The 68,895-nt window shown below is 50.1% G+C and overlaps 4 protein-coding genes across 7 annotated transcripts in view; 1 reads left to right on the plus strand and 3 right to left on the minus strand.

Annotated features, from left to right (window-relative positions):
* Positions 1-14,489: 14,489 nt before the first annotated feature.
* On the plus strand, positions 14,490-33,157 carry Hnf1a (HNF1 homeobox A). Its single transcript, XM_075982518.1, has 10 exons — positions 14,490-15,293; positions 22,250-22,449; positions 24,828-25,014; positions 25,419-25,660; positions 26,862-27,013; positions 27,114-27,315; positions 27,850-28,041; positions 30,323-30,441; positions 30,523-30,667; positions 32,129-33,157. Exons 1-10 carry the CDS (start codon positions 14,965-14,967, stop codon positions 32,254-32,256), a joined length of 1,896 nt encoding a protein of 631 aa, XP_075838633.1. The 5' UTR covers positions 14,490-14,964; the 3' UTR covers positions 32,257-33,157.
* A 104-nt stretch (positions 33,158-33,261) lies between these two features.
* C1H12orf43 (chromosome 1 C12orf43 homolog) lies at positions 33,262-39,255 on the minus strand. Of its 2 annotated transcripts, none has more exons than XM_075982530.1 (6): positions 39,090-39,255; positions 36,314-36,356; positions 36,068-36,166; positions 35,810-35,883; positions 35,093-35,183; positions 33,262-34,699 (listed from the first exon to the last, which is right to left on the minus strand). In XM_075982530.1, exons 1-6 carry the CDS (start codon positions 39,235-39,237, stop codon positions 34,372-34,374), a joined length of 783 nt encoding a protein of 260 aa, XP_075838645.1. In that variant the 5' UTR covers positions 39,238-39,255; the 3' UTR covers positions 33,262-34,371. The 2 variants fall into 2 exon arrangements, with proteins under 2 accessions (XP_075838645.1, XP_075838655.1); XM_075982540.1 differs by having other exon boundaries at positions 33,262-34,696; positions 39,090-39,248.
* A 4,472-nt stretch (positions 39,256-43,727) lies between these two features.
* On the minus strand, positions 43,728-57,394 carry Oasl (2'-5'-oligoadenylate synthetase like). 3 transcript variants are annotated; one of them, XM_075982552.1, is made up of 6 exons: positions 57,158-57,394; positions 52,814-53,096; positions 50,641-50,816; positions 47,588-47,829; positions 46,554-46,701; positions 43,728-44,657 (listed from the first exon to the last, which is right to left on the minus strand). In XM_075982552.1, exons 1-6 carry the CDS (start codon positions 57,353-57,355, stop codon positions 44,157-44,159), a joined length of 1,548 nt encoding a protein of 515 aa, XP_075838667.1. In that variant the 5' UTR covers positions 57,356-57,394; the 3' UTR covers positions 43,728-44,156. The 3 variants fall into 3 exon arrangements, with proteins under 3 accessions (XP_075838667.1, XP_075838677.1, XP_075838687.1); XM_075982562.1 differs by lacking the exon at positions 52,814-53,096 and having other exon boundaries at positions 44,018-44,657; XM_075982572.1 differs by lacking the exons at positions 43,728-44,657; positions 47,588-47,829 and having other exon boundaries at positions 46,557-46,701.
* Positions 57,395-68,338: 10,944 nt separating this feature from the next.
* LOC142855928 (2'-5'-oligoadenylate synthase-like protein 2) overlaps positions 68,339-68,895 on the minus strand; it is a 14,493-nt gene continuing 13,936 nt past the window's right edge. Inside the window, exon 6 of the mRNA XM_075982586.1 lies at positions 68,339-68,895. This exon is cut by the window's right edge and continues 697 nt beyond it. The gene's annotated coding sequence lies outside the window, so the exon portion shown is untranslated.

Consider the following 68,895-nt stretch of genomic DNA (forward strand, 5'->3'; position numbering starts at 1 on the left):
CACGCTAGGCAAGCACTGTACCACTGAGGTACACCGCCAGCTTAACACAATCCAACCAACCTTTGCTTGTTGTTATGGGGGCTCACTATGTTGTTCAAGCTGGCTTTGAACCCACTCTACAGCCTAGGCAGCCCTGTCCTCTTCCAGCTGGTCGTCCCTCTTGCCTCAGCTCTCCAAGGAGCTGGCATTACAGATGCCATCAGGCCGGCTCCCTGCACACTTCCAGTCAGCAAACATACAGTCTAAGCAGTTCTTCTGCCATATTGCTTACAGTACAATGACAGGAGAATTCTGCACATAATACACATGCTATATTTAAAACAGTAATTCTCAACCTATGATTGGTAGAATTCACAGACACAGGACCACAGATTCAGGGGTGGGAAATAGCAACGTTAAGTTAACTATCAGTTAAAGAGAAATCTACAGTTTAAATACAGGCATCTCTACATGGGGACCTGACTCCTACACTGTGCCCAGCAATTTTGTGATATTACAAACCTGCCTTGGACAATTGTTCATAATTGAGTCCCCCGGTGCAGAGGCACAGCCCGAGAGGGGATTCCTTCTACCAACTTCAACGCAGACTAAATGGCAAACCAGAATGGGATGATCAAAAAGGACTGGGTTGAGGGGCTAGAGGGATGGCTCAGCAATGAAGGGGGCTTGCTGGTGTTCAGTTCCCAGTTACCTGGTGCCCAAACTACCTCTGAGTCCAGTTTCAGGCGATGTGATACCCTTTTTGACATCCTTAGGCACCCGCACACTTGCACACACGGAAACACACAGGCACATGTGACTGGATAAGACAAATGTTTCTCAACAGGGAGCTAATCTTAGCCAGGAGTGGAGCTTTTCTTGCCCTCAAGAGCTCGAAGAAGAATTGTCCTGAGTTTGAGGCCAATTTGAGCAATGTTGGGGATTGTGAGATCCTATCTCAGAGACGGGACTGTAGCTCAGTAGGTGTTTACCCAGCATGCGCAGGTTGCTTGGGTTCAATGCCACGCACCCAGTAGAACGGGATACAGTGGCAGATGCCTGTGGTACTAACACATAGGCAAGTTGCCTAGGTCAGACATTCAAGGTCATCTTCAGCCACAGGAGATCCTGTCTCAAGAAAAAAAATAAAAATAAAAACAAAGAGAGCTGCAGAGGCTCAGTGCTTACAAACACAGGCTGCTCTTCCAGACGACCCAAGTTCAATCCCCACCACCCATAACTGTTAGTAACATCAGTTCCAGGGGATCCAGTGTCCTCTTCTGGCCATGGCGGGTACTGCAAGCATATAGTGCCCTGACATACATGTAGGCAGACCACTGATACATATAAAATAAAATAAAAATTGTTTTTTAAAAAAAATTTTAGGGGCTGGAGAGATGGCTCAGTGGTTAAGAGCACTGATTGTTCTTCCAGAGGACCTGAGTTCAATTCCCAGCAACCACATGGTGGCTCATAACCATCTATAATGAGATCTGGTGCCCTCTTCTGGAATGTAGGCATACACACAGGCAGAATATTGTATAAGAAAGAAAGAAAGAAAGAAATCTTTAAAAAAAAATTTTTAAAGTTGTATAGTGAGCTTGAGGCCTTCCTGGTCTAGAGAGTGAGTTCCAGGACAGCCAGGGTCGCACAGAGAAACCCTGTTTCAAAAAGCAAAAACAAAATAAAATAACAATGAAAACCCCAAATCAAAACAACCAACCAAACAACCAAACAAAAAACTTAGCATCAGTGTTTGCTGTCCCAATCAGCAGTTCTGTGGCATGACAATAATAAATACAAAATCACTTTTTACTTGTTTTCTTTTAAAAGTTACTTTTTTACCTTTATTTAGTGTGTGTGTGGGGGAGCTCATGCATACACAAATGTTTCTCCTTCCACCACGTGGGTCCTAGGGATCAAATCTAGGTCACTAGGCTTGGTAGCAAGCACCTTTATCCTCTGAGCCATCTTGCTGGCCTAATTTTTAGTTGCTTTTACGTTTTCTTGAGGAAATAACTCCCATTGCAGCCATGTTCCAGCTAGCACACCATTGGTAGGTCACATGTCTGGTGACATGAGAATGCAAGCCAGCCCTGCCTGCATACCCAGGCAGTAATGACTCCTCTGCCTACATACCCAGGCAGCCGTGGCTTCTCTGCCTATATACCCAGGCAGCCGTGGCTTCTCTGCCTGCATACCCAGGCAGCCGTGGCTTCTCTGCCTGCATACCCAGGCAGCCGTGGCTTCTCTGCCTGCATAGCCAGGCAGCCGTGGCTTCTCTGCCTGCATACCCAGGCAGTAATGACTTCTCTGCCTGCATAGCCAGGCAGTTGTGGCTTCTCTGCCTGCATACCCAGGCAGCCATGGCTTCTCTGCCTGCATACCCAGGCAGCCGTGGCTTCTCTGCCTATATACCCAGGCAGTTGTGGCTTCTCTGCCTGCATAGCCAGGCAGCCGTGGCTTCTCTGCCTGCATAGCCAGGCAGCCGTGGCTTCTCTGCCTGCATAGCCAGGCAGCCGTGGCTTCTCTGCCTGCATACCCAGGCAGTAATGACTTCTCTGCCTGCATAGCCAGGCAGTTGTGGCTTCTCTGCCTGCATACCCAGGCAGCCATGGCTTCTCTGCCTGCATACCCAGGCAGCCGTGGCTTCTCTGCCTATATACCCAGGCAGTTGTGGCTTCTCTGCCTGCATAGCCAGGCAGCCGTGGCTTCTCTGCCTGCATACCCAGGCAGCCGTGGCTTCTCTGCCTGCATACCCAGGCAGCCGTGGCTTCTCTGCCTGCATAGCCAGGCAGCCGTGGCTTCTCTGAACCCATTTCCTTAGTACCCAAATGGAGTCTAATGACACCAGCCAACAGTAAGATGAAACATCATCACCTGGTATAGTAGCACAAACCTGTCGTTCCAACACTTAGGAGTTAGACATAGGGGCTATCACAAGTTGCTTGGATAGCCTGGGCTGCATACTGAGACTTTGCCTCAAGCAAAACAAAACACAAAGACAAACAAGCAAGACAAAACAAGGGCTGGAGAGACCGCTCAGGGGATAAAGGTGCTTACTGTCAAGCAAGAGGACGTGAGTTCGATCCCCAGGACCCTCATGGTGGACCGTGAGAACCTGTTCTCACAAGCTGGTCTTTGACTTCTACATGCAAACCTACCCCAACCAGTACCCTCAGTAAATTATTAAAAAATAAAAAAACAAAAAGCAAAGCAAGGAGGCAATAGGCCTTTGAAAGCTTGGGGGACCACACCTTTAGAATTCTGCTGGGCCCCCTCCTGGGTGGCTTAAATTGAGGCTGCAGGATCTGTGTGTTTAACAAGCTCCAGGACCAGGCGGTGGTGGCGCACGCCTTTAATCCCAGCACTCGGGAGGCAGAGGCAGGCGGATCTCTGTGAGTTCGAGGCCAGCCTGGTCTACGAGAGCTAGTTCCAGGACAGGAACCAAAAGCTACGGAGAAACGCTGTCTCGAAAATTAAAAAAAGCCGGGCGATGGTGGCGCACACCTTTAATCCCAGCACTCGGGAGGCAGAGGCAGGCGGATCTCTGTGAGTTCGAGACCAGCCTGGTCTACAGAGCGAGTTCCAGGACAGGCTCCAAAGCCACAGAGAAAACCTGTCTCAAAAAACCAAAAAAAAAAAAAAAAAAAAAAACAAGCTCCAGGAGGTGGGGCTGATGTAACCTGTGAGAACAGGAACCTGTCACCCATCATCCTGCCAGTGGCTGGCTCAGAGTCAGGCCTCTAGACCAATGAGAGGCAGCAAGTCTTGCTCTTTGGAGGTGGCCTCGGTGTGTGTGGTGCAGCCTCTTTGTGACCATGAGAGAAACTGACTCTCTGTGAAGCTGACTTGATGCTCTGCTTTGGAAGAGATGGCCCCATAAGACTGGGGGCTTTTGAATATATGATCCCCAGTTGGTGGCTATGTGGGGAGGAAGTGTGGCACTGGGGGCAGACTTTGAGGTTTCCAAAGACCATTCCCAGTTAGAGCTCTCTGCCTCCTGTCTTGGGTTCAAGATGTGTGCTCTTGTTGCTGCTTGCACTGCAAGCTGCCCGCTACCTGCCCTCTCCCACCATCGACTCTGGAAACTCAAGCCCCAATTCAGCCATTTCTTTTGTATGCCCTTGATCCTTACTGTAGTGACAGAAGGGGGGATGCGCCTCATGCTGGGGATGTTTTCTGTTTATGATTCCGAGGAAACTCTTGTTGAATTCAAGACCAACTGACTATGGAATGTGAGAGAGTGCAGGTTTAGGTCAAAACCTTAGGGAAGCTGAGGCAGGAGGATTGCTAGGGCCACAGAGCAAGGCCTTGCCTCACAAAAAAGAAAGAAAGAAAAGAAGGAAGGAAGGAAGGAAGGAAGGAAGGAAGGAAGGAAGGAAGAAAGAAAGAAAGAAAGAAAGAAAGAAAGAAAGAAAGAAAGAAAAGGCCAATAATTTTACTCCTAAGCACGTAACCAGCTGACTGTCCTCAGAGGGAGAGCATTGAGAAGTCTTTTGGTTTTAGAAACAGGGTCTTATGGATCCCAGTCCCAGAGGTGACCCTCAGTAAATGGTGATCCTCCTGCCTCCACGGCCTGAGTGCTGGGTTTACTTGCATGCATACAATGCCCAGTTTGTAATCTTCTGGGCTCTGTGCATCCCAGGCAGGCTTTCTACCAACTGAGCTACACTCAGCCCAAAGACTGAGAATTCTGATTCAGACTAAAATCCTCCCACTCCTCACAACAAGAACTTCTTTTCAGTTGCTACGCCCTCCCCCTCTATCTTGCGCCCCTACTTTTTGAGACAAAGTCTCTCTCTTTTTTTTCTTTTTTTTATTTATTTATTAAGGATTTCTGCCTCCTCTCCGCAACCGCCTCCCATTTCCCTCCCCCTCCCCCGACAAGTCACCCTCCCTCATCTGCTTGAAGAGCAATCAGGGTTCCCTGACCTGTGGGAAGCCCAAGGACCGCCCACCTCTATCCAGGTCTAGTAAGGTGAGCATCCAAACTGCCTAGGCTCCCACAAAGCTAGTAAGTGCAGTAGGATCAAAAACCCACTGCGATTGTTCTTGAGTTCTCAGTATTCCTCATTGTCCGACAAAGTCTCTCTTACACAGCCCCAGGCTGCCTTGGAAATTGCTCCAACTTTTGCCTCCAACTTTCAATCCCCCTGCCTTAGTCTCCTGAGTAGCTGGGATTATAGAAACTTATCTATCTGTCTGTCCGTCTGTCCATCCATATATCTATATCTATCTATACGTCTGTCTGTCTATCTATCACTGCACCTGACTTACTATATATATTAAGCAGAATGGAAGAATATGCAAATGAGTGAACTCAGACCTTTGGCTGGTGGCAGCCCCACAGGTCTCATGGGATCTCGAGCCTGGTCACCCCTTAAAGATAGAAAGGAACTAGCCTGTATTCGGAATATGACTTTGCGTTTTCTGCGATACAGCTAGACGGGACACCTGATGACACTAAATTTATTGTCACTTTCTGAGTTAACTTGGACTGGAGCTGGAGTGGTGTCCATGAAATCACTGGTCCTCTAATGGATGAGCCCTCTTTCCAGTCTGGACGGCGCCTTCTTCGCAGGTCAGGAGGAGCAAACAAGCTTCCTTGGGCTTCTTTTTTTTTTTTTAATTTTGGTAAGGCTACTAAATCTCCCTCTAGCCCCCCCCACTTACATCACTGCATTGGTAATTAGGTTCCAACACCTGAATGTGGAGGGGAGGGCATGAGCATGCTGCCTGTAGTGGAGGGAAGGATGGGATGGGGCACTTGGAGGGTGGCTCATGTAGACGGAGCTGGATGGGTCAAGGCCTTCAGGCATGGAGAAGTTTCACACATGGCAGGAGTGGGGGAGACTGATACACTAGTTCCTGTGTCCCAGCTTCTGTAGGCATTGGATGGTGGCAGGTTTTTTTATACAGTGGGCAATCCTGATGCCAGGCTCTCAGGTCAGCATGGAAGTTTCTGTCTTCTGCTACAGACAAGCAAACTGAGGCTCAGAGTGGCCTCGGGATCTGCAGGACCTGCAGCTGTCTGCCTGGTCGGGAGTGCTTTTCCTGAACCTAGGTCGTGTGTGTGTGTGTGTGTGTGTGTGCATGTGCACATGTGTGTGTCCATGTATAGTCCAGGCGCATGAAGAGGCCAGAGTTGGTGGCTATCTTCTTCTGTCACGCTCTTCACTATATTTTGAGGCAGGGTCTCTCACCGAACTTTCCTGCTAAACAGACCAGTGAGCGCTGGGATCCTTCTCTGTCTCCCAGCTCTGTGGTTACACATATGCAAAGCCACACCCAGGTGTTTTTCTGCATGCTGGGGATCCTAACTCAGGCCCCCGATGCTTGCATAGCAAACACTTTACCCAGAGAGCCATCTCCTCAGCTCGCGTTGCAAGCGCGCGTTTCACTTTTTTGCTCACTTTGGCATCTTGTATAGATGTCCCTGGGCTTTTGCTTGCGGGAACCGGATTGTCTACTAAAAGCACCTGGAGAGCGGGAAAACAGGTAAGATGCTGGCAAGGCTGCTCGAAGAGCTTGCTCAGACAAGAGCTTCTCTGCCATTTGGACAGAATCAGGGGTGGAGGGCTGGGGGCGGGGGTTTCTAATCCAGGAAGAAAGTGGGTGGATCAGACTGGGAATTCTTAGGCTAAGGAATGGCAGGAAGCTTTGGAGCATGGAGTTCGAGCGCTCTCTGCTGCTGAAGAAGGGTATTGCATCAATGCAGCAGGACACAGTCTCGCTCCCCCACCTTCTGTTTTTCTAAGTTTGTCTGTGTCCAGGTCTGAGCTGGATAAGGGGAGTGAAGGAAAGCCTAGTTGTACGGTTCTCCCAGTTTACATCTAATTGGATTGAAAATGTACCTTCAGGAGACCCGGGAAAGAACAAAGTTGCCCTTTGACCTCCACACGCTTACCCCACAACACGCAATAATAAAAAATGTTTTTCAAGGACCAAACACACCACAGCTCTCTTTCTTAAAGGAGGTGTTCACCTCCGTCTCTGCATCTGGCAGACAAGAGCCACACTGTGGACGCCCTCAGAACTTAGGGGCTGGACTCTGCTGGGAAGTCTTGTGTCAGCTTCGAGGGTGGCAGGGAACAGGCGACCTTTGTTCTCTGCACTCACAGCCAGGTGCAGATCCAAAGGAGGGTGAGTTAAAGCCACAACAGCCCTGAGATTGACTCTTGCTGGGCCAAGGGGACGCTTTCTTGGTGTTTGAACCTAGTGTGTTCACGGGTGGTTATTTATTTATTTCAGTTTTTCGAGATAGTGTTTCTCTGTAGCTTTGGAGCCTGTCCTGGAACTAGCTCTTGTAGACCAGGCTGGCCTCAAACTCACAGAGATCTGCCTGCCTCTGCCTCCTGAGTTCTAGGATTAAAGGCGTGCGCCACCACTACCCAGCTCACATGTTTTTTTTTGAACACTTACTATGTCCACGAGGCTCTCATGATCTAAAGTTATAAAATCATGCACCCTGGGACACAAGAGAATGATTTTAGAGAGATCTAGAAGGTAACACAGACACCTGTTGCATCCTAACAAACCACCAACTCTGGCGCCTTCAGTCTACTCCAGGAAGCAACTCCCATTCCTTTCCACGATATCACTTCTTCCTGCGACCAGCTTTATGGTCCTTTTGATAAAGAGAGACCAGAGTGTAAAACTGGTCATGGAGCCAGAAATGAAGGCGGTAGATTCTAATCTAATGCCAAGGTTTGAGCAGTCCTGTTGAGTCAACAGGCACACACAGTGTTAAAACATTTCGCCAGTATCAAAAAGAAACAGCACTCGGGAGGGAGGGACAGGCGGTTCTCTGTCAGGCAGCTAGCTCCCAGTTGCCTGTAACTCCAGCTTCAGGGAAATCCAAATCCCCTGGTCCCCACAGACGACTGTACTCATGTGCACGTACCCCTCCTTGTGTGTGTGTGCGCGCACACACACACATACAAACATACACACACACAAACATACACACACATACACGTAATTAGAAATAAAAAAGAAATCCTCAAAAAGTAAATACATTTATTTATCTATTTGATATGTACAGGTATCTTACTTGCATGTATGTCAGTGTACCATGCATGTTCCTTGTGCCTCAAGGGTCACTGGATTCCCCTGGGACTGGAACCACAGACAGTAGGGAGCTGCCGTGCCGGTGCTGGGAACTGAATCTGGCCCTCTGCAAGGGAAACCAGTGCTTTTAGCCTTCCAGGCCCCACAAAAGAAAGCTTTTGTTGCTGTTGTGTTTCTTTGTTTCCTAGGCAGGGTTCCTCTTTGTAGTCCTGGCTGTCCTGGAACTCCCTCTGTAGATCAGGGTGGCCTCAAACTCACAGAACTCCACCTGCTTCTGCCCCATGAGTGCTGGGGCTAAAGGCGCGTGTACCACCACTTCCCAGCAAGAAATCTTTAAAAACTTAAGCCAAGTGTAGTGGTACATGCCTGTAAGCCCACCACTCAAGAAGACTGAGAGAGTTCACAGCCATTCCTGAGAATGTTTTATTTTATTCTTATTTTCAGAGACAGTGTCTCAGTGTGTAGCCTGGCTGTCCTGAAACTCCCTCTGTAGACCAGATAGACTTTGAACTCGCAGAGATCCTCCAGTCCCTGCCTCTGGCGGGCTTAAAGAGCACCACCACACCCTGAGTACCTGAGAAATTTGGTGAGGTGTGTCTGAAGGCAGGATTTGGTAGTTCAGGAAGGTTATCCTAGCCTGAGGCAGGAGCCTTCTACCTTCCAAGGCCAACCAGGGCTTTCTGGAGTTCCAGACGTGAGTGGTGGTTTGACTGAGAATGAGAAAAGTCCCTTTTAGGCTTTGGAACACTTGGTCCCGGCTGACGAAGTAATTTGGGGAAGTTTAGGTGGCTTGGGCTTGCTGGAGGAAATGCGTCACTGGAGCCCAGGCTTTGAGGCTAAAAAGCCTTCGCTGCTTCAGGCTCGAGGACATTGCCTCCCAGGTTCCTGCTCCAGCCACCAAGCAGGCATCTGTCAACTATAAAAGCATGAAGCCATGAAGGAACTCTGTGCTGTCCTGGTCATTAGCATGGACACAGGTTTTCTGCCTGACCCTGGAGGAAGGGGCCCCATCCTCCCAAAGGCAGTTGCGGCCCGTTGCAGCTCAGAGGAACGCCAAACCACACTGTGCCTCTTTCCTCCTCTGCAGAACAGAACTAAAACAGAATCCAGAGTCGTTCTGGGACCCGGTACTAGACTGAAGTGCAGGGCGGAGCCAAGCCAAGCTCACGCCTTCGTCTGTATCCACGGCTCCAATCACAGATGGGATGGGAGCGGGGGGAATTGACAAGAACCAGAAAGCAGCTACGACTATGATTCTCGAGCAGCGTTCTCAAGTTCCTAGCGCAGCGACCCTTCAGCACAGCTCCTCGTGCTGTGGTGACCCGAATCATACAATTATTCTATTGCTGCTTTATGAACTGTAGCGGTGCAATTGTTATGAATTGTAAATATCTGATCTATGACCCCCTAAAGGGGTCACGGCCCACAGGTTGAGAACTGGTGGAGGGAGGAGACAGCATCTACTCAAGAAGGCTTCTTACTAACCACCAACACATTCCGTCTGGACAACTAACCCACCCTTAAAATAAGGATGAGATGTTCTTGATGCTGCACTGGGGATAGTTTCCAAAGACTCCAACCATGGAATATTGGATTTGACCTACACACACACACACACCACAAACCCATAAAGCGTGGTTGGTTGTGATGAGGTTTATTTAACAAGCATTCATTGCGTGTCTGCTAGTGTCTGCTGTTGGCTGTCCTATGCTATGTGCCCAGGCACTCTGTCTGCTAGGCTCTGGGAGTCTCCGAGCAAAGCGGAGAAGAGCCCTCAGGGGCTCACGTTCTAGAAAATTAACAGTGACAGCCAGCACAGCCACGCCAGTTACCTTTCCTCTGCCCTGAGTGGTGATGCCTGGGAAAGACAGGGCCGACGAGGGGAGGGTCTATTTTGGCTCATAGTTGGGGCCTTGTTACCCGTCACAATGAAGGAGGCACGATGGCAGGAGTGTGAGGTCACGTGGCACCCACAGTGAGGAGGCAGAGACACCAATGCTGGTGCTCAGCTCACCTTTTCCTTTGCCATCCCCAGAGGATGGGATGGGGCCACTCCCATTTAGGAGGGGTCTTCCCACCTCAGCCCTGTCTAGGTAATCCCTCTTGGTACATCAGAGGTCGTGGTTCCTGTCACGTTGGCAAAATCACCCAGCACAATAGGAGTGCAGGGTAGCAATGGAGACACTGTGAGCCACATGCGGGGCCTGAGCTCTGCCCTAGACCTGAGGACAGAACTGTTAAGACCTCAGTAGCAGCAATAAAAAGCCGGGAACTGGCTGGGCAGTGGTGGCGCACGCCTTTAATTCTAGCACTCGGGAGGCAAAGGCAGGCGGATCTCTGTAAGTTTGAGGTCAGCCTGGTCTAAGAGGGAATTCTAGGACAGGCTCCAAAGCTACACAGAGAAACCCTGTCTCAAAAAACAAACAAACAAACAAGGCAGGAACTGGGTGTGACGTAGTCTGTACCTGTAATCCTAGTCTTTGGGCTCCATAGATGGCTAAGCAATGAGAAAACCAAAAATAAACAGATAAACAGAGAGAAAAGAGATGAGGGACATCTGTTATTTTCATTTATTTATTTGTGTTTCTTTTCTTTTTTCCTCTCTCTCTCTCTCTCTCTCTCTCTCTCTCTCTCTCTCTCTCTCTCTGGTATAGTCTCACTATGTAGTAGCCCCATCTGTCCTGAAACCCTCTCTGTAGGCCAGGCTGGCCTTGAACTCACAGAGATCACCTGCCTCTACCTCCCAAGTGCTGGGGTTACAGGAGCACACCTAGCTTTTTTTTTTTTTTTGAGACAAGATCTCCCCTAGCCCAGCCTAGCCTCGAGTTCACTATGTGGCCAAAATTAACCCTAAACTCATGATCCCCCTGTTTCTGTCCACCATCTCATTACAACGTTTTTAAATGAAAAATTATTTGTCAGACATGATGGCACAGGCCTATAATCTTATCACCTGCAAGTCTGAGGCAGAAGGTTTATGAGTTTGAGACCAACCTCAGCTACTTAGTAAAACCTTGTCTTAAAAAAAAAAAAAGCTGGCCGGGCGGTGGTGGCGCACGCCTTTAATCCCAGCACTCGGGAGGCAGAGGCAGGCGGATCTCTGTGAGTTCGAGACCAGCCTGGTCTACAGAGCTAGTTCCAGGACAGGCTCCAAAACCACAGAGAAACCCTGTCTCGAAAAACCAAAAAAAAAAAAAAAAAACAAAAAAACAAAAACAAAAAAAAGCTGGGCGGTGGTGGCGCACGCCTTTAATCCCAGCACTCGGGAGGCAGAGGCAGGCGGATCTCTGTGAGTTCAAGACCAGCCTGGTCTACAAGAGCTAGTTCCAGGACAGGCTCCAAAACCACAGAGAAACCCTGTCTCGAAAAACAAACAAACAAAAAAACCCTGGCTATATAGAGACCTTGTCTCAAAATAACAACAACAACAACAACAATAATAAACTATCAATACCCAAAGTACTGGGCATGATGATTCATATCTTTAATCCCAGCACTCCAGAGGCAGAAGCAGGCAGATCTCAGTGAGTTTAGGGCCAGCCTGATCTACATAGCAAGTTCCAGGATAGCCAGGGTTCACAGTGAGACCCTGCCTCAAAGCCAACCCAAACCAAAATAGAGCCAGCTAGGCGGCTCAGTGGTGAAGGTGCTCACCACTGAATGTGCGAGCCTGACAACCTCAGTTCAACCCCTGGAACCCGAGTTTGGTCCCCAGAAGGCGAGAATGGAGCTGCAAATTGTCCTCTGATCCCAAATGTGGCACGGAAAACACCATCTACCCGTACTTAAAAACAAAACAGAAGGTAAGTAAGTGTTGTCCTGGCTAAGGTTTCGATTGCTGTGATAAACACCATGACCAAAAGCACCCTGGGCAGGAGAGAGGTTATTTCCGCTTACAACTGCCAGATCACGCCACACCACTGAGCCAAGTCGGCAGGAACCTGGAGGCAGCAGCTGATACAGAGCCATGGAGGGTGCTGCTTACTGGCCTGCTCCTCCTGGCTTGCTCAGCCTGCTTTCTTACACCATCTGAGACTATCTGCTCATGGGTACTCCACCCCTAGTGAACCGCACCCTCTCACATCAATCATCAATCACGAAAATTCATGGCAGGCTTGCCCACAGGCCAACCTAGTGGGGACATTTTTCTCAATTGGGTTCCCTTCACTTAAACGACTCTAACTTGGGTTAAGCTGACATAAAAGTAGCCAGCACAATAAGTAAATGATAAAATAATTTAAAATTAATTGTAACTATATGCAATATAGTATGATAATAATGAATTTCACTTCAATGAAACACAATTTAAATTACTTTAAATGTTAACTTAATTATTTTTTAAATGTGTGTGTGGGGGATGGAACTCAGGGGCCCATGCATGCAGGGACAAGCTTTACCATGGCTTCTCCAGCCCTTTCAACATTTCACAGATCGCAGCCACCATTCAAGTTCTTGGTAGCCATGTGTGGCTGGTGCCACGCGTGACTGGCGCCACGCATGAATGGTGGCATGATTGTTGAGGATGACTCTTGTGGGCAGCACCAGACATGGGCAGGGCCTTGTGAGAAGGGGCCGTGGTTGACTGGCAAGGGTGCTGGGCTGCTGCTGGCCTGGAGGCTTTCTGGCTATGGACTCCTCCCCTTCCTCCTCCTCCTCCTTCTCCTCATTCTCCTCTTCCTTCTCCTCCTCCATTGCAAAACTTGATCCTGCCTCCAAAGAACCTTGGAGGTTTCTGGAAACAGCCCAGTTTGGGGGTAGCGCTCTTCACCAGCAAAGGGATGTATGGGAACATGGGGGTCAAGCTCCCTCATGGGAGGAAGATGGGGCCTGGCCAGGATGAAGTGAGGGAAGGATGAAAGCTTGGTATTTTATTCACAGATTTTTTTTTTTTTGGTTTTTCGAGACAGGGTTTCTCTGTATCTTTGGTGCCCGTCCCGGAACTAGCTCTTGTAGACCAGGCTGGCCTCGAACTCCCAGAGACCTGCCTGCCTCTGCCTCCCGAGTGCTGGGATTAAGGGTGTGCGCCACCACTGCCCGGCTCACAGATGTTTTTGAATTACTTTATAGTATGTAGCCCTGGCTGGTCCAGAACTCTTTGTCCATGTGATACAGTTTTTACATTAATGAAAAACCCCAAAGGATGGAAAACACACATTCACATAAAAGCTTGAATGTGGTTGCTGTGAGCAACAGCATTGCTCATCATAACCACAAGGTAGAGGACCATAATTAGCCACTCACGGACGCGTGGGGAAGCCACGTCTCCTCCCAGTAACAGCCCTTTATTCACCAGAGAAGGAAGAAATGGGGATGAACCCATGCTCTGGAGGAGTGAGCTTTGCAAAAAGAATGCTAAAGTTAGGCAGGCCAGGGAGGGGGTGGGGGTGGGCTGGAGACCTGCACAGGGAGTGGCTGCACAGTAGATGTGGTTTCTCTTAGGATGACGAGAATGCTCGAAGTTGATTGGATAGTGTGACGCAGTGCTGGGGTGCACTAACAACAGCTCAAGAGGCAACAGGATGGCTCAGCAGGTAAATGTGCTTGTGGCCAAGTCTGACCACCCGGGGTTCCCACACGGAGGAAGAAGGGAACTGACTCCTGCTGCTGTCCTCTGGCCTCGGCACCCGGAGCTGTCAAACACACACACACTCACCCACACTCACACTCACCCCCCCACTCACACACACATTCACCCCACACACGCACACACTCACCCCCCACTCACACACACATTCACCCCACACACGCACACACTCACCCCCCACTCACACATCACACACACTTACATACCCACACACTCACCCCCCACTCACACACACACTCACCCCCACTCACCCCCTACACACCACACACACACTTACACACCCACACACTCTCACCCCCCACAACACTCACACACACACACACACACGTTCAAAAAGATAAAAATATTGAGTGCTTTCATTAAGTAGTGATGAAGAAAATCATACTTGAGAAAAATTAAAAGATGCATTTTGGGGCTAGGGGTGTGGCTCCATTGATAGAGTCCTTGCCCAGCATACATAAGACCTTGGGTTTGATCCCCGGCATTTCTTAAAATTGGCTGTGGTAGAGGCAGGAAATTAGAAGTTCAAGGTCAACCTATACTACACAGTAAGATTGTCTCAAAAAGTAACACACACACACACACACACACACACACACACACACTACCCTCCTGGTGGGAATCATAATGATGGGAATGCCCAGACATCAACACAGAAGTGTGAAGTGTTAAGACACAAGTCTTAAGTCTTTCCTACTGCGAGTCTGGTGTTGGGTGGTACAGTGACCCCACTCACGGGTATGTGACCTAACTCTGCCCTTGAGAACTGGTCCAGGGGCCCAGAGCGTCTTGGTGCTTCAGCGGCCAAAGAAACCTGCTTTTAAAGTTCTCCTGCCCCAGGGCTGAAAACAACCGAAACCTTGGCAGTGGGACCCAGCGCTGCTCTCAGAGGCCTCCTGGTTGCTGATACTTCTATCCCAGGGCCCCTGGCCCCCGCTCCACCTCCCCCATCCGCCCTTCTGCTCACTCCCAGTTGCAGGCTATGGCTGCTGGTCCCGTCGCTCTCACTGCCATGAGGCCTGCACTTTGCAAGGCTGAAGTCCAAAGTTCAGTCCCTTCGCTAAGCACACGGATAAATATGAACCTTGGAGAATTTCCCCAGCTCCAATGTAAACAGAGCAGGCAGGGGCCCTGATTCACTGGCCGCTGGGGCCAGGGTTGGGGGTTGGGGGTGCCCACGGGGCTTGACTAGTGGGATTTGGGGGGGCAGTGGGTATAGCAAGCCTGGTTTGTGACTGCCAGCCTGCCGGCAAGTAGACACCGGCTGCGGGTGGGGGAGGCGGCTAGCTCAGTGGCCTTGGGCCGCGTGGCCTGGTGGCAGCGGAGCCATGGTTTCTAAGCTCAGCCAGCTGCAGACGGAGCTCCTGGCTGCCCTGCTGGAGTCCGGCCTGAGCAAGGAGGCTCTGATTCAAGCCTTGGGGGAGCAGCCAGGGCCCTACCTGATGGTTGGAGATGGTCCCCTGGACAAGGGGGAGTCCTGCGGTGGGAGTCGAGGGGACATGGCCGAGCTGCCCAATGGCCTGGGGGAGACGCGTGGCTCGGAGGATGACACGGATGACGACGGGGAAGACTTCGCGCCACCCATTCTGAAAGAGTTGGAGAACCTCAGCCCGGAGGAGGCAGCCCACCAGAAAGCCGTGGTGGAGACACTTCTGCAGTAAGACCCCACCCTGTCCCCAGCACCCAGAAAGGAGTCCATAGCGGCCCACTTCCCGGCTAGAGTCCTCGGGAGCTGTGGCCATCAGGCTGGTGGTCTCAGGGGAGAGAGCTCAAGGGGTTCTTGCTGGACCTGCTCCTCTGCTTGGTCCCATATACCCCATATCTTTGAGCGACCGTCTGCAGCCCGGTCCTCAGAAAGGAGTCACAGGCCCGAGGTCACTTTGAAACAGAGGACAAAGGAACCAGAATGGTAGAATTCTTTAGCCGCTGCGGTCATTTGCGCTCCTACAAATTCTACCTTCTTTGCTAGGTGGTCATACCCCAGGTTTAGCAAAAAGCCTCTGAGGTCAGGAATTTCAGGGGATTTCCTGACGCACCAGGGCCTTAAACATCTGACAGGGTGAGCTGGGGGTTTTCTTACCTGAGGCAGATGGTGCCTAGGAACGGCCACTTCCCTGCATAGCCACGCGCCCCCACCCACCAGGCTAGATAGCAGGTTTGGAGGCCTCCCTAAACCATACCCCCTCATCTGCTGTCTGGCTCCCCATCTCCTGGAGTGCGGGGTGGGTCCCAGTCTTGATGCCTCCCCTCTCCTCAGCAAAGCAGACCTGGTTACTAATTACCCATACACCTTTATTATTTCTTTTGTTTTATAAATTTATAAATAGCGAAAGGCTCTGATAAGGCCTGTGATCATTAACTTGTCGGGATGGTGGCTGGGAGATGCCCAGTAGGGGGAGGGGGGAGGGTGACCTAGGGGCTGTGGGGAACAACACCCCCCCATTCCCAAAGCCTCCACATTCATGTGAATATCTCCCCGCTTGCTACTTTCTGTTGGGGTTTCATGGTGCCTGAATTCTCGTAATATGGACATGAGCCCCGAGAAGGAAGCTGTTACTAAAGCTTCACAGATAGTGAAACTGAGGCTCAGACTTGGACTGGGGCAGGAACTATGAAGGAAAGGGCCTACGGGCTAGCTGATGAGTTTGTGGCCAATCTCTGGAGAATATTCAAGAAGCAGCCTCTTTTCTGTCCAAGGTCCTGATCCTGACTTGGGGTGGGGGAGGGCTGGTGGAGCCCAGCATTTCTGGAAGTGTTGGGGAACCTCCCTGGGCCTTAGGCAAGGGGCAGGGGAGCAGTCAGGCCCCCTGGCTTGGCAGGAAGAAGAGGGCAAAGGGCTGCCTCTCTGCAGGGGAAGGGCAAAGAGCCAAGTATTGCCAGACCCAGGGCACAAGGAACCTGGATAGGGTGGGGCTGGGCCTGACCTGTTCAGGGGCCCCAGGTGGGACTAGGGGCTCAGGTGTGAGGCTCAGGGAATAGGGGTGCCAAGGGTCTTCTTACCTGGGTAGGTGGGACCCCTCGATCAGCAGCCCCCATGGTGGGGGAAGTAGAGGCTGGAGCGGGGCTTGGTCCAAAGTTGCTGAGCAGAGGTCAAAGTGCTCCCTGGGGGCCAGCAGAGTCCTGGAAGCAGACAGGGAGAGGGACAGCAGGGAGGATGAGGAGGGAGAGGGCTGGAGGAGCTGGGAGAGCAGAGGAGCCAGGAAGGGAGAGGGTCTCAGAGCAGCTGGGAGAAGGGGCAGGGGACAGAGGCTGAGCTGGGAGGAGGCTGGAGTTCCTCTCCCAGGTTGGTTTTCTTTAATGCTAACAGCGTGCTATTTGCTTTCCATTTAAATTCGAGATGTTGCTATAAATTATCAACCAGCTCCTTGTTCCTGCGGAGTTTATAACTAACTACCTGGGTTACTTATTGTTCAGGTAACAAAGGGGACCTGAAAATGTCCCAGGGACAAAAGTGGGACCTCTAGTTTCAGGACAGGGGAGTGGGAACTCTGGGGAAAGGGCTGGATGACCCCTGCCTGATAAAGGCCAGGGTAGTGAGGAGGTTGAGGCTGGAAGAGGGGGTGGTGAGAACCAGCTCCCTATGGGAGCCGTTGGTTCAAAGACCTACATTTGAAAGAGGACGAGTGGGTCTGGGGTCTGACCCCCATAAGCTTATGCATGAGGCCACTGCAGACACCCCAATTCTCCTCTCAGGTTTCTGCCTTCAGATCTCTACTGTGTGGCCTTGGGCAAGTCCCTTTCCTTCCCCTGCCTCGGTGCCACCAGGTAGACAGGGAATAAAGGCAAATTCTCTGCCTTGGTTCTAGTTCTTCTCCTCCCCCTCCTAGCCTCCCTCCCCTCCCATTAGCTTCCCTCCCCTCTTTCCCCCTTCTTTGGTGCCTGTGATGCTGACTTTGGCCCTGGATGCACAAGCTGATTTCTACCTCATGACCTTGGCCTGTCCTGGTCTTCCTGTTCAGGACCACCCCCTCCTGCCCGCTTCTTCTTTGGCTCTTAGCTCCTATCTGCATGTGGGCTGTACCCCACTTTCTCTCTCCTTCACAGTGTCCACTACTTTCTCCAGTTAACCATTTAGTTATTTCATTTGTCTCTCTGTCCATTTCTTGTCTCCAGGGAAAAGCTTGCAAGGTCATCATTCACCCGGGTCCCCCCATCCAGCCCTGACACTCCAGGCATGAGGGAGCAAGAGATTAGCCTTCTCTGAGGACACCTCCTAGTCCTCCTAGAGGAGCAATTGGGATCCAGAGTTTTAGCCGGGCTGTTTCCTGACCCTCCCTCCCTGTCAAACAGCAGCAGGTTCTTCCATCTGGGAGCACAGCAGTGGGGCAGCATGCAGGAGGCTCCATTGGAAGCAAACCCTGCCTTGCTTCCCATCCCAGCTCTGTCCCTTTCCAGCCAGCATGGTGGGTTCTGTTCCCCAAGTCCCAGTTTCTTCTGAAGAATGGTAAGGACAACACTCAGTCACCGGGTCAATAGCATGACACACAGCTAAGCAGTATGGAACCGTAACAGTAGTCCCATTTCATAGATGAGCAAAGGAAGGCTCAATGAGGCAAAATGACTTACTCAAGTAGTAAGACCAGACTTGGGCCTGAGATGGCTTAGCCCATGTCTGCACAGCACTCTTAAGTCCCAAGTCTGTCTTTGCATGCTTACCCACGCCCCCAGCCTGTCTCTGCATGTTCATTCCCCCCCAGCCTGTCTCTGCATGTTCATCCCCCCAGCCTGTCTCTGCATGTTCATCCCCCCAGCCTGTCTCTGCATGTTCATCCCCTCAGCCTGTCTCTGCATGTTCATTCCCCCCCAGCCTGTCTCTGCATGTTCATTCCCTCCCAGCCTGTCTCTGCATGTTCATCCCCTCAGCCTGTCTCTGCATGTTCATTCCCCCCCAGCCTGTCTCTGCATGTTCATTCCCCCCCAGCCTGTCTCTGCATGTTCATCCCCTCAGCCTGTCTCTGCATGTTCATCCCCTCAGCCTGTCTCTGCATGTTCACCCCACCCCACAATCATTCCTGCTGTTCAGCTTGACCAGAAATCCATTCCCATTCAGGACTTTAAAACTTCCAAGAAGATGCCGGGTGATGGCGGCAGCATTGCATGCCTTCAATCTAGCAGTCAAGAGGCACAGGCAGGTGGATCTCTGAGTTCGAGGCCAGCCTGGTGTACAGAGTGAGTTCCAGGATAGCCAGGGATACACAGAGAAACCCTGCCTCAAAACAACAACAACAAAAACCAAAACCCTCACAAAAGGTTTAAAGATGTATTAAACTCGGGTTTCCCTCTGGACAATTTCTAAAACACTCTCACACAAGCACTTGATACGGGGTCTCAAGTGCCAGATTTGCCTCAAACTTGATATATCGAGGGTGATCTTGAACTCCTGCTCCTCCTGCCTCTACCTCCCAAGTGCTGAGATTATAGGCATGTGCCACTATGCCTGCTTTGTTTCGTGATTGTTATTATTAGTATTATTTTATGCAGGGCTTCTTTGTGTAGTTGGGCTGTTCTAGAATTCACTTTGTAGATCAGGCTGGCTTCAAACTCAGAGAGCCTGCCTTTTCCTTCACCTCCAGACACTAATTAAAGGTGTGTGCCCCTACAACCTGCACTCAGCTTTTCGTGATGCTCCGACTGAGTCTGGGGCTTCGTGCTTACCAACTGAGCTATATCCCTGGCCTGAGAAACAGGAAATATCTTTAGTTCTACTTTTTTTTTTTTTGGTTTTTCGAGACAGGGTTTCTCTGTAGCTTTGGAGCCTGTCCTGGAACTAGCTCTTGTAGACCAGGCTGGTCTCAAACTCACAGAGATCCACCTGCCTCTGCCTCCCAAGTGCTGGAATTAAAGGCATGCGCCACCACCGCCCTGCTTAGTTCTACTTTATATATGAAGAAATGGGGGGATGTGGATGTTAAGCCACATTGCAAGGCCATTGAGAGAGTAGCCAAGCTGGGAATCTTCCTCAGATCTAAGCCTGAACCCTTCCCCCATTAAGCATTTGGCTTCCTCTCCAGAGGAGTGGCCCCTCAGGCTAGCCTCTTAGCTCCATGGTCTGGATACCAGAGCCAAATGCCCAACAGTGGGGACACCTGTTTGACTCCAGAATAGGGAGATAAGATGAGGGGAGAGGTCCACTCTTCCGGGTTCTGCTGAGGGGGCAGGGGCACACAGGACCACAGTGATATTGATTATAACAATATCATTCCACATACTGAACCCTTGATGTGGGCCAGGCTCTGCCCACTGGGGACCCATTTACTTCTTCCAGCAGAGTCAGAATGAGTGTGTATATGCTTGCTCACATGTGTGAAGGAGGGAAGAAGGGAAGGAGAGAGAGAGAGAGAGACAGACAGACAGACCTTGGCTGACTATAAGAAAAGCCCCACCTGTGCTGAGAGCCAGGTGACCAGTCTCCCTGCAGAGAAGGGAGGAGAAAAAGTAGTGAGGGCCAGAGGGAGGGAGGAGAGCAGGGTGAGGGCTGCCCTTGCCCGAGGAGGGAGGCCACCAGATAAATATGTTTGCAGAAGCACAAGCTGGACTTTGTCCCCGCTTCTCCCAGCCCTGACTGGCACCCGGGAAGGGAGGAGGGGTGAGGCTCCAAGGACCCTGAACACAGGGTGAGAAAGGAGGCAGGAAGGAGTGTGCAGGTGGGGTCCCTGGCGATGAGAAGTATTCTTGAGTCCCAGCAAGATCAACCTGGCACAAGGTTTATCTTTTCTGAACCTGAGTTTTGTCAGAGGTGGAGCCAGAGTCCAGATGGAACATACTTCCTGGGCTCGCTGTGAGATGCAGGCCGCTCCCAGGGACCCCGGAATTCATCCTCATTTCTTTGCTGTGCTCCATCCACTTTCTTTGCGCCCCTGCTGCTCTAGTAACTGCTGCTAACAGGAGGGAGAAGAGGGTCTAAGCCGGTGGTTCTCAACTTTCTTTCATGTTACGACCCTTTAATGCAGTTCCTCATGTGCTGACCCCAACCGTAAAATTATGCTTGTTGCTACTCCCTAGCTGTGGTTTTGCTGCTCTCATGAATAGTCATGTTGATCTCTTTTCCAGGGGTCTTAGGAGACCCCTGTGAAAGGGGTCATGACCCACAGGTTGTCTGGCCATGGCCCTGCCTGTGAGAACCGCATTCTCCAGGCTGTGAAGCAGAGCTGACTTTAGGAAGGAGAGGGGCTGTGGGGCTGGCTTCAGAGTGCTGGGGGAGGGTTTCAGATGGGAATGTGAGATGCAGCCAGTCCTCTGTGTCACTGAGTTCCAAACCTGCAGATTCAACCAGCTGGGGACTGAAAAGAGTGTAATGGCTTCTGCTCTCAACCTGTCACTATTATCTAAACACTGTGTAAAGCGGCCATTAGGTGGCGCCCCTGCTGCAACCTGAGCTGATTAAAGTGGACAGAGGAGGCTTAGGCCCTGTGCAAGTCCTAGCCTACTCCTTTTACTTTCAGAGACAGAATTGCACTGTGCAGCCCCAATGGGCTGTAACTCAATATACAGACCAGGCTGGCCTTGAATTCAGCGATCCGCCTGCCTCTGCCTCCTGAGTGCTGGGATTAAAGGCGTGCACCACCACCTCTGCCTGGCCTCAGCCTGCACTCTTCTACACCCTAGGACCACCTGTCCAGGGGCGGCCCGCCCACAAAAATCTGGTCCCTACTCAATCACTAATTAAGAAAATGCTGTACAATCTTGCCTACAGGCCAATCCTTCCCACCCCAGACAGGGTTTTCTTGTGAAGCCCTGGCTGGCCTCAAACTCAGAGATCCACCCATCTCTGCCTCCAAAATGCTGGGATTAAAGGTTTGCACCACCACTGCCTGGCCACAGGCTAACTCTAGCTCGTGTTAAGCTGTCTAAAAACAAAAGTCAAACAACCAAACAGGTCGCCATCCATCTACCCAAGCAACCTTATTCATCATCCATCCACCCATCATCCATCCATCCACCCATCATCCATCAACTCATTCACTTGTATGTCATCCATGGCATACTGCATGCCAGGCCATTTTGGGTTCTGGGAACCATACAGTTCCTCCTAACCTTAACAGCTGTTTGAAACTCACTGAGGGGCTGGAGAGATGTCTCAGAGGTTAAGAGTCCTGGCTGCTCTTCCAGGGACAATTCCCAGCAACCACGTGTAATGCAATCTGGTGCTCTTCCCTCGTGTGCAAGCAGAGCACTATGTATATAATAAATAAATCTATATAAAAAACGAAACTCACTGAGCAAGGCCTATGAGGTGGCTCAGCAGGTAAGAGTGCTTGCTGCAGAAACCTGGTGGCTTGAGTTCGAGCTGCAGGACCCATGGAAAGATGGGAGGAGAAAACTGCCTTCCACACACTTACTGTGACATGTGTGCACATACATGCACATACACACACACTCATGAGCAGGTTCAGAAGAGGGGAGGAACTTTGAAGGAGTCACAGGTTGAAGGTCTTCCCTATTTGACGGGCAGTTTCCACTGGGAATCTGTTTATGCATCCATGGGTCCCACCATGGGACCCAAGTCCAGGTCCTACCCACAGAGCAGAGCCATAGTCCTCAGGACCCCAGCCTCACCTGAGGTGTCAGGAAGGGCCACTGAGCAGAGCAGACCCTGTCCTTACTCCCTTCCAGGGAGGACCCATGGCGCGTGGCAAAGATGGTCAAGTCCTATTTGCAACAGCACAACATCCCACAGCGGGAGGTGGTGGACACCACCGGTCTCAACCAGTCCCACCTGTCACAGCACCTCAACAAGGGCACCCCCATGAAGACGCAGAAGCGAGCTGCTCTGTACACCTGGTACGTCCGCAAGCAGCGAGAGGTGGCTCAGCGTAAGTAATGACCCCAGTCTGTGTCCCCCCGGCAGGGCCCGCAGCTCTCCACAGCTCATAGTGGGGTGGGAGTGTCGCCACCCCCATCACACAGACAAGTGAGACAGAGAGGGAGCCAGAAGGATGTCCCCAAATTTACTGCCCACTCTGCACGAGGCACTGAGGGAAGGGAGCAGGGCTGGTACCCAGGATCTGCAGATAAACAAGCTGTATCTCTCCTTCCAGGAGAACACTGCTCTAAGGGAAATAAGAGAGATCACCATGATATAGTAAGACATGGATTTTGGGCGGTGGTGGCGCACACCTTTAATTCCAGCACTCGGGAGGCAGAGGCAGGCAGATCTCTGTGAGTTCGAGGCCAGCCTGCTCTCTCTCTCTCTCTCTCTCTCTCTCTCTCTCTCTCTCTCTCTCTCTCCCTCTCTCTTGGGGCTCATGTGTAGCCCACTGTAGCCTCAAACTTGTTGCGCAGTGGAGGATGACTCTTGCATGGTTCCTCCTATCTCCACTTCCCACATGCTGAGCTCAGAGCTGTGCGCACCATGTTGACTTGGTTGGTTGGTTTTCTCCTCTGTTGGCATGCCTTCAGGGGCTCTCCTCACAGGGCCACAGACTGGTCCTGGGAACCCTGCGCCATCATCCTATCTGCTCAGTAATCTCAGAGAGGAAACAGTCTTCCAGTTTTCAGTTGAATGAATGACTTACTTCAATAATAACAACAACAACAAAAATCCTTTAAAAATATACAAAAATCTACACATCTTTTGTGGTGGTGGTAGTGTTTTTTGGTATTCTTGTTATTTTATTTTTTGGAGACAGGGACTCACTATGGAGCGTTGGCTGACCTGGAACCCACTATGTAGATCAGGCTGACTTTGAACTCACAGAGATCCACCTGCCTCTGCCTCCCCAGTGCTGGGATTAAAGTGCGCACCACCACTTTTTGCTGACATTATTCCTTTCTAGTGAACATTTGGTTTATTTTGATCTTTTGATTCTGTGAATCGGACTGCTCTGAATATTTTTGCTTGTGCTTTTTGCTAAAGGTGTACACACAATTCTATTGGCTACGGAGTTAGTAGGTCTTAGTAGATCCCTGCCCAATCATTTTGTGTTCCAACCAGCAGGGTCTCAGCATTCCAGGGGCTTCCAAATCTTTGTCAACACTTGTTAATGTGGGTCTTCTTCATTTTCACCACGATGTACACGTGGTGATATTGGATTGTGGTTTTAACTTGAATTTTTTTGGTAACTCATGACATTGATCTTATCATATAGTTATTGGAGTTCATTTTTAAGAAGTACATATTTAGGGCCAGTTGTGCTGGTGCATGATAAAGAATCCCAGAACTCATGAGGCAAAGTCAGATAGATCTCTGTGAATCAGAGACCAGCTTGGCCTATATACCAAGCTCTAGGACAGACAGAGTTGCATAGCGTGACCATGTCTCAAAAAAAAAAAAGAAACGCTATTCTTCATGAGGACGCTAGTTCAATTCCCAGCACCCACATGAGGGGTTTCAGTCACCTGCAACACCCTTTCAGGCCTCTGTGGGCACCCCACACATATGACATGCAGACACAAACAAAAATATTAAAAATAGACAAAGTGTTCCAGGTTTAGGGGCCAAGTATAGTCTTAGTCCAGGCTCCTGTGGCCACTCAGTTGAGTGTGGACAGAAGCAAGATGGTTACCTCAGAGGCAGTGTGAGTGGTGTGAACAGGCCACAAGATGGTTACCTCAGAGGCAGTGCAAGTGGTGTGAACAGGCCACAAGATGGTTACCTCAGAGGCAGTGCAAGTGGTGTGAACAGGCCACAAGATGGTTACCTCAGAGGCAGTGCGAGTGGTGTGAACAAGCCACAAGATGGTTACCTCAGAGGCAGTGCGAGTGGTGTGAACAAGCCACAAGATGGTTACCTCAGAGGCAGTGCGAGTGGTGTGAACGGGCCACAAGATGGTTACCTCAGAGGCAGTGCGAGTGGTGTGAAGGGCCACGCTGTGCAGAATGTTGCACTCTGCGCCAAGTTAATTGATTGCTTGTTGGTTTGTTTGTTTGCTTGTTTTAAGACAGGATCTCTCTATGTAGCCCTGGCTGGGCTGGAATGTGGTATACAGAGCAGGCTGCCCTTGAACTCAGAGATCTGCCTGCTTCTACATCTTGAGCGCTGGCACTTATGGCACCAAGTCCTCTTTTATCAGTGGATGGGGCTTGACTTTGAGTTGGACTCAGACTTCATGCATGCTAGGCAAGCCCTCTCCCGACCGGCTCACAGCTGCAGTTCAGATTAGATGTGTGTCTCAGCACCTTGGCAAAGACAGAGGGGGCGGGCGGGTCAGGTCATGGTCAACACCCTCCTCACCTTTCTCTGTCCCCACAGAGTTCACCCACGCAGGGCAGGGGGGACTGATTGAAGAGCCCACAGGTGATGAGCTGCCAACCAAAAAGGGGCGGAGGAACCGGTTCAAGTGGGGCCCAGCCTCCCAGCAGATCCTGTTCCAGGCCTATGAGAGGCAGAAGAACCCCAGCAAGGAAGAGCGGGAGACCTTGGTGGAGGAGTGCAATAGGTAGGGTGATGTTATGGCCAGGGCTGAGGCCAAGCCGGGGAAGGGAAGGTGTCTCTGGGTTCTGGGAGGCGGGGGAGGGGGGGGACTCGCTGGTCCTTGAGAACTCTTGCTGTCCATTGAGAGGAGTCAGTTTCTTCCCATTGTTTTGAAGTGAATTCTCAGCATCCCGAGCAACACTTTTGGGGTGGGGTCACTTGTCACTATCATCTCCTCTTCAGCCCTATATATCTATTTTGTTCACTTCTTGACTAAGGTCAGAGAGGCTAAGTCCCTTGTCCAAGGTCACACAGCAGGACTGCTATTGTACTTTGGGTCTGTCAAATTTGAGTGGGTAGACTCCACTGCTCAATGTCTCCTCCCTCCTCTGAGTCTGGCCTGGAGGCTCATGGGTGCCATCTTTGCAGGGCGGAGTGCATCCAGAGGGGGGTGTCGCCGTCACAGGCACAGGGGCTAGGCTCCAACCTTGTTACAGAGGTGCGTGTCTACAACTGGTTTGCCAACCGGCGCAAGGAAGAAGCCTTTCGGCACAAGTTGGCCATGGACACATACAACGGGCCCCCGCCAGGGCCAGGTCCGGGCCCTGCGCTGCCAGCGCACAGCTCCCCCAGCCTGCCCACATCCGCCCTCTCCCCCAGTAAGGTCCATGGTGAGTGCTGTGGGGGAGGAAACTGGGAAAAGAAGTGAAAGTGAAGAGGAAAAGGATGGGCAGAAGAACCAGAGCCCCCTCCCCCCGTGGCAATCACTCCAAACACTCTGCGCTCCACCCCTCCACTGTGCCTCGTGCGCTCCATTCCCTCTTCTCGGCCTGCGCTCCACCCCCATCCCCGCACCCCCCATCCACTCCAGTCTCCCCTTTCCGTTTCCTCCCACTTCCTTCTTACCCACTCTACCCTCCCTCCTCATTCCAGTTCACACTGTGTACTCCACCCACCTCACGCAGCCAGACCCACACACTGGTTCACCCCACCCCATACACTAACCACGCTGCTCACCCCACTCCAGCCTAACTCGCCTCAGGATACTTCAGCACAACACAACCACTGTGGATCTATGAACCAAGAAACCATTTCAGCTCAACTCAACTGTGTTCAGATCACAGTTTAATCCACCAATTCCCATGCAAACGATTCAGTTTGACCAAACTAATTCCACGGGATCCAGTTCGTTATGCAGAGTGTATCCCTTGGAGCCTGGGAAGCGGAGCCAGGACCTCCTGAAGACAGGTCCTACAGTATCTCCCTCTCACCACGCACACCCTACCCTATACTAAATCACTTCTGGGTGACTTATGGTACCGACACAGGGTAATTATGTTGCAGACAGTTAACTGCATTGGCTGAGGTCTACTGACAGGGGAAAATCCTGCACCTGTTCGGTACGAATGTGGATTTTTTTTCAGATATTTTTTATCTAACATTTGATTGAATCTGAGGCTGCTGCACCTGTGGCTAAGGGGCTGACTGTAAAGCTCAATTCGATTTAGTCCATTTCAATTGGATTTTGATCAGCTCAGCAAAAGCTCAATCCAGCTCAACTCATTTCTGGTCCCACTTAAGGAGATTTAATTTAATTTGGCCAGTTGCAGTCCACTCTGCTCTACTCAGTTCATTTCCATTAAGTTCTATGAGCACCAATTTGGCTCAGTCCCTTTGTTCTTTGAGAGTCTTCTACACAGAGCCGGACACACCAGGCAGTGGGGGACACAGGACCATGAATTAAAAGATCTGGGAGCAGCTAGCACAGGAGGAAAGCCGGGGTGCCAGAAAACAGCTCTGGTGTGGTGAGGTCTGTGGGGCAGGAGAGGACAGGAAAGGGGGCGCTGAGGCCAGACACTGTCCCCACTCCAGGTGTACGGTATGGACAGCCTGCAACCAGCGAGGCAGCTGAGGTGCCCTCAAGCAGCGGCGGTCCCTTAGTGACAGTGTCTACAGCCTTACACCAAGTGTCCCCCACAGGCCTGGAGCCCAGCAGCAGCCTGCTGAGCACTGAGGCCAAGCTGGTGAGTGAGACCCCCATTGTGGAGACCCCTCCTAGCCCCATCTTCTATGGCTGGGAGACAGTGTGGGAATACTCTAACTCACCTTGACTTACCCTCCCAGGTCTCAGCCACTGGGGGTCCCCTGCCTCCAGTCAGCACCCTGACAGCGCTGCACAGCTTAGAACAGACATCTCCAGGACTCAACCAGCAGCCGCAGAACCTCATCATGGCTTCGTTGCCTGGGGTCATGACCATTGGGACTGGGGAGCCCGCTTCCCTGGGTTCCACATTCACTAACACAGGCGCCTCCACCTTGGTCATTGGTAAGCAGGTGGGGGTGAGTGGGGCCCCTGTGCCTCCTGCAGCTTGGGATCTGGAAAGAGCATCCATCCATCCATCCATCCATCCATCCATCCATCCATCCATCCATCCAATTCCTACTTTCTGCGTGTCTGTATCTAGGCACCCATGATCCCAGACAGTGAACCAAACAGAACCAATAGGCACAGTGTAGAAATTACACTGAAACCCTACCGTCTGAGAAGACTGTGAAAGCAGTAAGGGTGCATTGTGTGATGTTTTCTAGGTTTTTGGTTTTTTGTTTTTTTTTTTAAGTCTCAAACCCTTTCTATGCAGGAACTATTGCCCGGTGTCTAAGACAGGGAGCTGCTAGGAGAGGGGAGCAGAGAGCAAAGCCAGGGGCTTTGCCACTGCAGTGGAACCTCCAGGGCTCCAGGGAAGCCAGTGGGACAATATCTCAGCTAAAGGCCTGGATGGTGTTCCTCAGAGGGTCCGGGTCTAGGGCAGACAGAGTGGCGGATGTGAGGTTTGGCTGACTCCTGCCTGTCTTGCACCAGGTCTGGCCTCCACTCAGGCACAGAGTGTGCCCGTCATCAACAGCATGGGCAGCAGTCTGACCACCCTGCAGCCGGTCCAGTTCTCCCAGCCACTGCACCCCTCCTACCAGCAGCCGCTCATGCCCCCTGTACAGAGCCACGTGACCCAGAGCCCCTTCATGGCCACCATGGCCCAGCTGCAGAGCCCCCACGGTGAGCATCCCCCATGTTGGCCTAGGGGAGGTGGGGTAGGGGAGGCTATGGGTGGGCACAGGGCAGGGCAGGTGCTGTGGTCTGCTTGTGTGCGATGCAGGCGTCTACAGACCACCAACCTGTTTGTGTGTGTGTGCACAGGGGCCAGTGTGAACTTCTCAACGTGTGCAATGCTGGTGTCCACTGATCACGTTCCCAGCCTTGCTTGTCTGGGTGCTGGGGTGCAGGCTACCAGCTATTCTCTGAGGCCCTTGGGGCTGTGCATACTTCAGCCTACGACTTTCCCACTTTCAGAAAGCTGGTTTGTGGCTATATCACATTACATACTACTCCAGGCCAGTGTGGGCAGCACTGTTAGCCGTGCAATAACAGATGGGAATTACATGAAGTAGACCAAGGATTCATGCAGGGCTGGGGGAAATAGCTCGGTCAAATGCTGAAGAGGCATCCTTCAGAAGCCACAGGGCATGGGATGTGGCAGTGTGTGCTTCCTGTAACTCCTCGGGGCGTGGGACGTGGCGGTGTGTGCTTCCTGTAACTCCACGTGGCGTGGGACGTGGTGGTGTGTGCTTCCTGTAACTCCACGGGGTGTGGGACGTGGCGGCGTGTGCTTCCTGTAACTCCACGGGGCGTGGGACGTGGCAGTGTGTGCTTCCTGTAACTCCACGTGGCGTGGGACGTGGCGGTGTGAGCTTCCTGTAAGTCCAGAGCTGAGGCAGAGACAGACTGGTGATCCCTGGGCTCAGAACAGCCAATCTGGCCTGCTTGCTGAGCTCCAAGCAAGTGGGAGAACTTCCTCAAAAGAGGGCAGGTTGAACCTGAGGATCTACCTGGCCTCACATGCCTACACTTGTATGTGGATAGACATGGAAACACACACACATTGTGGTTTTTTTTTTAACTCTTCACTCTTTGGCTTTTTGGAGGCTTGCTACCCAGCTCCTAAATAAATCACACGGAGGCTTATTCTTAGTTATAAATGCCCGACCTCAGCTTGGCTTGTTTCTTGCCAGCTTTTCTTACATTATTTTGACTACCTTTTACCTCTGGGCTTTTTCCTTTTCTTACTTCTGTATATTTTACTTAGACTGATTTTTGTTTTTCGAGACAGGGTTCCTCTGTAGCTTTGGAACCTGTCCTAGAACTCACTCTGTAGACCAGGCTGGCCTCAAATTTACAGAGCTCTGCCTGTCTCTGCCTCCCAAGTGCTGGGATTAAAGGCGTGCATCACCACCGCCCAGATTACTTTCACTCTTACTCCATGGCTGGGTGGCTGGGTAGCTGGCCTCTAGGTCCTCCTCACCTGGTTCTCTCCTTGCTCCTTTTCTTCCTTGTTTCTCTTTCTGTTTGTCCTCTCTGCCTGCCAGCCCCTGCTATCCCTTTTCCTGCCTCGCTATTGGCCATTCAGCTGTCTTTATTAGACCATCAGGTCTTTCAGACAGGCAAGGAATCACAGCTCTGGAGTTAAACAAATGCAGCATAAACAAAAGCAACACATTTTTACATCATTAAACAAACTTTCCACAGCATAAACAAAAGTAACACACTTTAAAATATTCTCCAACTCTCCCTTACTCACTCACACAGCCTCACATCAGGTCTGCCTAAAGTGGCCTATCAAATGGGCCATGGGGCCAACCTTATGCAATGCTTCGGGTTCAGACCTTTTAGACTTCAGCATGGAGACAGGGGCTATGGACTTGTGTGAGGCTGAACCTCTGCTGTGGTGGAGTTCCTGGGAGAGTACGGCATTACTCTGTGCTAGGCGAGTGTTCAAGTCTCTTGGAGAGGCTAAATGTGAAGCTGTTTCATGTTGGAGGAGCCCTGGAGACAGAGCCTCTGCCCACCCACCTAGACGGAGCCACCGGCCTTTCCTTCAAGGCCTGCATTTGGTACCAGGGCACCTGCGCTTCATGCGACAGCACCTTCGCTGTGGTCCCGCTCAACATAGCATACTGAGCACAGTACTAGAGAGTGCCCACACTTGGTACAACAGTGCCGCCTGCATTTAGTACAGCAGCATCCGCATCTAATACATCAGCTGTACTTAGCACAAGCCCCCTGGGGTAACGGGGGACAAACATACAATGAGCTGGAGTTGGTGCTGGGCCTTCCCCTGGCTGCTCCCCATTCGGTTTAGCAGAGTAGATCCCTACGATGGGAAGACAGGAGGTTCATCTCTTCCAACTGGATCCCCAAGCACTGCCCCATGCCCACTTCCCATAGGGCACTGTCTTGAGGGAAGAGTCCAGGGAGCCACATCTGTGTCCTCTCCTCCCAGCCCTCTACAGCCACAAGCCTGAGGTGGCCCAGTACACGCACACAAGCCTGCTTCCGCAGACCATGCTCATCACAGACACCAACCTCAGTGCCCTTGCCAGCCTCACGCCCACCAAGCAGGTAAGGCCCTGCCTCCTGAAGCCCCACCCAAAGCTCCACACTTCCTTGCCATGGGTTCAGGGCATTACTCTGGTTGCCTAGGTCTTCACCTCAGACACAGAGGCCTCCAGTGAGCCTGGGCTTCATGAACCATCATCTCCAGCCACCACCATCCACATCCCCAGCCAGGACCCATCGAGCATCCAGCACCTGCAGCCAGCCCACCGCCTCAGCACCAGCCCCACCGGTGAGCGGTCTGCTGTCTCCCAGTAGGATGCGAGGTGGTGTGTGCAATGGACTGAGGGTGGATGGGGGGTTGCCTCCTGTGTGGAGGTCAGAGGTCAATTTCAGGAGTCAGTTCTCCTCTTCCACCATGTGGGTCCCAAGGATTAACATGAAGTTATCAGCTTCTTTATCTTCTTGTCCACCCCGAAGCACTCCTACCCACCAGGCCATCACCCCAGGACTCAGTGTTTAATATTCTTTGAGTGGCCAGAATTAAAAATTCAGTTTTTGTTGGGTGTGGTGGTCACACCTTTAATCCCAGCACTTGGAAGGCAGAGGCAGGTGGATCTCTGTGAGCCCCATGCCAGCCTGGCCTACAGAGTGAGTTCCAGGACAGCCAGGGCTTCACAGAGAAACTTTGTTTTGAAAAACCAAAACAACAAACAAAACAAAACAAACCCAAAGCAACTCAGTTTTTACCCAGGAGTCTGGCTCTGGCCTCATCTGGAAGCTGGGAGGGCTCATGTTCTTACATTATAACAGACCTGCATCCCTCAGCCTGTCCCACTCCACTACTAGGCTTACAGGGCCTGGGGTCTGCGGCTGGCTGTAAGGCAGTTTCTGGAGACACCATCTCGCTATAGGAATGGGAGCCGTCTCCCACAGTGATGGCGGCAGATAGGCTGGGCTCAGGTCAGCCCCAGGGCTCGCTGTCACTCTCAGTTTGGGATCTCTTGACGGCGAAGATAGCATCCACACTGTGTAGAGGGAGCCGTGGAGCACAGCTGCAGGCCAAGTGCATCTGCCATCTGTCTGGCAGACCAGCAGCAGGCTGGGACACACTGGGGACAGCAGCAAGCAGGAGAAATCCAGGAAGATTCAGTTTCCTCTCTAGTTTAAGGCTTCTGATTAGATGTGTGCAGCCCCCATGGTCAAGGGTAACTTCTTTTACTGAGAGCCAATTCACTGTTTTTTTTTTGTTTTTTTTTTTTTTTTTTTTTTTTTTTTTTTTTTTTTTTTGGTTTTTCGAGACAGGGTTTCTCTGTGGTTTTTTGGAGCCTGTCCTGGAACTAGCTCTTGTAGACCAGGCTGGTCTCGAACTCACAGAGATCCGCCTGCCTCTGCCTCCCGAGTGCTGGGATTAAAGGCGTGCGCCACCACCGCCCGGCGAGCCAATTCACTGTTAACCACATCTATAAAACACCTTCTGAGGAGCTGCATTCAAGCGTGAGGCCTTGGGTTCAAGTCCCAGTAATGCAAAAAACACTTCCAGCCATGTTAGTGTTTGACTCAGCCCAGCATCTGGGAGGCTTCCTGTGGGCCCTGAGGGGAGAGGGATAACCTAGGCTCTTGGAATCTGTTGTGATTCAGAAAGTGAGACTCTGCCTTCTCCCTCTGGAGCATCCATCCCTAGGGACAGACAGGTGGGGTGGAGGTCAGAGGGGACTTGGCCGACAGCCAGTGACCTCATTTGCTTCTGCAGTGTCCTCCAGCAGCCTGGTGTTGTACCAGAGCTCCGACTCAACCAACGGTCATAGCCACCTGCTGCCATCCAACCATGGTGTCATCGAGACTTTTATCTCCACCCAGATGGCCTCCTCCTCTCAGTAACCATGGTGACTGTCTCTCAGGAGCTGGGTCCCCAGAGCCTGCACTTCCTGCATAGGGGGTGAGAAGGGAACGGCCATGCTGCCTGGAGGACATCTGAGCCTGCCATGTGTTTCCTACCATAGGCTCCTGGCCTTCCCAGAAGTCTTTGCTTTCATCCCATGGTTACTCCTCCAGCATCAGAGAGGGATGGCTCTCTGCTGTCTCAGCTGAGAAAGGGGACCACACAGGGCTGGAAGACAGCCTGATCTGGGAAGTGTTTTGAAAGCTGCTTAGAACAGAAAACTGCTACTTGGAACAGAAAAGGGAAGCCTGTGATGCTGGCACCCCTAGTCAGAGTCTGCAGCCCCCACAGGATCTGTGATGAGCCCTGAGGCCCTAGATCCACACAGCCGCCTTCTGTCTCTGGTGCATCCCCAGGGCCATTCCACCCTGCACCAGCACCTATCTGTGGAACACTCGCCCCACCCCAAACAGCCATTTCCCAAGTGAGGCCTGGGAGCTAAGGGGAAGGCACAAAGGGCTCTTCGAGGCTCTCTGGAACTGAGCCACCCGCTCCCAGCTCCAGGACCGCATTTACTCCCTCTGATGGACTGATGGACATGTCTTCTGATGCCAGCCTCATGCCTGCCCTAGAAAAGCCGCTTCAAAGAAAGGGGTTGTCATCCCTGTTCCTTAGGATGTGTGACTCGCCATGTCCCGGGCCATCAGCTCCTCTGGTTTTAGGGCCCTGAAAACTCTTCCTTCCTGATGTAAGGGAGGCAGAACTCAGAAGGCAAGTCTGGACAGTGTCTGGTGGAGAAAATGCTGACAGCAGCCGAGAAATCACCTACATGGCCTGGGCTGAAAGCCATGCTGAGGAACCTGAGGTCTTGAGTGTGACTGTGAGAACCCAGAGCACACATGGCCTCATCTCCCTGGGCCTACTGCAGAGGATCTGGCTCTTAGGGGCTCTTGTCTGGGTCTGAAGAGCCTAGAGAGCATTGTCCCCTGCAGCGTACAGTCAGCTATGACAAGCCTGTACATTTATTTAACTTTTAGTAAAGTCAAAGAAAAATGTATGGAAGCTTCCTGCTTATCGTTCAGCAGCCGGAGGGAAGGCAGAGGGAAGGTGGGCACAGGCCAGAGCCCTGAGACACATGGTCACACGTCTGTTTCTCTTGTGTCACTGGGAACGAGGCAAGGAGACACCACCCAAGCCTGTGCCTTCTCCTCGCAGATTCACTGCAAGGAGCCCAGTCCACACGTGGTGCCGTTCCCAGAGTCTTGAAGCTGGGGTGAGGAAGCAGATTTGGGGGATGGGGGCTCCCACATGTGGTTTTTATTTAAGATGTCCCCTAACTTTCAGCACTGAGGATGGGATGCGGTTCAGCGGTAAAACACTTGCCGAGTAAGCGTGATCACCCAACACCACAGCAATGACAGCGCATTCCTGTCTCCCTACTCAGGAGGCAGAAGCAGGAGGCTGTCGGCCGCAGGCCAGTCTGAGCTACACAGAGACTCTTTCAGACAAACAATAAAACAAGAGAGGGTCAGCATCAAGCAGGGCAGTCCCTAGGCTACTTCTTGGGTCACTGATAACTTATTTTCCCTTTTTTTCTTTGGTGCTGGGGCCAGAACTTACTTGGGGTCTTGCAGCCAAGCCTGCACCCTAAATTAAGTAGGTCCCCAGTACTCTGGCGCCTGATGCAGTAACTGACCTGACTTAGACATGTTTTTATGGATGGTATATTAAAAATTTTGGAGTAAGAAAATTCTGGGGAAAAAAGGAGGGGGTATCTTTCCTTCTTTTCCTGGCAACGCTGTTGAGTCTGTGTGGGCTGGGGGAGGGGTACAAACTTTCCCTGGGCCTCAGTACCCTGGAGACCCTTCCTCTCATTTCTAAAGACCACGTGTCACACCTGGCTGGGCAGGTAGGGGAGATGGACGCTCTAAGACTCAGTCTTAAAAACTGAAAGTGTCCTCCGTCCTGAGGTAATAGAATGTTCTGGAACCACAAGCCCAGCTAAAGTCACTGTGGGTGGAGGCGTGCTGGACCTGGAGAGCGGCTTAGCTTTGCCTGGACTCCACAGGTGCCTCAGCCTCAAGAGCTGGCAGCTATGATGCCTCAGCCTGGAGTCAGTCTGCAGGCCCAGCTGCTGCACACTCTGCTGGAGGGCGCAGGGAAGCCTCCCTGGCTTTCTTGGCCTTTTTCTTCTTTTTCTTCTTTTTGGTCCCAAGTGATGCTGGGTCCCCATTGACGGTGCCTGCCTCCTTTTCCTGTTTCAGGCCTGTGGCTCCGGTTAAGTCAATGTCAGCCTTCTTCTTGGCTTTCTTTTTCAATTTCTTTCTCTCCGCCTCCTTCTCCACCTCAGCAGCACAGTGTACGGCTGACTCCTGGAGAATGTCCGAAGCAGACACAGCTGCCTCCCGGCACCGCTGCCACTCCTCGTCACTGTCGTCACTGCTGCCGGGGAGAGCAGCTGGATTAGCAGGAGACTGGATGGGACTCATAGCTACCTTGTCGCCTCTAGACCAGGTGGAGGCAGCCAAGGAGCTGGGCTCAGGGCTGAGGCAGACTCAGGCTCCAAGGTCAGCTTGTCACTTTAACTCTCTGACCTCAGCACTCCCATCTACAATGAGGACCTTGACAGCACCCAAACAGAGGCAAGAATGATACAGGGAGGAATCTGGCCCAACGCGTGGAGAACCTTAGCTCCCCTGAGAGGACCCTGTGCGCTTCCTGCTGGGGCACACTGCCCTAGGATCTGACAGGCTTCTTCCTTTGATCTGGACCTGACTCAGCTACTTCACAGGATCAGCCAGGAGAGGAGAGAGAGGAGAGGCTGTGGGCTCTCACCTGGAGCTGGGGGGCTGGCGTTTTCGGCAGGGTTTCGGAGGAGCTTCCTTCTTGTGGCCTCCGGGGATAGATGTGAAGAAAAGGCGGAAGCCTACAAATCGTGGGGATGGAGTCAGGATTGGGAGAAGCAGGCACTGACCCATCCAGCTGTCGAGGCTACAGTCTGTCCTCGGGCCCCCCTGCCATGTGCGTGTAAACTGAGGGCTGGCTTGCTCTCCTGTGGAGCCAGAGGACAGGGGGCTTGAGAGGCACCACCCACTGGCTGCCAAACCAGACAGTAAGCTTCAGAAGCTTCTGAGGACTTTGAGACAGCGTCACTCTATGTAGCTCTGGCTGTCCTGCAGCTTGCTACGTAGACCACGCTGGCCTTGAACTCACAGAGGTCCACTTGCCTCTGCTTCAAGTGCAGGGATTAAAAGTGTGTGCCACCACACCTGGCCTTTAGAAGCTTCCAGAAGTCAGGAGTTGCATCTCTCACCTGCGGCAGCCTCCAAAGAGGCTCAAACATAGGACAGGATCAGACAGAGTAGGCGGGAAAGACTGTGGGACAAGAAGGCAAAGCGCTTCTGCAGGTACCGGAGCTAGCTCACTCTGGGAATGGGTACCATAATGCCTGCCTCAGAGTGTGGGGAGAGCAGACGTAAGAAGAAACCACGGCGCTCCGTGCACACGGTGGACCTCCCCAGGGCAGTGTCCACCAGCGCCTCAAGGACTCACCGTCCTCCGCCTCTGCCACGGGCTGCACCTCTGCCTTGCATGGCTTCTTCCACACTTCTGAGACAGCGATGGAGCTAAGGGAGAGCAGGTGCAAGACTTAGGATGACATTTTGGGTAGCAACAAAAGTACCTTTTGGTTTTAAATCTAAAAACTTTCTATTTCTTTTTCTTTTGCTGGGTTTGGAGCACAAGACTGTAAGCCCAGAACTTGGGAGGGCGAGGCGAGAGCATCTCGAGCTATAGCGTGCTCCTGCTCACCTGTCCAGCATGGCTCCCAGCTTCTTGGCCACAAAGGCTCGGAACTCAGGTGTGGTCTGAAGCTCATTGCCATCTTCGTCATGCTTGTTCACCTCGCGCCTGTAACACACGGAAGGCCATCACTTCCTGACAGCTTAGAAGCTGCCCCCACAGGAGAGGGCCCACGTGTCTTGTTCCTGCTGCCACCCTGTCGCCTAGCACCTGGAACACACAGTGACTCAGAAGCTTCTGTCCGAAGCACAGTACCTGTGGCTTGGCTTGGACGCCGGCACCTGTTTACCTGCAGCATCTGTGGAGCGAGGAAAATGAGGTGTTTAGTTTACAGAGGGGACGGTGGCAGCATGGGCTAGGTACATTTTAGATGATTTACACGTTTGGCTCAAGGGTGTTCCCGGCCCCGCCCATTTCCATTTGGGGTCAGAGACATGTAAAATAATATGGCTAGAGTCTAAAAACTAATTCCTTTTTTGAACCCAGGTTTTGTTACATAGCCCAGGTTAGCCTTGAGCTGACGCATGACTAATAGCTGATGTAATGGGGGTTAGAAAGAGGGTACAGGTCATCTGGTTCCGGAGGCCCTGTTAATGTTTAACAAGCAAACCTAGTGTGTTATGAGTATGGTTCACTGAACGTCTACTATATGGGGAGTAGGCTGTGGAAGAAGAAACTGGCTTTTGTGCGGATCACTGCGGATGCTGATGGTGGGCAGAGCAATGAATGGCTGAATGACTATTAATAACCAGATGCCCCACCCGCCGTACAGCTCAGACAAGCGTCGGTGTCCTCAGAGGTCTTACATTCCTGGTGAAAACAGATGCTAAACGACAGTAACAGTATCAAATTGGATAACAGCAGTGTATAAAAAGCACAAAAGAAAAAGACAGGAGAGGCGAGCACAGTGTGTGTGGGGGGCTCTTCCTCCACAGGTGGGCAAGGAGGGCTTTGCGAGGTAACTGATGGACAGAGATCTGAGAGGGGAATACCTGGAGAGTCTTCCAGGCAGGGGGAAGCAAGCTGCTGAGGCAGGAACCTGGGGTGCTGAGCAGAGATAGATCGTGGGGGCTACATCACCCAGGCCTCCCAGGGAGGCAGTGTGAGGACTGCAGTTTTGAGAAAGACGAGTCAGTGGAAGAGTCAAAGCCTCCAGTGATATAAACTGGTTTAGGTTTTTATAGCATATCTCAGCAGGATGAGACCAAAGAGCCGAAGGGCAGACTGAGATTTGCTCATATCACTGAGGACTCTGAATACAGACAGTGTAATGATGGAGTCTACATGGCGGGGCGGGCTCGCTGTGTGGGAGAGATGCTGAAAGATGCCTCTGAGAGTCTGATGTGGACAAAGTGAAGAGAATGGTCACTGATGGCTCCCAGAACAACGCAGAGCGTGGGGCACTGACTCCAGGGCCACCACTGTGTCTCTGTCACTATATGTTCACAGTGTGCCTGCCTGATACACTCTCAAAAGCCTGATGGCCCTGGATGTGGATGTCTGGGAGATGGACACCTGTCTTCCATAACATGAAGTCACGAAGAACAGCTCCCACTATAGCAATGGCAAAGTCCTCCCAGGACACAGAAAAAGGCTCCAACTCCGGACCCAGGGTGAGCCATTTAACTTCCCAAGTTTTTGGTTTTTACACCTATAAACTGAGGAAATTACCTCCCAGAAAAGGTAAGTCAGTTCACCAGGCACTTGCCCCCGGATCATGGTAAAAGCAGAAAAAGGATTTCTGATCTCCACATGTGTACGGGGCACCTGTGTGCATGTGCACATGAGTACACGCACGCAAAATAAAACGCAATACAAAATTTAAAGAACACTTTTTGTTTGTTTGTTTTTTGAGACAGGGTTTCTCTGTGTATCTTTGGAGCCTGTCCTGGAACTAGCTCTATAAGCCAGGCTGGCCTCGAACTCACAGAGATCCACCTGCCTCCCGAGTGCTGGGATTAAAGGCGTGTGCCACCACCGCCCAGCTAAAGATCACTCACTTTTTAAAGGCTACGGCAGTGCATATGCACGCCATTAGCCCCAGAATTCAGGAGGCAGACACAGACATCTCTGTGAGTTAAGGCCAGTCTGGTCTACATAGTGAATTCCAGTCAGGCCACTAGAGAGAGACCCTGTCTCAAAACAAAACAAACAAACTAGACCAAACACCTTTCACAGTTGGTGTCATACACTTCGGTTTCATGTCGACCCCCTTCCTAGACTTGAAATGTTTACTGCTGTAGGTTGGTGTTTAGGAACAGACTCACTTGTGGGAGTCAATTCTCTCCTTCCGCGATAGGTACTGGGGATTCACACAAGTTGCAGGCTTGTGTGGCAATTGCCATCTACTGATCTAGAAATGGGTCTAAAGATTGCAGGAATGTTAAAGTAGAGAAGAGTGTAAATGATTTCTTTCCAACATTATATTGTGAACAAGACACTTCAGTGTATCTGTAAAAGATTGTAACGGGAAAGCTATAACAATATGGTGACTTCTGCTGCAACAAAGTAGCAGGTATTGTCAAACGACTGTGGCTTGTGGCTCACACGGATGAGAAAAAAAGATGTTAAATTTCATTTCGTATATAATGAATGTAAAGATGCACTATTTTTTCCTATTTCAAATCATGGGGCCTGTTGGATTTTCTAACCATGATTAAGAATCCCTATACTGGCAGATTTCGGATTCATTTCCGGTTTGCTAGGGATTCACGGTTAGATAGTCACTGTGACCTAGAATGGGGCAGCATGCGAGGGCCGGGAAAGGCAGGATTCTGAGAATACAGGACGGGGATGCAGCTCAATCATGGTTACCTTCCCAGAGAATGGCAGTAAGGACACATGCAGGAAAGCGCAGTCGGGAGACATTTAGGTCCCTCAGCTGCCTCCGCTGGAATAAAGGAATCGCCCTCCGCGTGAATGTGATCCCCAATTGGTCTCAGGAGCTTCAGAAAGACGCTGCGACTCCTACCCACCATCCATCCTTTCCAGGGCCCAGGGGAAGAACCCCGCTCTTCGGAGAGCCCCATACCGGTTCTAGGTTTTTCTGTCCATTGCGGGCGCTGCTCCAGCCCCCAGGCGGGCATCGCTGCCTCGCGGCATCGCTCCAACTCCTCTGCATCGCTGTTGCTACTGCTGCAGGTCTCAGAATCGCTCATGGCACCGTTGGGCGCCACCATCTTGAGATGCAGCAAAGAATTGTGGGGAAGCGTCCGTTTTTGATTTGCCCTTCCTTTCCACATGACCCACGTGAAGAAGGGACGCCCAGAGCATCATGGGGATTGTAGTTCACAGAACACCATTGGCGGTGCACGGTCCTGATAGATGAGCTCCAGAATGGTCTTCCAACCGCTTTTTCCTCTATATTTCTTGAATTATTGATTTTTTTTTGATGCAGGGGATTGCTGTGTAGAGGCTGGCCTGGAATTTTCAACCCTTTTGGTTCATCCTTCTGTGATCTGGCGTTACACGCACCCCTATGCTTGGCTTCCAGTCTTAACTGGATGGGGGAAAATGAGAGATATACATAGGGAACAATAATATTCTGAAGTCAGCTGGGTGGTGGTGGCACACACTTTTAATCCCAACACTCAGGCAGAGGCAGGAGAAGCTCTGTGAGTTTGAGGCCAGCCTGGTCTATAAGAGCTAGTCCCAGGAGATGTGTGTGTGTGTGTATGTGTGTGTGTGTGTGTGTGTGTGTGTGTGTGTGTGTGTGTGTGTGTGTGTGTGAAACAAGAAGGTAATGACAGAAGCAAGATAGCAAGATTAGTTCTTTTTAAGGAAAAATGAATTTATTTATGATTTGATGAAATCAGGAAGGCAGCTAACCACCTTTTAAAGTTCATATTTGATCTTAGGAAGATTGTTAACTATAGGCTTCCAGGGTCTTACATACTGGGTCAGAATGACTCTTGTAATAGCTGAGGCCTTGCCAGTTACAGCACAGTCTATAGTCCATAGATAGCTGCAGATTAGCACTTGAGAGTCTGTTTGCTTTTTGAACTCCCTCTATGATCTGCACATAAAGCGAGCTTCAAGATGGGTGTGGAACACTGCCATTTGGGGCCCACCCCCAGCATCTTAATTGTGGGGAACTGAACATGGAGGGTCATGAGAAATTTGGCAATAGTAAAGATTTCTGACTGTGCGTTTCAAAATCAAGCATGTGATGAACCTGTGATGTTTCTGGCGCTTGCATAACCTAAGTGCAGCGTTGACCACGTGATCTGCACACTGTACTGGATGTGTCTTCACACCACAGGGTGCCAATGGAGGCTGGAACTCCTTGGCTTAGCTTGCCAGCCATGAACCACAGAGTTCTTGCTATACACAGTTTTCCGCTCTTAGGAAGCACGGCAGTGCAGCTGTAGCAAACAAAGAATGCTTTTCCCTGCCATTCCTTAGCACATACCAAGTCAGTGCATCCCTGAATTGCTTTCTAGAAGAATACTTGTTGTAAAAGTTGCTAACTTGGGTTTCATTAGGAAAAAATTGTTGACTTTTGTGCTGAGTTTAGGGCAGCGTTTCCAACAACTTCCGAAACGGCCTTAAACATGTGCCTGTTGTTTTGTAGTGTATTTCTGAGAAGAGGCATTCTCAGCATTGATGGTTATAGAACAAAATATTGATCCGCTCTGACAAACATCGAAGTTCTGTGTCCTGTTGTTGGTTGTTTTGCTCTTCTGGCTTTGGGGACGAGGCCGCCACCCAGCTCCCAAATAAACCCACACCCAGAGGCGTATTCTTTCTTGAAAAGGCCTCTGGGTCTTTTCCTTTTCTTACTTCTGCAATCTTCCTTTCACTCTTACTCCGTGGCTGGCTGGGGGGCTGGGGGACTGGGGGTTGGGGAACTGGGGGACTTAGTGGATGGCTGGGGAGCTGGGGGGCTTGAGGGCTGGGTAGATGGCTGGAGAGCTGGGGGGCTGGGGAGCTGGCCCCCAGTGTCCTCCTCTCCTTGTTCTCTTGCTCCTCCCTCCTCTCTCGTTTTCTCCTTCTATCTATTCTCTCTGCCTGCCAGCCCTGCCTATTCTTCTCCTGCCTTGCTATTGGCCCGTCAGCTCTTTATTAGACCATCTGGTGGTTTAGACAGGCAAAGTAACACTGCTTTGCAGAATTAAACAAATGCTACACATCTTTGCAGAATTAAACAAATGTTAAACAGCATAAGCAAATGTAAGACATCTTAAAATAATATTCTATAACAGTGTCCCTCAGTATCAAATGTTTAAGAAAGATTTATATAAAAGTGAGCAAACATATCCATCTCATTACCATGCAGAATTATTTTTGTGTTTTTTCATGTGTGTGTATTTATGCATGTTTATGTTATGTGCACATAGGTGGGCATGAGTGTGGAGGTCAGAGGTCAACCTTGAATATTTTTCCTTAGGTGCTGTCTGTCTCCCATGATTTTGTTAAGTCAAGGTCATTCACTGGCCTTAAACTCATTGAGTAAGCTGGTCTGCTAGCCAACAAGTCCTAGGGATTTGCCTGGCTCCTTCCCCGGAGTGGGATTACAAGTGTGCATCACCATGCCTGGCTTTTGTTATGTGGGTTTAGGGCATGGAACTCAGATCATTGCACAGCTAAGCACTTTACCCCTCTGCCCTTTTGAGATGGATGCACACGTCCCCGGCTAGCCTGGAGTGTGCTGTGTAGACCAAGCTGGCCTTGAACTTACATTGCCCCTCCTGTTTCTGCTTCTCTCATTAGGATTACAAGCATATGTTTGTAATTACACCTGCTTGCTTCAGTCTTTAGTCAATGGCAAAATTATACACACGCCAAATAGCTTTTTATTTATTTATTTATTTTTTTGAGACAGGGTTTCTCTGTAGCTTTGGAGTCTGTGCTGGAACTTACTCTGTAGACCTGACTGACCTTGAACTCCCAGAGATCTCCCTGCCTCTGCCTTCCAAGTGCTAGGGTTAAAGGCATGTGCCACCTTGGCTTCAAATAACTTTTTTTAAAAAAAGATTTGTATTACATTTATTTTTTTGTGTGCGAGCGTACGGGCATGTGTGCGTGCATGTGCACAGACGTGGAGGTCAGAGGACAACTTGAGAAAGTCAGTTCTGTATTTCTTCTATGTGATTCCCAGGGGTCAAACTCAGTTTGCCAGGCTTGACAGCAAATACTTTTACCTCCTAAGCTATCTTGCTGGTCCCAAAGAGTTGTTTTAAAATGTATTTCTCCATGATTTGTTCCTGTGTTTATTTTGCCTGCTTATTTTACACACTTCTATGTCTGTGATAATATAAAAAAATATCCTTGAAATGAAAGCAGTCTTGAGTGGAAAGGTTTTAAAGGAGTGTCTGAGAGAAGGTTCAGCAGTTCAGAGCGCTTGTTGCTCTTGCAGAGGACCAGGGTTGTATTCCCAGCATTCCTGTCCACAACCCTCTGTCCACAACTCCTATTCTAGGGAATCTGACACCAACCTCTGAGGGTACCAGAAATGAACGTGGTGCACATACATACACACAGGCAAAGCACTCACACAATCCAATAAAATAAAAAAGCCTTAAAATTTTTAAGTGACCACCATGATCAGAATGTTTGACTCTCCTGCAAACTCCTTAAGAGATGGAGCCTTTGGAAATGATTGACAGGAAAGAGAGCCTTTATCACTGCTGTTAATGCTCCCAGAGCTGCCTTTCTCTCCTTCTACCACATGAGGACATAGTGAGAAGCTGCCATCTATAAACCAGCAAAAGGTCCTCACCGGGTGCCAGTGATCTTGAACTTCTCAGTAAGAAACAAAAGCTTGTTATTTATAAGCCACTGGATTTACGCTGTTTTGTTATAGGAGTCTAAATGCACCAAAAACAGTGACTTATTATTCTGGTCAATTTTTTTTTTGAGAAAGGGTTTCTTGTAGCTCAGTCTGGCCTCAAACCAGTAGTTAAGGGTAACTGAATTCTTGATTTTTCTGCCTCTGTGTGGGGATTAGAGGTGTTCGCCCCCACACCTGGTTTGGGAAGTCCTGGGGATTTCACAGGTGCCAGGTGAGTGCTCTACCAGTGGGTCTGCCTCAGCCCTGTTTGCTCCTCCTTCAAAGCACCTACAGGGGCTGGACTATGAAGTACACAAAGATACGGCTGAGTAGCCTGTTTACCCTTTGGAAAGGAGATGCTCTTCCAGGCCTGGAGGCAGAAAAACTAGGGATATATAGAGTATTATTGTTAAATTGCCCAGAAGGTTTTGAAAACCAGTTATAAAGTGGACTTGAAGCTATGGTAAGTCCACCAGAAAACAGATCAAAAGGGAGCCTTTGATAGGTTTTTTGTTTTTTGGGTTTTTTTTGTTTTTTGTTTTGGCATAAATCCAATCACAACATCCTTTGACAATGAAAATGAGGGGTTTTTGGTTTGCATGTTTTTGTTTCTAGACTATTATGGACAGTAAACTTTGAGTCAGGGTCTCACTATGTAGCCCCTGACTAGAACTCACAATGTAGACCAGGCTGGCCTCCAACTCACAGAGATATACCTGCCTCTGTTTCCCAGGTACTGGGATTAAAGGTCTGCTACCATGCACAGAGGGGATTTTTAAAACATTGTCTCATCCTCAATCTCTGAGACTTTGCCTCTTTTCATCTGTTTTTTTTTAAACCTTCATCAGTCCCCAGAGTTGAGAGGCCTCTGTAGAAATGAATAAAAACCACTAAAATGGGAAGAAATAGAGGCTGTTTATTCTCAGTTTGAAAGGGATTTGGTGCCCTACCTTGCTTTTGATAGTCAGAGGCCGGCACAAGGGGGGTGGGGGCAGGGAAGGCTTCAGGTGTGCCCTGATGGAGGTTGAAGATGAGGCGACCTGAAGCTGGATCCGTGTAATTGGTTGAGAAGCCTTTTGGCTTCCTCTGAACAAGTTAAGAGTAAACTACCAGTTACTGACCAAGCCCTGATAGTGTGCCCATGAGGCCTGCAGCGGTGGCTCCAGAATTCCATTGTCACACAGAGTGCCTGGCTATTGTCTGATTGCATACGACTTCACATCCTTTCTGGTCCCTTCCTGGACCACCCCAGCGGAGGACTGGAAGGAGGGGTGACCAGGCTGAGTCTCAGAGTGAGCAAAAATCCAGAGACCTTTACAGAAGAAACTAGCTGGGTGCCAATGGAGCTTTCCCCTCCCTCTTCTTGGACAGGTTGAGGGTGACACTGTCTTGGATGTCATAGGATTTAAAGTCAAACCAGTCTTGCAAGACATGGCCCTGGAACTCCAGCTGCTGCTCCTGAGTTTGAAGGCCCTGCCGATCTTCAATCTGCTGTTTCAGGCTCAGGACAAATTCGAGGGGGTGTATGGCGTAGGCGTGGCTCCTACCATCTGGGTTTTTCACAAAGACCTGGATCTCGGGGGAGATGGTGTCCAGAAGGCAGATGTGGATGTGGGAGAAGATTCCGTAGTAGGCGAATGAGCAGTGGCTTCTGAGGAGCTGCCGGGGGCCACCGGGCTCCTGAAACGACAGGCGCTGCAGGCCCGAGTAGCCCCGGCTCCGTCGGATTTTCTCTTTAAGCTTCTTTATGGGTTCATAAGGGTTCACCCAGAAGATTAAATCGGAGTGACCCCACTGCTCCACGGTCACCTGGATATCTGGTGCTCTCTGCAAGAGAGGAGATGAGGTTAGGGTCACATTTCTGTCTGATTACCTGTTAATTCCCTTCGCAGATTCTTCTTCGCCATAGCAACATCGGCTTCCTCGTCACTGTCGTCATCAGCAAATGTGTGGGAGCGCTCTGTGTTTATAGGTTCTGCGCTGGGCGTCTCCCAGGAGCACAGTTGCAGCCCCGTGAAGCTGGGTCTCCTCCCACTCGGTAGACAAAGTGGTCGCCCCCGCCCACTTAGAGCTCAGTACTCACTGCAGGGCACAGCAGGGTTTTGAAGGACTCTAAGCTTGGGCTTGTAAAACTTTCAAGAAAAAAATTCCTACAGCCCAGCGGGGCGGGGGAAGGGGTGACATATATGTGTCATTCCAGCACTCGGAACGGGGGAATTGTGAGCTTGAGAGAATCCTAGGATACGCAATGAAGCCTTGTTTCAAAAACCCCAGGGGCACACACTGGGTGGTGGTGGCATAAGCCTTTCATTCCAGAATTTTGGAGGCAGAGGTGGGCAAAACTCTGTGAATTTGAGACCAGTCTGGTCTAGATGGATAGAGAGCTCCACCAAAATCAGGGATACACAGTTTTCGTAAACAAACCCCAGAGGCATACGCTTTTCCTCCTATCCACTGGTTTATTTGGCTGCAGCCCCTCGTTTTCTGTCTGCGCCTTATTTTAGAGCCTCTGCTCTAGTTTCTGCCACCAGCAGCTTTTTGTTCTCACATATATACTGCTCAGCCCCCTCCTATTCTTTTCTCTTCAACCTGGAGTATCTGGGAAAGATGGATGGATGGATGGATGGATGGATGGATGGATGGATGGATGATAGAGAGATAGATAGATGATAGATAGATAATAGATAGATGATAGATGATAGATAGAGTGTGTGTGTGTGTATGTGTGTGTGTGTGTCAGGGAGAGACACACAGTGTACCTGTGGATGGCAGACAACTCTTGGGAGTCATTTCTGTTCTTCCACCATGTGGGCTTCAGGGATTGAACTCAAGTCGGGCCTCAGGCTTAGCCGCAAGCCCCCTTACCCATGGAGCCCTCTCACCGGCATTTATATCCCGTCTGGTGCTTTAGGCTCACCTCCAGCTTAAAGTTCCTGCAGGGACTCTTGCCTGGTGATTCTAGCTAGTGTTCACTGTCTGTTTCCAGAGTCTCATTAAAGACCTAACTGAGCCTTTGCTAGCAGGTTTTGCTGCCTATTAGCACTGTGAACTTGATTCATTGACCTAACCCCTCTGCAGCCTCAGCTTGTTCTCAAAAACGGAAACAGCAGTACTTACAGTATCAAAGAGTAAAGATAGTGATAATGGTCAGCCGTCGTACAGAATTGTCCTGAAGGTCCCTGGAGACAGCCCCTGGACAAGCACTTTGCAAACTGTAAATGCGAGATTAGCACGCTCTTTGCTGCGTCAGAGGTGTACCAGCGTGCAGTGTGTCTGAGCACCTTTCATTAGCGGAGAGTCTCATCTCTTCCTGGAATCTGTCTTGCAGGTTTGTGCAAGCTTGCTTCTAACGGTGATACATTCATTCCTTGAGGACAAGGTTATGCCTCGGTTCTGACCTTCCTCCTCCCTCTCAGCCCAGCCCCCAGTCTAGTTCTGCCTCCTGAAGGCTGACTGACTGGAGCTATCTGAACTCAGCACACACAAGCAGTGATCAGCAATGTGATCTCCAGTAGGGGGAGAGTGTAAGGATGTGAAACTTAAAACCTCAAGGTTTAGAAAGTCACAGAGCACCCCAAGTTCATAGCTGGCTGGAGAATGGTGTTGCAGGCTTCTGGCTTCTGAAGAGTTGTTCCCCACAGGCACCCAGCTGGGGGAGCCAACACTGTGCAGGGGTAATGGTTGAATTGCCAGGCCACTAACAGTCCTGGGAGAAACCATTACCTTCACATTCCAGCTGGGGATCGGGGAGTCCCTGTTGTCATAGCAACAGTCCTGTTTCAGACACTGGTTGGCCCGCTGAGAAACTATGTCCCATCTGTACCCTTCTGCCACGTTGTGGGTGGGGTCTGCTGGGTCCAGGATGATGGGTCTGCAACACAGAGAGAGGATGCCCAGGCTCCTTCCAGACTGGGGAGATGCCTCTCAGTCACCGCCCTTTCCCACCACTGAGCATCTCTCCATCCCCCAGAGCTGTCAGCCAAGGAAGGCCTCACAATACCACCGGCAAGCAAGGGTATGGAGATGATGAAGTTTTGGAGAAGATAAGGTTGCTGGATGTATCCTGGAGCAATACCAGATGTCTGCTCTGGCAGGGAAGTCCTCTCGAGGTTATGAGAGGCTGCACAAGCTTGCGGCCAAATTTGCTGAATGGCCTTTGATAACAGTGACACCACCAACATTTATCGATTGCGTTTGAAACACTGGGCCAGAACCCAAGTGAGCCTGTTTTAACCCTCCCCACAGGTCTATACGGCTTATTCTTACTATTATTGTCATCCCCGCTTTGGGGTGAAGGAATGGAGGCATAGACCTTAAGGTCTCATGGTTGGTAGAGAAGGTTCTTAGGGTTCTAACTCTACTGCCTCAACAGGAACAGCTCAGCTGCCTCCAAGATGTCCCTCCTGTATGCAAACAATGAATGATTAAACATTACTGGCTTAAGTAAAGTCTGGTGGCCTCTGTGACTCCTTGGGGGAGTGCCTGAGGCAGACTCCGTGTCCCTAAGTAAGAGGGACCCTTTTCGTTCCTGGGGCTTGGGGCTCACGAGTGGTGACTCTAGCCCTGTGGTAGACCGTGAAGCAGCTCCTGGGCTGAACTGCAACCCTGAACTCCATGCCTGCGGCTCCAAGACCCCCCCACCATCTGCTGGATAATGAGGAAGCAGCCCGTGCTGTCCCACAGGCCGTCTCAGTCCACACCTAACACCAGTCTCTCTGCTTTTCCTGCCAGACTTGCTGAGAGCAGTGGCCCAGTACCTTTTTCTCTTGAGCTGCTTTCTGACGAAGTCCGCGATGACTGGGTTCTGCAGGTTGTAGTACTTGGTCCAGTAGATGCAGATGAGCTCATAATCCTGCAGCAACTCCATCACAGTGGCAAGCCCTTCATCCAGTCTGAAGTTAGCATCCTCCTGGGTGCCTGCTTCCCAGGCATAGACAGTCAGTAGTTCCAGGGCATAGAGAGGGGGCAGGTTGGCCCGGGGGCACTTGTCTCTTACATACTGCAGAGGGGGAGGGAGACGGAGAGGGATGCAAAGATTAAGTGTAAGGAGGGCATCAGGTCCAGGGGCAGAAAGTCCAAAGTCTAATTCTAGTTCTTCTACCTACTAACTGTGTGACTTGGCCAAGTCGCTTTCCCTCTCTGGTCCTTGGTTTCTCCATTTTAGGATTAAGGGCCTAAGTTAGTAGACTTCAAATTATGTTTGAGCTCAAAATTAGGGGAATATAATTTATTTTTGAATCTCTTGTTCTTCCTGTGTGCGTATGTGTATGTATGTGTGTGAGTGTGTGTGCACGTGTGTTTGTGTGCGTGTGTATGTGATGCATTTGTATGTATATGTGTGTGCATGCATGTGCATGTGTGTGTGTGTGCGTGAGCGTGTGTGTGCATGCTACAGTGTGCTGCAGGTATGGAGGTCAGAACTCAGTTTCGTGTAGCTAGTTCTTTCCTTCAACCTTTACATGGGTTCCTGGGGTCAGGTTAAATTCTAGCTCCCAGGCTGTGTTGCAAGCACGCTTAGCCCACTGAGACATCTCACCAGATGGATTTGAAATCCTTTTTGTATGTATAAGTGTGTGACAATACATGTACATGGGCGTGGTGACTAGAGATCAGCGTGATGTACTCCCTCAGTCACTGTCCTCGGCACATTTTGACACAGGCTCTCTCGCTGAACTTGGTGCTGTGGAATATTAGCTTAATGTGGATTACATTCATTTCTGCTGTGGAACATTTGTTTAATGATGCAAAGACGTGTTTCATTCTTTTATGTTGCATTTGTTTAACTCTGTGAAGCTGTGTTACTGCGCCTGCCTAAAACACCTGACTGATTGAATAAAGAGCTGATCGGCCAATAGCAAGACAGCAGAAAGAATAGGTGTGTCTGGCAGGCAGAGAAAGTAGGAGGAGGAAAAGAGGGATAAGGAAGCAAGAGAGATCAAGGAGCGAGAAAAGAAGGGGCCAGTCCCCCAACCCACAGTCACCCAGCTTCCCAGCCCCCAATCCCCCAGTCCCCAGCCACCCAACCCCCAGCCCCCCAGCTCCCAGTCCCCCAGCCCCCAGCCCCCAGCCCCCAGCCCCCAGCCCCCAACTCCCAGCCCCCCAGCCCCCAGTCCCCCAGCCCCCAGCCCCCAACCCCCAGCCTCCCAGCCCCCCAGTCCCCAGCCCCCAGCCCCCAGCCAGCCACAGAGTAGGAGTGAAAGGAAGATTACAGAAGTAAGAAAAGGAAAAAAGCCCAGAGGCAAAAGGTAGACGGGATAATTTAAATTAAGAAAGCAGGCAAGAAGTAAGCCAAGCTAAGGTGGGGCATTTATGAGAAATAATAAGACACTGGGCGGTGGTGGCGCACGCCTTTAATCCCAGCACTTGGGAGGCAGAGGCAGGCGGATCTCTGGGAGTTTCAGGCCAACAAGAGCTAGTTCCAGGACAGGCTCCAAAGCTACAGAGAAACTCTGTCTTGAAAAACCAAAAATGAACTAGAAAGAAAGAAAGAAAGAAAGAAAGAAAGAAAGAAAGAAAGAAAGAAAGAAAGAAAGAAAAGAAGGAAATAATAAGCTTCCATGTGTGTGATTTATTTGGGAGCTGGGTGGCAGGCCCCCCAAAGAGTAAAGAATCCATAAACAACCAACTACGTGTGTGTGTGTGTGTGTGTGTGTGTGTGTGTGTGTGTGTATGACAGATGAGCACACTGATTAGGAAATAACCCATCTACGGGTAATCTCTTTTTCCTTATGCCAGAATAGCAAATTTATGGAGTGTATTTGAGACAGGGTCTCACTGTATAGCCCAGACTATAGTCCAGGCTGATCCTCTTGCTTCAGTCTCCCAAGTCCTGTGGTTACAGGGGTGTGCCATTGCGCCTCACCTTTATCTTCGTGTATTTTTATTTTACAAGAAGACCACTCCCACTACCATGAGTGTGTGCGTGCGTGTGCACATGCTGGAGTTGTTTCTGACTCCTCCTTTCTCAGTTTAGATAGCTCTACACACCCGGCTACGTTGACATATGCTGGGTACTTCTCAGATGTGTATTTACCAAGGCTGATTCGTTCATGATGACCAGGACACTCAGAAACAACCATCACCGAGAAGCAGAATAGTGAGTGGATTTCAGGAAATCTTTCCTCTCCTTTGTCTTGAGCTTGTTGGGTTTGTTGTTCACAAACCCCAGGAGCAGAGTCAGCCGAAGAAGACCGTAACTATAGGCTGCAAATGTCCCAGTGTGGCAGAATATTTGCTCAGTTATGCAAAGATGGGCTGCCTTTGTTTAATTGTATAAAGATGTGCTGCTGTTTCACCTTGCCTGCCTAAGGAACCCAACTGGTCTAATAAAAAGCCGAATGACCAATAGCAAGGGAGGAGGTATAGGTGGGACTTCTAGGCAGGGGGTGAAAGTAGGAGGAGAAATTTAGGCTCGAAAGAAAAGCAGACAACAGGGAGATGCCATGGGCCAGACAGACAGAAACGGAGGAAGAAGGAAAGTAGGACATACGGAATGAAAGAAAAAAAGGTAAAGAGCCCTGAGGCAAAGCATAGATGAAGAGAAACATTAAATTAGGTTAGAAGAGCTGGTGGGACAAGCCTAAGCTAAGGCCGAGCATTTATAATTAATAATAAGCCTCCGTGTCTTTATTTCAGAGCTGGTTGGTGGCTCAAAGAAAATGCCACCTACATCCTAGCTTTCTCCCGCTCTTCCCCTAACCTTGTTTTCTCTTGAGGCCCCCAGCCTGGCAGCCCCCTGACCTGCTGGTACCGGTGTTTGGCCAGCCACAGAAAGCTCTTGAGCCCCCCCCCAACCTGGCAGCCCCCTGACCTGCTGGTACCAGTGCTTGACCAACCGCAGGAAGCTCTTCAGTTTAGTTGGCCGATGCTTCACGAAGTTTCTCTGCAGCTCGCTGAAGGATGGAGAGAAACTTCCAGGGTACCCATTAGCCTTGATCAGATTCACATAGACCTCAGGGGGTAGCGGAGAGTTGGGACACGAAGGCCCTGAGGAGAGTGGAAACAGAGACCGAGTGAAGATGCTGGAAGCCCTGGGGGAACCAAGTAGTCATTTGGAGAGGACCTGGTCATTCTGTGTCCAGGGGACTTGAGCCCTGAGTGAAGGTCTTTCCAGTGAGATTCATATTCTCTCTCCCGCTATGCCCATTTCTTGCTCTCTCTCTCTGATTTGTTTTTATTTTTCCAGGGCAGAATTTTGCTGTGTAGCCCTAGCTGTCCTGAAACTCACTCTATAAACCAGGCTGGCTTCGAAGTCATAGAGATCTGCCTGTGTCTGTCTCTGCCTCCCGAGCAGTGTGGTTAAAAGTGTGCGCTATCACCACAGAACTTTTCTGGTGAGGTTCAAAAAAAACAAAACAAAACAAAACAAAAACAAAAAAAACCAAAAAACTTCATTCTTTAAATTTTACTTTGGTGACTTCTTCCATAGACTGACCTGGCCTCAAACCCTTAGCGATCCACCTGATCCTCTCTCCTGAGTGCCGTGATGAAAGGCATCCTCCACCACACCCAGCCTGGAGGGCCAGCTTTGGCGTTCTCCGTGTTTCAGATTGTCCCTGGATGTCCCCAACACTTCCAGCTTTCCTTAATGTCTGTTTTATCAATAGATCTCTTTCTAGAACATTGGTTGGAATCTGCCGCTATTCGTAGGGAGAACCGAGTGCTGGCCACCCTGTGATGACTTCCTTCCCACTTCTAACACCCGTGGAGCAATGACGCACATCCTGTAATCAGTGGGAGTTGGCGCACAATACAAAACTCTTTAGAGTTTGGATCTGGAGATTTATGTATTTTTTTATATATCCATGTGTGTGCATGTGTATCCATGTGTGCCTGCATGAGTTTGTATGTGCACAACACACATGGGTGCTCAAGGAGCTCAGAAGAGGGCGCTGAGTCCTATGGAGCTGGAGGTTCAGGTAGTTGTGAGCTGCCACGTGGTCACAAACTAGGTCCTCTGCGAGAATCTCCCTGAAGCACTGAGCCATCTTTCCAGGCCTGGTTTGGATAGTAAGTCTTCCTGAAGACACACGTGCTAAAGGTCTAGCTGTCAGTCTGAGGTGCTGTAGGGTGGAAGCAGAACCTTTGAGGGGTGGAGACTAGCGGAAGGATGTCAGGCCATTGGGGCCACCTCTTAAGGGAACACAGAGACACTTCTCTTCTAGATTTCTCCCCCCCTCCCACCACTCCTTCCTGAAAGGTGAGCAAGTCTCTTCCTCCATACATTGCTCCACGCTATCCTGGTGTGTTGGCCAGAAACAACAGGAAGGAGCACGTGATTGGTTGCTGAAGCCTCTGACACCGTGAGCCCAGCCCCGCCCGGCTTGCCTCCTTTTAAGTTGCTTGTCCTGGATGTTTTGTCCCAGGGTGATGAAGCTTATGGACATCAGACTGGGGTCACTGGCCTCAGAGTAAAACATGGTGGATAGCAAACACAAACAAAACAGCAGGTGTAGGTGACTTAGCCGCCTAACTCTGAGGCTGCCCCCAGTTAATGGATACACTCTGCAGGGCAATGGGGCAGTGAGTGAGGTGGAGGAGGTCTCTATAGTAATCATTCGAGTTCTGCAGAGGCTGAGTAAGGCATTAGTGCTTTCCCCTTTCTGTTTTAATTCCCTAATGAAGTGCGTGTCCCCTAGACCTGCCCTTGCCACAGGTCTGCTTCTGGGAATGAAGTGCATGTCCAGACACAGCAAGTATCGTGTAGGAAGGACTCAGTTCCTGATCTGATCCTTTCCTGAACATTCTCTGGTGTTTCCTCAGCAGAGCTCCTCGTTTTCCACTGTGGGCCGTGTGTTCACAGTGTGCCTCTGTGATAAGTTTCTGTTTCCCAACTCCGAGTGTGAGTCTTGAGCACACTGTGGCAGCTCAGCCCCAGCCCAGGACGTGGGTAGGATGGAGCAATGCATGTGGCCACCAGACGCAGGGGGTAACAGCCTCCTGAAGCTGGCAGGCTGGGCATGTAGGACTTCTGTTCCCCTTACCCAGGGCTCTGTAGGCAGGCACAATGGTGACAGAAATGGGCTCCCAGGTCTCCCTTGTCCGGACAGTGAAGATGAGACCTCTGGGGACTCCTTCGGTCACTCCCAGGTTACAGAGCCCAAGGTCCAGCAGGTCTTGGCAATAGAACATCCTTTTCTGGATCAGACTCAGTGCGGCCTGGTGGTGCTTAGCCTCTTCCTGGAAGCTGTGGAAGCAGCTCAGGAACACCACCAGCTCCACATCCGTGGTACTCCTAAGCACTGTGCCGTTCCCGAAGGAGCCCACCTGCAGAAGACAGAACTCTGTCATCCCAAGGCCCTCTGCCATGCGCCCAGCAACCTTGGGGCCCTTCACACAATAGATCCCTTTAATAAATAGTCCTTCCGCAAGGGCTAGGAGAGAAGCGCTGCCGTCCCGTGTCACGGGGTAGACAGACGGAGGATAAATTTGGTGCTCGGGAGCTCTGGCTGCTGGCACCCAGCACCAGGCTTCCTTATGTTCTGCTTTCTGATACAGGGTCTCCCTGCGCAGTCCACAGCCGGCCTGGAACTTACTGTGTATCTCAGGCTGCCCTCGACTCATGATCGTTCTGACGGATTCAGTCTCCCAAGCAATGGGACAGATGTGCCCCCACCATAGCAGCCCTTGTTTATCCCCTGATCGCACCATCCACCTTTGGAGACTCAGTCTTGTCCAACCCAGGGAAATGCCCGCCCCAAGGGAACAATGACAGAGTATCCCTAATCTGAACACTCCAAAATGTTCAAAATCCAAGAGTATTTTAACGCCGCCACGAGTAGAAAATTCCACACCTAATCTCATGTGACCAAAAATATTGTACAGAATTGCCTTTGGGCTATATGAAAACACGAATTTATGAGTAGATCTGGGTCCTATCTTTTTTAAAGATTTATTTATTATGTGTATAGTGTTCTGTCTGCATGTTTGCTTGCAGGCCAGAAGAGCGCACAAGATCTCATTACAGATGATTGTGAGTCACCATGTGGTTGCTGGAAATTGAACTCAGAACCTCTGGAAAAGCAGCTAGTGCTCTTAACCACTGAGCCATCTCTTCAGCTTCTCGGTCCTATCTTAAGATATCTTGTTATGTTTATGTAAATAGGTCAAAGCCTAGTGGGGGGGGATGTCTAAACCCGAAACACTCTGGGCCTTGAGGATCTGATAAGGGGCTCCCAGCCTGTAGAATTATCTACTGCACAGGCTGCGAAGCAGTCATCTTCAGCCATCCATGCTCCCTCCCTTAAATTATATTTGGATGAATCAGGGAGCCGCCATGATGGTAGGCAAGCTCTTTTGTATTAGAACTGTATGCCTAGCCCTGCCCTTGAATCTTATCCCTGATTTATCTGCCGTGTGATCATTAGGAGCCCGAAGTCCATCATGAGTGAAATGGAACGCTGATGCAATGGGAACCATTAGAACACAGCGAAGGTCAGTTAAAACGCTGAATGCCAAGTGCTGGGTGTGGGGTCCTGTGTCCTGGATGTAAGCAGTGGTGTCTCTTCCTTTTCATCTAGTTGACTCCCCAACTTACTAGACATCAGTCACCCCACCTCTTAATGGCGGGAGACTGAACCATTTAGTTTTTTTATTTTATTTATTCGTGTGTATGAGTGTGCGTGCGCACACACGTGCGTGCCACGGCACACATGTGGAAGGTCAGAGGACAATTATTGGGAGTTAGTCCCTTCATTTCACCACGTGGGTTCCTGGGATTATACTTGCGTTGTCAGGCTTGGTAGTAGACACCTTCCATACTGAGCCACCCTGCAGGCCCCTGAACCCCCCTGGCGTACAAGGCCCTGCATCTCTCCGGCTCACCTCTTTCTCACCCCATGTTGGTTGACCTGGGACTGCTGGTGGAGGGTCAGTCTCCAGGTGTCTACCTTTCCTGGTCAGTGCAGTCACTGCAGAAATTCCGTCACAGGCTGAGCAGCCCCAGTGTGCGGCACCAGCAAGGCCATTGAAGGCATTTCTCTTTTCTAATCACCGTGGAGATGGCCCGTGACCCATCTCCCCAGCTAGGAATACTGAGGCAGTGGAGCAGAATCTGCTTGCAAGGTCTCCCAGCCAGACAGGGAGTCAGAGGGAACATCAGACGACATGGCCCGTGGCTCTTCTTCCTTACCATCCTGGGATGCTGTCCACGGACCTCACCCTGCTCCCAAGGAGCAGGCACCTGCCATCTTTATTCTCCATTTTTTATTCTGATCCCAGCATTCAGACTCGGTATTCCTACCCTGAGGGGAAGGACGGCAGCTTGATGCTGAACGTTGGCAAAGGTCGTGTCTACACTGCCCTCTCCCTTCCTGATCCCTCTGCAGGACGAGCTCTCCCCCTTTCCTAAACAGCTTAGAGCAGACTTCATGACTGGCCGCTGCTGAAATTGCTCACACCTGATTGGTTAGATGAGCATTCAGTCATGTGGAGAGCTCAGCACCCCGCCCGCCCCTCCGCCCGGAATTCCAAGGGTGCAGAGAACGAAGGCTTTGAGTCTAAGGTTCATTCTCTGTGGGCCTCACTCTTTGGGTGTGGCTATCATTTAGTGGGTTAGGGAAGGAGAACTGTGGCTTAGCCGGTAGCATCTGTTGCCATCAAAACTCATACTGTTTGTTGACTCTTCTGCTTCCTAGATACTTTTTATTCTACCCACTGCTTTCTCAAGTTTGTCAGGAAGGGAGTGGTCTGGAGGATGGCCTTGCCCAAGAGAGAAGTCCCATGCACCAGAAAGAAGTTCTAGACAAATGTCACAATGAAACCTTTATGTCTAAGAATTTCCCCTGAGAGAATTTTTAGGCCTCAGTGTTGGGCAGTGGGAGATGATGTTTGTTTGGGATGCTACAGTCAAAGTCACACAACTGGTGAGAGGAAAAGCCCAGAGACAAATCCGGGTCTGCGTAGTGACAGGGCACAGACTGCCACTTCTAAATCACATGTCTGGGCTTTGGAGACAGGATTGGTGCAAGGGAGGCACAGAGGCTCCCAAGAGCAAACGTTAGCGCCTTAGGCTCGGAGTCCAGAGTCCTTATTCTAACCTGGATGTGTGTGGCGTTTGGATATGCCACCCTCTCTGTGTGTCAGTCTCCATGTAAATGAACAATCTGCTGAGACTAATTCTCCAAAGTTGTGTGCATGTATGCTTGTATGCGTGTGCAGGCCAAAGGTCAACCTTGGGTAACATTCCTGGGCTGTCCATCTTGGTTTTTAACAAAAGGTCTTTTACTGTGTCCTGGGGCTTGCTGATTGGCTAAGCTGTTGGACCAGGGATTCCTGGTGATTCTCCTGTCTCTGTCTCCGCAGGGCTGGAATTCTCAGGAGTGGAAATCGCACCCAGGTCTCACCCCTTCCAGGTCTGCCGACCTCTGCCTATCTTGAGCTGTGATTCCGGCTAGCACAGGGGATGGATGAGGGAGCTGGAGGAAGGATTTGGGGGGGGATTCTTAGTGAGAATCTTGGGGCACAGTTTGAGTATTCAAATTTAAATCCCAGCTCTGAGGCCAGCTGTGCAGCCCTAAGCAAGCCACATTGCTCCCTCAGCATCCATTATAAAAATCTTCCTATTATCAAAAAGTTAAAGAATGGACAGATAGGAAAAAATACAAAGATCACCCTGGCACCCAGCACATCAGAGCCTGTCACATCTGTGTCTGTCTGTCTTTTGTCTGTCCAGAGCCTCGAACATGCTAGGTTTGCACTTGAGCACCGAGCTACTGCTCCGCATTTGCTTCATCTCAACAGGCATAGCACGTGAGGCCCCCAAAAGAAAGACTCCACCCCAGCAGATGCTGTTGGACTTGACAAACAGCAGTCTGCTTACTAAATGTATCCCATATTAAACATTTACCAATCGTTCCCAAACACACACACTTTCTCTTTCTCCTTATCTAAAACTTGTAACCTAGGCTGTCTTCCTACCCATGATCCTCTTGCTTCCACCTCTCAAGTGCTGAGATCACAGGAGTGGACCCCTCATATCAGGCTCCCTAAACTGTTTCTTACAGACTATGCGCCAGGATCCAATGAGAGGCCTCACATTGCGTGTGGCCATTATAACTCGTACACCTCTGTTTGGCTCGTCTGTAAAGTGGGAAAAAATTGTACCTCACGGAGCATAAGCCTTAATGGGAGAACATTAAGGGTTAGGCTACTGCGTTCCCCAAAGAGGGTCTGTTATTAGCTTCTTTACCAGCTCATTCTGCTCATGGCAGTGGCTGCAGACAGGGAACTGGGGTATCCTGAGATGTCAGTGTGAGCTATGCGCTGTGGGCTGAGGCCCCGGCTTTGGGTTTTGCCTGTCTTGGCTGGGAATGAACGGTCAGTCTTACCTTGACCACTTTCAAGACCTGCACATCCCGGGCCAGCCCACGCTCTCCACGGAAGTTCTCCCGTCTCAGGAACTCTTCCACAGTCCTCACAGTCTCCAGCACCTCGTCTTTCCATTCTCTGGTTGGCTGCAGCCGCTGAGCCACAAAGGAGTCCAACTTGGAGGCTGGGAAGCTGTACAGCTCCTGGGCCAGTGCCATGGCCGCCCCCACCACTGAAGGCTGCCGCTGCAGGGTTATATAGCCAACTCCCCGCACACACCTCCTTTTTTAAGGCGGCTCCTTCCCAGCTGACCTCTAGCATCCTGCGGTGAAAAGAGTGGGGAAAGAGAGGAACAGGGAGCAATGGGCTAGTTGGGGGTCCCCTTCTTGGAGATTTATTGTCACTGGAGGTGTGCTGGGGGATGGGAACTCAGAGCTGGCAGGTTGGAGCCACCTTAACAAGGCTGGCAGCCAGCCAATTTCTGTGCTGTAAGTTTCGATTCTCAACATTTGTAGTTTCCCTTTTGTGACGTGTGTAAACTGAAATTGGCTTGAGCTTGACCTTTTGGGGACACCTTGTCTGGATGACTCAGGCCAGCTGCCCGAACCCATTATGGTTTGGAAAGAGAAAGGGGCTACTCATGGTTGTGGGAAGGAGTGAGGCCTCTGGAATCGAAAGGACACTTCCAAACCCTGTGCCTTGCCAGATGCTTGGCCTCTTGGACCCTCCTATTTTATTTAAAAGAATCTTAAATTTTAAATTATATTTAGTTATTTGGGTTTTTTTGGGGGGAGGGGGGTATGGGCCATGGCACAAATGTGGGGGTCACAGGACAACTTGCATGGGCCAGTTCTCCACTTCCACAACATGGGTTCCAGGAATCGAACTCACGTTATCAGACTTGCCAGCAAGCACCTTTAAATACTGAGCCATCTTGCTGACCCAGACTAACTCATGAGGTAGCTGTTATCTCTAAACCCAGTTAGTGCTGCTGAAACATAAGAATACTGAGTAGAGAAAATATGTGGTCAAGAATTTCTGTTTTCTTACAAAACATTCATTAAATGACTGGCAGACACCATATTAGGAAGGCAAAATAAGAAAAGCTTCATGGCCCGCAGGGCTCTCTGAGCAATGGGCAAATGGTCAGCAAGGAGATTCCTAGACTCTGGTGTGGTGCTTTCTCGGCTACCCTGAGTCAGGGGCCAGGAAGAAGAATGTGTGTAGGGTGCAGGCAGTGCCAGCAAACTCCTGTTTAACATGAATCTCAAAGACTGGCATCGGAGGGTGCGGTAGCTTGGAGGCAGAAAGGGTTTGAAGAGGGTGTGAAGCCCTAGACTCAACCCCTCAGAACAACGAACTCAAACAAAGGAGGAATCAGCCAGAACGGAGGGAGGGAGTGGAGGCTGAGGAGTGGGAACAGCCTGGTGTCGGGGACTCACAGGGTGAAGAGGCCTTGATATTTGGTGAGGAGGGGGTATACCTGGGTGGGGGAGTACAGTTCTGTTCACTCACCTATCCCCGTTTTCCTGTAGCCATCCAGCCAACAAACATTTACTGAGCCCTTCCTATGTTCCAGCAGAAGAACCCCTGTTCCCAGAGAACTTACATGCTAGTGGTAGAAACATGTGTGTGTGTGTACGTATATACATATATGTATACATATAAAATAAAATTAATAAAAGTGAGAGTAGGTAAAAGGTGGATGAGAACTAAGCAGAAAAATAAAACAGAGAAAGGGGCTAATAGGGTGTGTGTGTGATTTAGGTACTTGGTCTATATAGTCCAGGAGGGCTTATTTGAGAAGGTGAACTTGAACAAAGACTAGAAGGCAGTGCAGAGTGAGACAGAAGAGATCTTTTTATTTATTTATTTGTTTGTTTATTTATTTATTATGTATACAATATTCTGTCTGTATGCCAGAAGATGGCGCCAGACCTTTTCACAGATGGTTGTGAGCCACCATGTGGTTGCTGGGAATTGAACTCAGGACCTTTGGAAGAGCAGGCAATGCTCTTAACCACTGAGCCATCTCTCCAGCCCTTGGAAGAGATCTTTTTTGGCAGAAGGAAAACAAGAGCATGTGCAAAGTCCCTGCAGTGGTAGTGTGCTTGTTTGGTCTGAGGGATATCATGGTGCCTAGGACGGAGTGGCCACGGTGGGGAGTTGGAAGGAAGGAAGAACTGACTGCTAAGGAGCGGAAGGCAAACGCGCAGGCTCTTGAGGACAGCTGCCATGACTTTGGCTTCACTCAGAAAGAAATAAGAACTAGTTGGAGAGTTCTGAGTAGAGATATCCATGGTCCCACTGATTCTTTCCTTTTGAGGTTTTGAAACGGTGTTTCTCTGTGTAGTCCTAGCTGTCCTGGAACTCACTCTGTAGACCAGATCCACCTGTCTCTGCCTCTCAAGTGCTGGGATTAAAAGTGTGCACCAGCACTGTCCAGCTCTGACTGATATTATTTTTTAATTTATTTAATGTTATTTTATGTGCATGAAGGTTATCAGATCCTGTGGAACTGGAGTAACAGACAGCTGTGAGCTACCATGTGGGTGATGGGAGTTGAACCCAGGTCCTCTTGAAAGACGCTGAGACATCTCTCCAGCCCCTGACTGGTACTTTTAAAGACTCCTTTTGTTTGACTAGTTAATAACTTGAATGTTATATATTCACTCACACATGTATCACACACAATATTAATAAGATGAAATATTGAAAAGGACACAGCAAATAACCCAAACAAAGATGCCACTGGCACAGAGATAGAGGCCCCAAGACCTCTGCAGAGAAGAAAGGGTGAATGGGAACTGAGCTCGGAAGCACTTCCAGGATTCAAAGTCTAGATAGATGCAAAGTTCAGCAAAAGAGAAAGAGCTGAAGGGTGAAGAAAAGTAGAATGTTCTGGAAGCCGAGTGATAATACTGTTTGAGAAAGAGGAAGTGGTCCTTTGGGTCACATGCAGGTGAATTTGTCCTGACTCTGTCCCAAAGGCGGTAATGAGTCAGAAGCTCGTTGTGCGGTGAATTTAGACTCTAGGGCGATTGCTCTGCCACCTTCTGTCCTGAGGATGACGGCAGAAAGGCAAGAGCAGATGTGTGGTCTGGGCCCTGTGTGGTGGTCCACGTAGGGCACAATGGTGGGCTGGCTGGTGGTGGTATGTGCCTTTGATCCAGTACGAGGGAGACAAAGGCAGTTGGATCTTTGCGAGCTTGAAACCAGCCTGGTTGACACTGTGAGTTCCATGTCAGCAGAGGCTACAAAATGAGACCCCGTCTAAAGAAAAGGGCGGGGGGCAATGGCCTGGACCAGGACTGGATATGGAGGAGGCAGGGAAGGGGGCTTGGTTCTAGGTCTCTCTAGGAGGAACCAGGGACAGGAGATGGGAAGTGAAGAACAGGAAAAAACATGAGCGAGCGACTGCTCAATCTTAGGTGTGGTCCTTGGGCCACCAATAGGAAAAGGAGGGACCGTGGATGTGATGGAAGTTTTGGAGTAAGTCTCTCAGTGAAGGCTGGAGGGCCCATGAATGAAGAGGGGGGAAATCCGTGAAAATCACTCTTGGCTTCCTTGTCACCCAGATGGTCACTGGTGCCTTGAGGAAAGATAAATTGCTCTAAAATTTAAGTGATGGGAAGAGGGAAAGAAATATATGCTGTCCTAGAGGGAACATCCAAAGAGGTGGGGACAAAGTAGTTTAAAAATCTTCCGCATTGCGTGCTTATGAAACGCAAGTCTCTGAATTCAAGGCCAGCCTGTTCCACAGACAAGTTCTAGGACAGCCAGAGCTACACAGAGGAAGCCTGACTTGGAAACCAAAACCAAAACCAAACAACAATAAAAAAAGAAACTAAACCAAAACAGAAAGAAAGAAAGAAAGAAAGAAAGAAAGAAAGAAAGAAAGAAAGAAAGAAAGAAAGGGAGAGGGAGGGAGGGAGGGAGGGAGAAAGGAAGGAAGGAAGGAAGGAACGAAGGAAGGAAGGAACGAAGGAACGAAGGAACGAAGGAAGGAAGCGGTCTGAGAGGTACCCAAGAAGCTGCTGTTGATCAGTGGTGGCAGCTTTATAGGAGAGCACAAATCAGATCAGGGTGATGTGCTGGTGAATTGTGATTGCCAACTTGGTTGGATTAGGAGTCCCCAAGGGATGGTTAGAGCCCATCTCTGCTGAGTCTGTGAAGGAGTTTCTGGAGCCAGTTAGACCATGAGAGCTCTGGCCTAATAGCTTAACCCACTAAAGAATTCAAAGTTTGAGCTGACTGTTGGGAGGCAGTGGACCTGCAGACGGTGGGGTCTGCCTGAAGGAAAGGAATCCCTGAGGACACATCCTTGCATATTACCTGGCCCCACCTCTTCCTGTTACTACTCAGCTGTTTCCTGTTTGCCAGTGGTTCTCAACCTTCCTAATGGTGCAACCCTTTACTACAGTTCCTCATGTTGTGGTGACCCCAACCATATAGTTATTTTGTTGCTATTTCAGAACTGTAATTTTGCTAATGTTATGATTTTTAAAGTAAATATCTGATATGCAGGATGTCTGATATGTGACCCCAGTAAAAGGGTCATTTGACCCCAAAGGGGTCGCGGCCCACAGGTTGGGAACCACTGATGTGAGCTCTTCCATGTCCACTTTGCTGTGACAGACTGATGCCTCTGAAACCATGAAGAAAATCGACCTTTCTGCCCATCCTTCATCCATACACCCCCAGAAGTAACACGGAAGTGCTGACGAAGAAGCGGGGCAAGGGCAGACCAGGAATGCAAACAAGCCTGTCTCCTGTTCATGGTGGGTTTCAGTGTACGCTTTCCAACTGGCTCATCTTGATGGAAGGCATGACATTTTTATTAAGTCAGTTACTAAAAGTCTCTGCTTCCAGGCTGGAGAGATGGCTCCAGCAGTTAAGAGCACTGGTTGTTCTTCCAGAGGTCCTGAGTTCAATTCCCAGCAACCACACGGTGGCTCACAACCTTCCAAAATGAGATCTGGTGCCCTCATCTGTCAGTCAGGCAGAACATTCTTATACACAAATAATATAAATCGTTTAAAAAAGTCCCATGCATCCAATATTTGATAGTATCTAGCTAGTTTTTAAAAACCGTATATGCTTATGAATTCTTTGAGTATGTCATACATGCATATACTGTATTTTGAACATATTCTCTCCCCACTCCTTAATTCCTCCCAGATCTATCCCCCATTCTCCCTCCTCTATTTTTTTTTAAATCACTGAGTCCAATTCATGCTTCCTATGTATGCGCAGGTGTGGGACCATTCACAGGAGCATGGTCAGCACACCAGGGACCACACCCTTAAAGAAAGCAGACTCCCTCCCCCAGCAGGCATCAGCTGTCACTGTCTCTTCAGCTGGGAGCAAAGGCTCCGGAACCTCTCAACGGGCGATGGTGACTGGCTTAATCTTGTGTGGGTCGTGTGCAGGCAGCCACAGCTACTGTGATTTCACACGAGCACTGGTCCTGTCATGTCCGAAAGATGCTGTTTTGCTGATATCCTCCCTGACTTCTGTCTCCCCTTCTTTGATGGCTCCTGAGCCTCGGTGCGGTCAGGTGTGAAATGTGTCCCATTGATGGCCGGGATTGCCACACATGTTTATTCTCCGTCCTTCAGCCATACACCCCACAACGAAAGCTCTCTGACGAGGTCTATGGGTACGGAGATATGAATTCATGTTTTTGTATTTTTCTATCTCCCTAGGTCCTGTATTTTTTGAGGTATGAATTTAGAGTTCTTTAGGAAAACCAACATACTAGATTCACTCACCTTTGTGATTTTTTTTTCTTTCCGAGACAGGGTTTCTCTGTGTTACCATCCTAGCTGTCCTGGAACTACCTCTTGTAGAGCAGGCTGGCCTTGAACTCACAGAGCTCCTCCTTACTCTGCCTCCCAGTGCTGGGATTAAAGGTGTGCACCACCACTGCCCGGCTTAACCTTTGGGATTGATGAGCTCCCCAGCTATGGATTCTGGGCGTCTGTTTCCTCTCGCAGAACAGACCTTAAATGCAACTGGGAAGCAGATCCCTATAACGTTCACTATTGCACCCGTGAGCATAGCTTGCTAGGTGGTCATTGCTGTAGCTGGAAGACAACACAGTTGGATACTGCCGATGACCCGCATAGCACCTTCCCGTACTATAAAAGCTGACCACCAGAGGGAGCTTTATGATGTTGACTTTTCCAAGTCCTGTGACCAAAATAGGAAGTTTTGTTGTTGTTTTTGGACAGGACCTCACTATGTAGCCCTACGTGGTCTGGAATTTACTAAGGACCAGGTTGCCTGAAAACTCACAGATGTCTCTTCATCCTGAGCGCTGAGTGTAAAAGGGAGTGTACCATCACACCTGGCAAACAGTAAGGTCTTAGCAAGTTCCGGTGGACAGTCAAGATCAATGGCAAGGGCCTGTATCATTTTGGGGGTCTCCAGGGCACCCCTGACTAACAAATGGAGGGGAAGTCTTCCAGTCTGGTGCTGGGATATTTAATGGCAGCATATAGCTCCTGGGAAGAACACTATTCCCTAAGTAGGATAACGCTAGTTAAAATATTTTATGTGAGCATATATGCGCTTCTGAAATAGCAGGCTTCTATGTAGCTTTCCAGATATCCTTAGTTAGTTAGTTCTCCTGCATCCATCATCTGGTCTATCCTCAGCACTATCCTCTTTTTTAAATTGTTTTTTTTTTTAATTTTCATTCCATGTGCATTTGTGTTTTGCCTGCATATATGTCTACGTGAAGGTGTCAGATCCCCTGGAACTGGAGTTACAGACAGTTGTGACCTGCTATGTGGGTGCTGGGAATTGAAACCAGGTCTTCTGGAAGAACAGCCAGTGCCCTCAACTGCTGAGCTGTCGTTCCAGCCCCAGCACCTAGTTCTTAAGTCATTCTGTATTATGACATTTTAAAGATCAGCAGTAAATTTACAGAGGGAAGTCAACACAATTATCATGCTTCTAGTGACATAATTTATTCACACAAAACTTCTCAGGCCTTACCTATTCTTTCTGTTCACCTTCATGAAGTGCCTGAGCCAAGCAACATCAGTCCTTTCACCACTAATACTTGGATGGCATTTGAAAGTTTTGAAAGGGGATATAGAGTCCGTAATACATTGACTTTCTGGAGTGTCAATACACAGCTTAACTAAACAGGTTTCTGTGGGAAGGAGGAGAGTCAGTGGTTGGAAGAGGGTGGTTAAGTTTAGGGGAGGAGATGGATGGGATATGGGATGATGGTCTCGGCTTGGAGTCTCTGAAATGCAGATTATCCTATGAGGATGCCACACACATTGGTGGGGATTGTCTGTTCCAGAACTACTCTTAAGGGGTAGAGGTTGGGGGTGCTGGGAGGTAGAGACTTCAAATCCAAGAACTATTACCTTGACAACTGTCTGTGTGTCTTTATATTGTTTCGCTGTGTGTATGTGTATTAGGACTCTAGAGGGACAGAACTTATAGAATGAGTATTTATGGGATTTCTTAGAGTGGCTTGCAGGCTGTGATCCCGCTAATTCAACAAAGGATGTCTCCCAACGGAAAAGCCAAGAATATGACGCTGTTCAATCCACAAGGCGAGGTGTGACCAGTCGATACTGATAACCTAGGATACCTGGTTATCGGAAGGATCAAATGAGGGGAAGCTTCAAAATGACTTAAAAGAGAGGGCTGAAGCAGGATGGTCATCTCACTTCTCACAATGGCTCTGGCACCAGGCCTCCATGGAAAGAGAGATCCTCCAAACCTGCCTCCCGAAAAACAGCAATATTAAACGCCTTGCCTAAACATTTAATGCTCTGTCTCCTGAGTACAGAGCTTCGTCTCCTGAAAACAGACATTTAATGCCTTGCATCCCGAATGCAAAGCCTCATTTCCTGAGAGTGGATATTGAAGGTCTGTCTCCCGAGAACAGACAAGATACTCTGCCTTTCAGAACGCTTTGCCATCCCCAGAGCAAAGCTTCGTCTTCAAGAGTAGAGAACTAAAAGCCTTGTCTCCCGAGACTCGGTCACCCGAAAAGCCGAGTCCAAAGGCCCTGCATTCTGAGATAGACTAGCACCAGGCCGTAGGTCAAGGATTGATCCAGCACCCGATACCAGCCTGGAACAGGACACCGGAACCTTATTTCCCGAGTGCAGACTACGGGGTCAAGAGTAGATCCTCACTATCCAGCCCCCTAGTGTGGACCAGGCACCCAGCCTGAAGAAATTCAAAAAGCCCTTTTTAAGCCAGGGAATACCAGGTTGTATGATGCTATTTCATGCGTGTGTGAGATGTTAAGAGAAGAGCATAGACATGTTAATACATATGTTTAGTGTGTGAAATGTTAAGAGATATCTTGTAGATAATTGATAAGATTAGGAAATGTTAATGGACAAGTTAAGGTTAAGAAGTGTTTTATAGATAAGTAATGGGTAAGTTGTATTAAGGTTAAGAAGTGCTTTATGGATAAGTGATAAGTTAGATTAAGGTTATGAATTGGTTTTATGTATTAGGTTTAGTAGGATTAATAATTGTGATATTGAATTGCCTGTGTGTTGCCCATCATCAATCCCCCATGCCTATTAAGATTGTAAAGCCCAAGCCGGGCGGTGGTGGCGCACGCCTTTAATCCCAGCACTCGGGAGGCAGAGGCAGGCGGATCTCTGTGAGTTCGAGACAAGCCTGGTCTACAAGAGCTAGTTCCAGGACAGGCTCCAAAACCACAGAGAAACCCTGTCTTGAAAAACGAAAAAAAAAAAAAAAGATTGTAAAGCCCGTTGATGCATTGGATATTGAAGTTGCTAGTAAAGAATCATCATAAAAACAATTCTCTTGCTTGGTCTGGCCACTCATCACTCTCTGGGGAGAAGGGCACAAAGTCCTCATAGATATCACTTGAAAAGAACCTGGAGCTGAAGTCCCCCAGCTCGCGACAGCTATTGAGAGAAAGCAGAATCTACTGTCAACATCTCCCCTCTGTTTTTGTTGCTTTGACTCCAGCTTAGAACTAAAGGTAAGGAAATCCTCAACATCAGAGAGGACACAACTCTTTAGAGCCCCTTCTATGACCTGTCTGGAAGACGATAGGAGAACTTTGGAAAGAAAAGTAGCTGGTGACAGCTGGTGGCTGCTATATTTACTTTCACTCAGTTGTCTGTGATGTACTTAGGTGTGTGTGCACGCGCACACACTCCCTTGGAAGCTAGGAAAGCTTATTGTGGGTGCTGGGAATCAACCTGGGCTCAGCTCAAGTGCAGTGCATGCTCTCAGTCTCTGCGCCATCTCTCCAAGCCTCCATCCTGGGCAGGAGGAAGAGAGGAGAGATCCAGTTCGTAGGCTGGTGGTGACTGGAGGAGGGACACAGGCGTCAGGGAGGGAGAGCTGAGGTTCTCTAAGACAGTAGCATCATGTGGTGCTGGTGGTCACCATCTCTGAACGGGCATACATACTGGTGTGTCAACTCTATTAGCTGTTAGGAGACATACTTCTGTTCTCTTGGCTATCAAATAGGGCAATGATTACCAATCTAAGTCTATTGTGGTAGTGAAATAAACGGTGTGTGGTCTGTGCTGGTCCTAGCACACTGAAAGACTTCAGAAATAATAGTCCCCAGTCTGGAGAATTCATAGTGTGATTGCCTTAGCCTAGGCAAGGGACTGAGTCTTTCTTGGGTCAGGTGATCTTCCCTTGCCAGTGAGCCAAGACTAGAGGGTAAAGTCACTGGTGTCAACAGGATTACTGAGAATTGGAGAAGGCTAGCAGGATGATGAGGCCAGAGAAGTAGGAGAGAACAGTACCCTCCAGGAGACACAGGAGAGGCCGGATGCTCCCCCAAAAGCCTATCTTGGTTCCTCTTCCTCAGCTTCTGTTTAAACATAATCTCCTATATTCTGTCTGTCTTTCTTTCTGTCTGTCTCCCTGACTGTTTTTGAGACAGTGTTTCTCTGTGTTACCCTGGCTGTCCTGGAACTCACTCTGTAGACCAAGCTGGTCTTGACGTCAGAAATCCGCTTGCCTCTCCCCCCAGGGTACTGGGATTAAAGGCATGCATTCCCACCTCCCGGCTGACTTCTTATATTTTAAGCTTTGTGTTTTTTCCCCTCCCAACTGTAAAATGTAGACGTGCTGCCATTCCTTCAAGTCCATCCAGCTCCAAGGCAGCTGTGAAGACAGTCAATCAACATTGCCTATGGATACTCTTGGTATAAAGGCCACACGGGTGCGTGGGATTCGGCGTGTGCTGAGGCCACACGGGTGCATGGGATTCGGCGTGTGCTGAGGCCACACGGGTGCGTGAGATTCGGTGTGTGCTGAGGCCACACGGGTGCGTGGGATTCGGTGTGTGCTGAGGCCACACGGGTGCGTGGGATTCGGCGTGTGCTGAGGCCACACGGGTGCGTGGGATTCGGCGTGTGCTGAGGCCACACGGGTGCGTGGGATTCGGCGTGTGCTGAGGCCACACGGGTGCGTGGGATTCGGCGTGTGCTGAGGCCACACGGGTGCGTGGGATTCGGCGTGTGCTGAGGCCACACGGGTGCGTGGGATTCGGTGTGTGCTGAGGCCACACGGGTGCGTGGGATTCGGTGTGTGCTGAGGCCACACGGGTGCGTGGGATTCGGTGTGTGCTGAGGCCACACGGGTGCATGGGATTCGGCGTGTGCTGAGGGACAGAGAAGTGGGCTGCACTGAGCTGCTGAAACGGAGGTCTCAGAGGAGAAAAGATGCCCCACCTGGATTTATTCGGTGACAAGAGGATGATGAAAAGGTACAAGGATTGCCTGGGAGCGAGGAGGGACAAGCGACTCGTGTAGACTCACTGGGTGTGAGTGCAGGCTTTGGCTTCTGTCTCTTGCTGTGTGTGGTCTATTCTGTGGGCGAATGACTCTTTCTGTAAGGGCTTGGGGAGATCTGTTCTTGACTTTTTAGCTTCTTTCAATCCCGATTGTCCCAGAAGTTTACTGTACAAAGTCCTACTTTCAAGATTAAAATGTGTGATTGGCTAAGAGTAGCTACTTGATGGAGTCTACCCTTATCACGTTTGGTCCAAGTGGGTTTAGAGAGAGGGAGCCACATCTGCCCACCAGTATTAGGCTTGCAAAGGTCCCTTGGATGCATCTTCAGAGAATGCCATGTGGGCTGGGGGCACCTGAAGCTATGTGGGCTCTACAATGGCATCAGACACAATGAGGACAGTATTGAAGGATACACCATCGTTCTTTGGCTCCTTTATTTATTCAGCGGGCACGTGCCGAACATTTGCACTGATGGGTACCATTCTAGACCACAAGGGCCAAGGCATAAGGCGTTCAGGAAAATCAAGTTCCATTAGACTAGAGAGAGAGTTCCAACAAAACAACAGGATTACTATCCCACTTCCTTTCAGAGATGTCTGCTGTGGACGGAGAGAGAAGACAGGAGCCCAAGGTGACTCAGCCAGCTGCACGGCCACACGGCAGTCCTTTTCAAACTTGAGCATGCACTGCAATAATGTGTGTGTGTGGGGGGGGGTTGTCATGACGCTGACAGTGAGTCTCAGGGCAATATCTGGCTTGGGTTAATTTTCCTATCTAGGAGGTTCCTGGAGTGACAGTGATTCTGTTGATCTGAGAGCTGCACTTTGAGACTCAGGGGCGTACAAGTCCGAGTCTTGAAAGACGAAAACACGGGTCAAGGGTAAAGGATAACTGACTCAAAGTGATGGAGGCGTGACTCGGCATCAGCATGAGTTTCGAGTATTTGGGAGACTGGTGTGCATTGAGTGGGGAAGGGA

The sequence above is a fragment of the Microtus pennsylvanicus genome, chromosome 1 (genome assembly GCF_037038515.1).
Source record: "Microtus pennsylvanicus isolate mMicPen1 chromosome 1, mMicPen1.hap1, whole genome shotgun sequence".
In the NCBI taxonomy this organism is placed as follows: domain Eukaryota; kingdom Metazoa; phylum Chordata; class Mammalia; order Rodentia; family Cricetidae; genus Microtus; species Microtus pennsylvanicus.

What these genes read in the sequence shown, in the direction of transcription:
- Hnf1a (XM_075982518.1), top strand. Translation starts at nt 14,965, where the DNA reads ATGGTTTCTAAGCTCAGCCAGCTGCAGACGGAGCTCCTGGCTGCCCTG. An exon ending in GCAGCGAGAGGTGGCTCAGC is followed by an intron (nt 22,450 to 24,827) that starts GTAAGTAATGAC and finishes CTGTCCCCACAG; the next exon opens with AGTTCACCCACGCAGGGCAG. An exon ending in GCCTCACGCCCACCAAGCAG is followed by an intron (nt 30,442 to 30,522) that starts GTAAGGCCCTGC and finishes CTGGTTGCCTAG; the next exon opens with GTCTTCACCTCAGACACAGA.
- C1H12orf43 (XM_075982530.1), bottom strand. Translation starts at nt 39,237, where the DNA reads ATGGTGGCGCCCAACGGTGCCATGAGCGATTCTGAGACCTGCAGCAGT. An exon ending in GCGTCCAAGCCAAGCCACAG is followed by an intron (nt 36,167 to 36,313) that starts GTACTGTGCTTC and finishes CGTGTGTTACAG; the next exon opens with GCGCGAGGTGAACAAGCATG. An exon ending in CGTGGCAGAGGCGGAGGACG is followed by an intron (nt 35,184 to 35,809) that starts GTGAGTCCTTGA and finishes CACGATTTGTAG; the next exon opens with GCTTCCGCCTTTTCTTCACA.
- Oasl (XM_075982552.1), bottom strand. Translation starts at nt 57,355, where the DNA reads ATGGCACTGGCCCAGGAGCTGTACAGCTTCCCAGCCTCCAAGTTGGAC. An exon ending in TCAAGCACTGGTACCAGCAG is followed by an intron (nt 47,830 to 50,640) that starts GTCAGGGGGCTG and finishes CCCCCTCTGCAG; the next exon opens with TATGTAAGAGACAAGTGCCC. An exon ending in TCCCCAGCTGGAATGTGAAG is followed by an intron (nt 44,658 to 46,553) that starts GTAATGGTTTCT and finishes CCTCTCTTGCAG; the next exon opens with AGAGCACCAGATATCCAGGT.